At 36.0% G+C, this 72,089-nt stretch overlaps 3 protein-coding genes across 4 annotated transcripts; all 3 read right to left on the bottom strand.

Moving 5' to 3' along the window:
- Positions 1-5,392: 5,392 nt before the first annotated feature.
- On the bottom strand, positions 5,393-9,463 carry LOC109005516 (receptor kinase-like protein Xa21). Its single transcript, XM_035691365.1, has 2 exons — positions 6,514-9,463; positions 5,393-5,763 (listed from the first exon to the last, which is right to left on the bottom strand). Exons 1-2 carry the CDS (start codon positions 9,461-9,463, stop codon positions 5,393-5,395), a joined length of 3,321 nt encoding a protein of 1,106 aa, XP_035547258.1.
- Positions 9,464-38,089: 28,626 nt separating this feature from the next.
- LOC108980272 (LRR receptor-like serine/threonine-protein kinase EFR) lies at positions 38,090-55,371 on the bottom strand. Its single transcript, XM_035691364.1, has 4 exons — positions 55,030-55,371; positions 54,859-54,924; positions 40,472-43,358; positions 38,090-38,534 (listed from the first exon to the last, which is right to left on the bottom strand). Exons 1-4 carry the CDS (start codon positions 55,369-55,371, stop codon positions 38,161-38,163), a joined length of 3,669 nt encoding a protein of 1,222 aa, XP_035547257.1. The 3' UTR covers positions 38,090-38,160.
- A 6,107-nt stretch (positions 55,372-61,478) lies between these two features.
- LOC108995372 (7-methyl-GTP pyrophosphatase-like) lies at positions 61,479-65,141 on the bottom strand. Of its 2 annotated transcripts, none has more exons than XM_035691646.1 (9): positions 65,008-65,141; positions 64,639-64,710; positions 64,323-64,397; positions 63,872-63,955; positions 62,971-63,040; positions 62,798-62,889; positions 62,437-62,478; positions 62,236-62,316; positions 61,479-61,734 (listed from the first exon to the last, which is right to left on the bottom strand). In XM_035691646.1, the coding sequence occupies exons 1-9, from the start codon at positions 65,038-65,040 to the stop codon at positions 61,663-61,665; spliced, it is 621 nt and encodes a 206-aa protein (XP_035547539.1). In that variant the 5' UTR covers positions 65,041-65,141; the 3' UTR covers positions 61,479-61,662. The 2 variants fall into 2 exon arrangements, with proteins under 2 accessions (XP_035547539.1, XP_018826486.1); XM_018970941.2 differs by having other exon boundaries at positions 62,220-62,316; positions 65,008-65,135.
- Positions 65,142-72,089: the final 6,948 nt, after the last annotated feature.

Genomic DNA, 72,089 nt, shown 5'->3' with positions numbered 1-72,089 from the left:
ATTCAACTTTCAACTTTTATCTCAACTTATATAATTTGATCTGCAAAAACAAACGAGGCCTTAGTTACAAAATTAAATAGAGAAAACCGTTTCAACTCATTTGATATATTAATTGCGATTTCATTTCCAATTAGAATACATATTCATCTTGCTTTAACATATTGCATTATTTAATTTCAAACATGGTTTCAAAATGAGGGTGATACTATATAATACATTTCAATCTCACTTTCATCCAATTTTATAAATGTGACACTTTTCATCATCTCTGAATTTTCTAAAAAGTATATAATTCAAAAAAATTAATAGGCAATGTTACCATATCACAATAAGATGATAGTATATTACCTAAACTTTACCTTAAAATTGAGATCATTATGGAAACCAAAGTGAACTGCCCCCCGATCCCTGGCTCCTCCTATGGGTGTAGTGCCACGTGTTTCATGATCCCATGGATGATATAGTCATACATATTTTTTTTATGAGTAAGATTAGATAGTCATACATTTTCTGAAGTTTGGCTTAGCCCAGAGCCTTGTGAACACGAAACAGAAGACATACTGTGCATTCAAGTTGAAAGTTCAACTGATTGGAAAAAAAAAAAAAAGAAACAAAGTTGAAAGTTCAACTATAAGGTTAAAAATTGATGAGCAAACAATCTGTAGTTTTGTGTATCAGAACAGGGTTTGAAGACCACTTTGAAATGCTGGTTGAAAACATTATAGATTCAGCTCCATCTCACAAGGGGTTTTGATACAGAATCTATGGCCACTACAACTATAGGGCTTTGAGTATGCATTTTCCTGTGAGAGCGCTAGGAAGTCCCATAACGGTATCAGTTGTCCCCACCTGCCAAATATCAAAACCAGAGCTTATCTCACAGGAATTGGAGGAAGGCAACAACTACTAGCAAGTGACAAGAAAAATTATTTAATGTATCGTAGCTTTCTCATGTTATAATCGACTCAGGAAGAAATGCAAATCAGTTCAGCCCCCTTGACAGACCAAACAAAATCAACAACATTGGTTAGAGTTAACAAACAAATGCCTGATAGAGAGTGTGGCAGAAACTCCGTTTGTTAGAACACCAGAAATATAAAGCAGAATTTTAGAACTCATTGATGGAGCATAAGGAAGAAGGATTTAAACTGGGGATGTGGATCACTGGTCAGGCGAGTTCTTTGGAGTGGCTTAGGTGTTGGAAAGGCTTGAATAGTCTGGGTGCCATCCACACTAGTGTGGTGCCTAAAACTAGCTCCTCCAAAGTGTGGGCATGTGTGTATGTTAGAGACTAATAGAGAGAGAGAGACAGGAAGTTCTGCTGACCACTGCTTCCACAAAAGGCAATGCCATTGGATGTTCCAGCATCAAATCTCCAGCAACATTGAGTGTAAATCCCTCGTTGATCTGAGGGCAGCTCGTTCATCAACAAAGAAGTCAAGGAAGAAGTTAATAAACAGTATTTGAAAAGAAAGATTCCTGGCAAAAAATATCAAATAGCAAAGAGAACATGGATCTTAAGAATTGTACCAGGCTATCAATGACCAGGCATTATAAAAACAAAGAATCTGGTATGTTATAAAAATAAATGTATATCACCATGCAGAAAAATATTAATTTTCCAAAGCTAATTTACATGGTTACTTCTAAAGGGAAGTGAACAGAATTGCTAAAATTTAGATCTCCATATGCAAAACATTAACAGAATTTATTACAATAACAAAAACCCAGGTGAATCCGACAGAAACCGAGTAAAGAAAAGGAGATATGATGTAAAACAGCAGCAATACCCTTTTCATACGTAGATAAATACATTTTTAACATGTCCTAAGATTAGGTGGGCTTAAAATCATGTAATATTCACTGATCAGGAAGAGCACATCCAAATAAAAGTGCCAGAGACCATTACCTCGGCTCTGTCCCATCCACCTTTTCTTTGTTTGTTTGTCATCGTTGGTTTCACAACACCCCGCACTGCCAAGTTAATGTTTTAGTGGAGGATGAGGTGTACTACCAACACAGCCCAACCCACCACAGAATAAACCCCCACCATAATTTAGTCCAACATCTGTTTTGAAGTCTTTTTCCTTACTTTCAAGTTGCTCCCAAACCTAACATGTCGCTGATTTAGCTGTTTCAGGGGGCACATCCCTCCGAACCGCCTAGATACACTCCTGCCTCCAAAGCTCGATGAATTGCAATGGTGAGTATTCTATTTTCATATCAGTTTGAGGCAAGATTTGAAACATAATTCACATTCCATTCACAGAAATCGCAACAGATAAAAATGACCTGGGTTCTTTCTCACAGGATTTGATCATAAAATATATGCACACAGGTGCATACAATTAACATTGAGCTCCAATTCCTAGAGGTTCAACAGCTAGAGAGAGCTAACAATTAAATATACCTTCGCTTCAGCTAGAGCCATTACCAAATCTACTGGCTTTTCCCTCCTAATAACTTTCTCATATATGTCTGCACTCTAATTCACAAGCCCGGTTAATCTTGTGAAGCTCTGTTAAATCAACTCAATTTATCTGTCACTTAACTGAATGGAAGGAATAATAAATTAAGAGACAGGATCAAAACATAGGAAACTATTTTGTACCATTCTCAAGTTTACAAGATTTGGAAGAATAAATTTATTCAGTTCATTAAATATTGTAACAGGCTTTCTGAAGATGTACCCCATGCTCTAGTCTTTTGTGAGCAGTTAAAACAAAGCTGGCAAAACTCCCTCTTTTGTTCAGTCAAACTCTAGTTACAAGAGCCTCATGGAGATCATGACCTAGGTAATCGAAAAGGGGCTCAAAGAAGACTTGGAACAGTTAGTTATGATGAGTTGGAGTTTCTGGTATAGAAGAAATCAGAAGGTCCATGAGGGCCAGACTCAAACCCCAACAGAGGCGATAGGTCATGCCATATCCTTGCTCAAACAGTATCATGACATGAAAACGATCCCAGACAAGAATCCCATTCTCAATTGCAGTGGAAGAAAGCCCCTCCTAATGTGTTGAAGCTCAATATCGATGGGGCCATATTCAAAGATCAATACAGGGCTGGAGTAAGCATAATCCTCAGAGAGTCAAACGGTGAGGTCCTACTTGCAGCTAGTAAAAAGGAGTCAATGGTTAATGATCCAGCAGAAGTTGAACTTCTAGCCATGATGAGAGGTTTGCAGCTAGTCCTCCCCTTGGGAATAGAGGACCTTATCATCGAGAGTGACTCCTTAGTCATGGTTACTCAGCTACAACATGAAGATGAATCTTGGTCTGTATTGGGAAACATCATAAAGGAAACAAAGGCCCTTATGGCACGCTTCAGAAGCTGTTCAATACAACATGTACGGTGCAAGAAATGTACCGTAAATGCGGAAATGTTGGTAGACATCTTCTTTTATCTTCTTTCTTTCACGCTCTTGCAAATGAGGCTTTTGAGTACTCCAAGACTTGGCCGTAGAGAGAGGAAAGGAGCTTTCTTTTTTCTTTTGTCCTAGTAGTTTGTACACTTGTCAATTAAACGCAACATGATAGAATGTTTGTATATAAATATTGGGCTTGGGCCTCGAATTGGGCCTTACCTGTGTCAGGGCGATCTGGACAATTCCCAATTGAGTTTTAGGATGTTCTTCATTAGAAATTGGCATTCTAATGAAAAACATCCGAAAACAATGCCATATATTTTCTGAATGTTTTACACGTTCAGTGCACAATAGCTGCACAAAAATGGCATTTTTGTCTCTCCACAAGCAAAAGTCAAACAATCCCTTCAGAGTATAAGCCCTTTCAGTCCTACACTTAAAGCACTGGTTCAGTTTTTGTTAAATCTGCTTGCATTGGATTAGCTAAAGCCACTCATGTAAGACTATAAGCTACAATAAATTAGAAGCAAAAGTCATATTTGACGAGCAACTGTTCATCGAGCAAAAGTCTATTTTCTTGCAAAATAATATCCAATGGCAAGGAACCCTTTTTCCCTCGGAATTTCTCTTTCTTTGGCCAGAGCTTCCCTGATTCTCCCCCCTCTTCTCTCTGTCATGCTAAGCTTCCCTCTTCACCATTTTGTTTCCATTCTTGTGTCTAGAAATTTTTGTTTCTGTTTGCTTACTCGTTCCCATGTCCTTCTGGTTTCCTCTTGTCTCCATGTGCTTCTTGTTTTTCATACTCGCCTCTCTCGAACACATCCACAGCACAGACCAGAAATTTTAGGCTTAAATTCTTGTCCCTTGGTATCCAGACACTTTGGGAGTTTGGCCATGAACAAGTTTACTAAACCTAGCCCTGCGAGTGTTTATTTCTAAATTTGGTCATTTGGATTTCTTTAAGCACTTCTAAAAATTTAGAGTTTGAAGTAACATCTTGAATCCATGGAGAATGAGTGACAATGATTAAGTTTGAATAGATGTTAAAAATGAAGTTCTTAGCTTTAGATGTCAGACCTATTGTGATTCAAGGTACTTTTTATATACCAGAATAGAGTAAAGAACGGGGAATTTTATTGGTTTTTCCTCAAAACATACTAGAGCCTAATACCAGTTATAATCAAGTTGATTTATTTTATGTTGCAAAACATGATAGGGGAGAAAAGAATTCGTCCAAGAAAAAATATATAGTTTGGAAAAGAATACGATCGAGAAGTCATTTTTTAGCCACTATTTTGTTACTACAGATTATTCGGTATTCTTTCTTTGGGATGATGGAGGCGCTTGGTTTTACACCTTCATGGTTTTTGTTATAAATGTTTTTAAAAATATTATTATTTTGGCTAATCCAAGGTGGGGTTTTATCTTGAATAATTATAGCTTTATGTAAAACAAGTACTTTTAGTTAAATCTTAGGGCAGATGAATTTTGCTAATCTGGGTGTGGTTAGATTTTGACAAATTGAGAATCTCATCCCTGCGTATATGGTAGATGCGCAGATATCTTCTTTGCCAAACAGGATCTGGAACAAGTAATGGTTCTACTTTTTTCTCTGCAAATTGTTCATGTAACAACACAATCCCTAATAATCTCCCAATAAGAGTACTTGATAGACTTTGATTCTTTGAATAAAAGGACCGTTTTCTCATTCTTCTCAAGTTGGTCCTCTCTCTCTCTCTCTCTCTTTCTCTCTCTCTCTCTCTCTCTCTGTTTTTCGCTCTGTCACTTGGAAATAAGAAATTGATCAATAGTCAATATTCTCATCCAATTTGGTTGATACAAACAAAGTGTACATAGATGGAAGAAGAGTAGGAAATGAGCTCAATGAAAAGTGTACGGATATGGAAGAAGAGTAGAGTCTAAAACCATTACTTTAAGCATAAATGTTGATACAAACATGTTACATACATACCACTCATAATTACTTCATGAGATTAAAAAGACATAAACATGCAAAACAAATTAAGGTCAAGTATGTCTAGTAACCCTGTTCCTATTCACAAAAAAAGTCGACTTGATTTTATTAAGCTGGACAACCACGTCTTTGATATCCATTCTTGTATCTGGTAATTCTTCAGAACACCTCAAGCCTAAGTTCAAGATTGATGAAAGTATACTTTGCAAGACAATGGCGTCTCTTCCATCTTCTATTCTTAATAAACCTTCATCCACAACTTCCATCATTCTATTTGGAATGGATGCATTTACCAATTGCCTCAAAGTAAAGTCTCCAGCGAACATATCGTCAGTGGGTTTCTTCCTCGTGATCATCTCCAACAATGTTATGCCATAGCTGTAGACATCGGTTTTGATGGATACCTTCCCTTCAAATCCATATTCTAAAAATACTCACAAATTGTCAAGAAGGCATTTAAGTTAGCAACTTGTGTCTTAATTCACATGTGCCATCCAAAAACAAAGAGTATATATCTAAACCATAAGCAAGCTCTTGAACTACCATATTTGAATAACAATACTTAATCCAATTGAGTTATAGTTGCTTTGATTTGCTTTCAAATTGAATAAAAATTTTAAGTCATTGGGAGTTTGCAAATTCCCGCAACTTGCACAGAAATCTTGCTAATTGTATCATGAGAGATTGGGTCATCCAAGCGCTTGAAGGCCACCTTTCATGCGGTTGTGAGATGGCAAGAATTGAGCCACTCACATGGTGGCCAAAGCGAGCCGTTGGTCACTGATTGGGCGATATATATGCTTAGTGTTAATATTAACGATGGTTAGAAAAATTAACAAAGCATCCATCCTTCCAATAAAAGCATCCCACATGGGTTAATTTATTTCTAAAAACAATTGCACTTAGAGCTAAAGTTGAGTTCTTCATAGCATACTAGGTGGTTTTTTTTAGCAAAACGACCTTATGAAAACATATATTCACCTTGTTAGATTTGTTTGGGATGCATGTCATAGGAATCCATTAGTTCATATTCATATGTGTTTATTGACTATAAGACTACCTAATATGAGAAAAATTGCCAAGCAAGTTGTTACCAAAAATTTGTAAGATCAACATCCTGCTATTTATTCTTTTGATAATTAAAAAAGTAGGGTAAATTCATGTATGTATGTACCTGGTGCGATGTAGCCAATGGTACCAAGAGTTTTTGTGTGTGTTGCATCTTTGTTTTCGATTAAAATCTTTGCAATGCCAAAATCGCCCACATGTGCAACCATGTCTTCATCCAAAAGGATATTTGAAGGCTTCAAATCACAATGCAATATAGATTCCAATTGACCATGGTGGAGATAGTCTAAGGCTGATGCAACATCAACCAAAATATTTATTCTTTGTAGAAGATCCAAGCAGAAGTTATGAGAGTATAACCATTTTTCAAGGCTGTCGTTCGACATGTATTCTAGCACCAATGCTCTAAACTCGGGATTAGTGCATGTAGTTATGACCTTAACAAGATTTCTATGTCGAATTGTCCGTAACACCTTGCATTCTGCATCAAAACTTTTGAAAGCACCTGACAATTGCAAACTTAGAACTTTTATTGCAACAATTGTTCTGTCAGAAAGTATTCCTTTGTACACAGAGCCAAAACCTCCGACTCCAAGCAAGTTGCTTTCACAAAAGTTGTTTGTCCCTTGGCAAAGCTCTTGATATGATATCATTCTATGTCCCAATGCAGCCAATGCATTAAGTGAAGTAGGTATCTCCATGTTACTCTTTCGACGTCTTCTCAGCCAATAAACCAACATTACGAAGATTATAATTGACACAATCACAGGAATAATACATTTCAGCAAAATATCTTTCATCTTTGATTGTTGGTTGGTAGGAATCGTTGGACAAAGTGGAACTCCAAAAATTGGATTCCCACAAAGTGCACTATTTCCTAAAAATGATTCCGCCGTGAAGTTCACAAAAGGACCACTGAATGGAATCTCTCCTACTAGCTTGTTGAAAGATAAATTCAAGTATTTGAGATATGGAAGTGCCTCAAGGGATTTAGGAATTGCACTAGAAAGATTGTTGTAAGAAAGATCTAAGGTATCTAGCCCTTTTAAGTTTCCAAAATGTTGCGGAATGCCTCCTTGAAAGGAGTTGTTTGAAAAGTCAAGATAACTCAGGCTTTCAAATGCTCCAATGATACTTGGAATTTCTCCAGTAATTTCATTTCTTGACAAATCCAGACTTTCGAGAGTGTCCAATTTTGTCATGTTCGAAGACAAATGTCCACCAAGGGAATTCGATGACAGATTTAAGAACAATAGACTTTTAAGGCCCCATATATTTAATGGTATTGGTGATTTGAGTCTATTGGAACTTAAGTATAGAATTTGTAGATGACTGAGGTTTGAAATGCAATTTGGGATGACTCCAGAGAATCTATTGTTTGAGAGATCCAGCTCTCCCAAATTCATTAATTGACATATCTCTTCTGGAATTAATCCTTCAATCCTGTTATTGGGAAGATACAATCTTTGTAATCTTTCCAAACCACCAAATGTGAAAGGGATATTACCAGTTAGGTTGTTATTGCTCAATTCAAGCCAATTCAAGCCTTTCAAAAAACCCATTCCCATAGGAATATGACCCCTTATTTGGCAATCTTGTGCATGAAAGATTTGAAAGGAAGTCGAAAAGTTTTGAATGAAATCTGGGATTGTTATATCCAAAGGATTATAGTCTACGACTAAAACTCTCAAAGATCTGCAATTGGATAAAGATGAAATGAAATTGGGCTCTTTATGATCTTTAGCCTCCCTACCTATTAGTTGATTTCCAGCCAGCAAAAGCTGTTGTAGGTGATTCAAGTTTCCAAGACTTTTGGGAATCGTTCCGGTGAATAAGTTTACTGAAAAGTCTACAAAGAAGAGTTTGGAACAATTGGAAAGATAGGATGGGATATGACCACTGAGTTTGTTGTCACCAAGTACAATTAGTTCAAGATTAGGGCAAGATTGCCCAGTATCTAGTGATGGAAGATATCCAGAAAGGGAATTTAGGTCAAAGTAGATAAGTTGTAAAGAAGAATGGTTGAAGACATTTTGAGGTACTGCCCCTTTGAAGTTATTCCCTCCTAAATGCAAAGCATTTAACTTCTGAAGTTGCCACAAATCAGTCAGAATGCTTCCTTGGATGTGGTTATCCTCAATTCCAAATGTTTGCAACCTCGACAAATTACATATGGTAGAAGGTATGATACCAGTGAAACTGTTACCTCCAAGATATAGGACTTCAAGCTTTGCAGGTAAGTTGCCAATTAGAGCTTTTGAAATACTCCCATCGAATTTATTGTATGACAAAGATAAAAGTACAAGGTCCCCGCAATTATTAAACTGCGAATGGAGTTGACCAACAAATTTGTTATCAGAGAAATAAAGTCCTCTAAGATTGGGACTGTGGCTACAAATATCATTCGGAAGAGCTCCCAGGATGTGATTAGACGAAACAGCAAAATCGTTTAGGGAAGATATGTTAAAGATGACTAAAGGAAGTGAACCAGTGAGACTATTTTTCTCCAAAATCAAGAACTTTAATGCGGACAGGTTGCCGAGGGATGATGGAATTGCACCAATAAGATGGTTCGTATCAAAATTAACCATGCGAAGCTTTTGACAGCTATGAAGAGTAGGAGGGATGCTTCCTTCCAATTGGTTGAACGCCAACACAAGTATTCTCAAGCGATATAGGCGACTGATCTCATGCGGAATAAAACCATAGAAGCTATTGAAAGAAAGATCAAGTGAGACTAAGAAGGAGAGGTTACCAATATGTGGAGAAATGGTGCCTTGTAGACCCATGTGTTGTAGGTCCAAAGCAGTGACTCTTTGCCTACGTCGACTGCAGGAGACCCCAATCCAATTGCAGATCGAGTTTGGTGCAGTGGACCAGTTAGTAGCCAAGAGGGTTTCATTTGGACTAGAACTGATTCGAGATTTAAAGGCAATGAGAGCAGATTGGTCAGTAAAATTGCTAAAAGATTGGATCAATTGAAACATGCAAGAGTACTGCACAAACAGGAAAGCCAATAGGAGAAGAAGGGAGGAATTTTGATGTTTTAGCGCCATGATTGATCGGTGCATGCAGGAGAGTTGGCCTAGTTCTAGTTTATGAAATGGAAGACGTTTATGAGGTTAACAACGGGTGTTAATTAGGTACTAATATAGAGGGATCAGGGAAGTTAACGATCGATTATGTAAGCTTCTTCTAAATGCTAAGATTAATTAATCCAAAATCTGTAATAATATATTACCAGCTTGGTGAGCACGTCAAAGTGTAGAAGCGTTTGTCTCTTTTTAGTACCTTTTTTCAATGTAAAAAAAGGTTACTTTTTTTGGTCTTAAAAAAGCGTGGCCCCTAATTGGCCTGTTGATTTCTAATCTTGTTAAATCCACTTCTTCCGACATGCTTTAGAGTATTCACCTAAAAGTCATTAAAATGATCAACGCGCGGGCTAGCTAGAATTTTTGGTGATTTTCACAACATTCTCCTGTTATTGACGCCAGACATACGTTGAAGTGATACAAAACAAACGCAACTAAACTTGAAAGCAAGAGGACTAATTAAAACTTGGAGCCTTATATATATTGATATGTATCAGGTTAGTGGAAAGTGGAAACGTGGCCATTAATTAGCATAATAGCCAATCGAGTTACACCAGCTTGGTCAGCACATCATCAACTTGTATGTAGAAGCATTTGCTCTCTTTAGTACTTGAGAGGTCATAGTATTTGACAATAAATTAAAAAAAAAAAAAAGAAAGAAAAGAAAACATTGATTATTTCATGAACTATGGGATTTCAAAATTTCTATTTGAACTTTAGAGTTTGGAGGGAGAGATAAATACATAAAGTAAAGTTTACCGTGTAAATCTATGGAAAAATATTAAAAAATCAGTAAATGTTGTATATATGAACATATTTAAGCTATATATCTTATAAGTTGCATGGTATTCATATCATGCTCTTGCTTGAATGTTTGTGGGGATTGTTAGCTTTGATTTATAAAGTGATGCATCTTCGCTTGAAGGGCAATTCCTCTTATTAAAAAAATGATGATGGCTATCAGCTCACTGTATCACACAGTGAGATGAAGATTTTTTGCTCCAACTTAAAGGATTAGAGTAAAAAGAACAAGATGATCAATACATATATAAAATAAGTTCACCATACATATATATAAATATATATATATATATGTTTATTGATAATTTAATGTTTCTTAGTTCAGAGACTCACACTAACAATAATAAGTACTGCAAAACTCACTCGATCCATGTTTATTTATCCCCATTCTAAGTAGAAAATCGTAATATAATTAATCTTGAAGAACCATCGCCTTTAGAAATTTATGTGCTCTCACTAGACTAAGTTCATAACATTCATCATCTGACGTTGGATTCATTCAAAGTGATTAGAAGGTTTGATTTGATATGATTAATTACCGATGGACACTACAATATAAATGAGTTTTTGTGATGGTTTGGCAATTGTGATAGTCCCCAAACCATCACCAAAAAACATTTTCTATGATTGTTTGTGGAAACCATCACTAAAGGCTACCGAGAAATTGCATTACGTTCAAACTTATACATATTCACGTTTGAATGGGCCTTGGAAATTCTAACGTTGAGGCTACTTATGTGCAAACATGAAAAAGTTTGACGCCAACATTCGAACGTTAGTGATTCACGTTTGAACGTTAATTAATTTAATATTAAAGTTGGATAAACTAATATTAAAAAAGATTCAGAATTGAAATTAAAAAACAGTAGATATATTAAATAATATTGTTCATTATTTATAATAAAAATAAAGTACAAAATATGATAAAATTTTATAAACAACACGATAAAAGTGAAAAATACTCGGTACAAGTTGTTTACATATGTATTAAATTTGTCAGTCAATGTGTCGACCTTTTCGTTTAGGATATCTAACTTATGGCCAACCTCGGTGACACTCTGTTGTACTGATGTGCGCAATAATATCTAAGACCATCGCATCAACACAAGCAGAGATTGCATCTCCCGTAGATGTACCCATCGGTGACTGACTAGTACTCCTAATATGGGAAGCAATACCAGGCCTAGACTGGGTCGAAGGAGTAATGTCTGGTACAAGGCCAGATTGAAGTCGAGCATGCCCTCTCTCATGTCCAATGCTTTGACGGTGTGTAATCATGTCGATGGGGCTGATCTGTTCTATTAGCCACTCCTCCACTTGGGGTGGTACACTCTGGACCAGCAATAGCGAGGTAATGATGACTCCATACAAGAGGTTGTCTATGGAGATGACACTTGCCTAGATACAGATCCTCTCAAAAATATGAAGTTGCAAGTCGATGGGCTCTCTATGTGCCACTTGTACATGGCTTCACGTTCGAACCAATGTACGAACATAAAACCACCGAATTCCAACAAAGCGTTTGAATGTAAGTCACTCTACTCCAACGTTTTCATGCACAAATGATCTAAATGTTTGAATGATGAGAATAGATACGTTCGAACGACAACCCAACATCCGAACCTTAAAAATTGTACATTCAAACACTTCTCCACTAACATCCCAATGCTACATTCAAATGTCTCTAAGTAAACATTCGAACATAAATATTAATCGTGCGAAGCAAAAGCAGCCAACGTCTAATTTTTAACATTTGAATGTTAATCATTCGGGTTAACGTTCAAACATCAGTTTTTACGTGGGAACGTTACTTTTTGTTGCTGATTTTAATTGTCACAAAAAAATCACTTTCGAACGTTACAACTCACGGAAGACTCCCAACAGTCACAAAAAAAAAAAAACTTTTCATGACGGTTGAACAATAAACCATCACAACAAACTTTTTGTGATGCCTTTTAGGTGACGGTCTCCAACCGTCACAAAAAACTATTTTTGACGGTTTGCTTATTTTTTGTTACAGTTTTGTCCTTCACAAAAGCAAAAATCTGTTGTAGTGGGATAAAATATAGCGAAGAGAGACAGACTCAAATCAGAAGATACTATACAACCCACAGAAAGATCTCCTCAAGTTCTTGCCAAAACTCAAGCGTTCCAATTTCTCAAATTTTTGTATTTTAGGTCTTACCCGAACTTAAGGAGCTCTTAGTCCATACTATTTTTAAAATCTGCTAGTCCTGACTATTTTTACTTCAACGACTTTTTATACAATTATATTTAATAAAAAATATTTTTATAACATAAATATACGCCTTCTAAAAATATAAGTTGTGTGTCATTGCTTTTTCTATATATTTAGCCAAGGATGAATTAATGGTTGAAGGTGATCACTTCTTAGGTCACCTTCCACTTCGGCCAACGCGTAGTACTCTATTTTAACTTTTCATATTCAAAAGTATTGATTCACATGGGGCTATAAAGCATTTTCATCTGGTGTCCTATAATTCTTTTTTTTCTATAATTTGAGGAAAAATTTAAGATTGCATTCAAAACCTCCCTTCATCCAGATCCCAATTTTTGGAAAAATGTTTAGGAGATGAACAGTAATTCCCTATATTAACATTTATTCCCCAAATAAAGGGAACTACTATTCATCCCCCAAACAACTTTTATCAATATTTTATTCATTTAAATTAAATTAATTTTTCTTTTAATCATCTACACATTCTCTCATACTTATATTTGTTATTGTTTTAAATAATAGTTTTAAAAATAATTTAAATAACTATGAAAATATTAAAAAATAATAATCTAAAAATATTAAAAGTAATTTAAATTTTAATTTAAAATATTTACTAAACTAATAGTTCAAAACATAAGAAAAAATATTGAGTAGTTAAATTTGTAAATGGAAGTGAGAGAAAAAAGTAAAAGAGAAATATATTTTAATAGAATAAGGAAATGATAGGGAATTGAATGTGGAAGACTTTTTGAAGATAGGTAAATTTAGGATAAAATTATAAGAAATGTCCTTTTTAACTATAATTTTAAAAAAAAAAATTAGGGAACCGGACGAGAGTATCCTATTTTAACTTTTCATCTACAAAAGTATCGATCCACATGGGGCTATTATACGTCCTTATCACAAAAGAAATTTATTCAGCGGCTCTCCATCACAAATTAACTTTTCTTCAATAAGTATGTGATGTAAAGCTGATATGTCGAAGAATAGAAGAACTCTTATCACAAGATTTTGTTGAAAGTCATTCAAATGACCCCACGACTACGGCGCCAAAGACTATAAATGAGATTTTTGGTGATCGACTCGATTTTAATATTACCGTGTTATGTGCGGCAATTGGTTAGACGTTAAGTCACTCGAAAAAGCAAATTAGGGGATTAGAATTTGGATTAGATCATGACTGATGAGGCTTGAAGTGCATGTAATTTGAGATGGTTCCAGATCAGATTCCATTGTATATTTGAAAGTGTGATCAACGCTGTAAATTAAAGAATATTGACACAGTGTCAAAGGAGCAAGCTGTAAAGAATCGAGATAAATTAAAGAATATAATACCCTTTTAATTATGATCAGATAGACTGGAAGTCAAGTACCAATATTTGGTGGACCCGAAAATCTGTAATTTTCTTATATATTAATAAGCGTGGCCACTCCAAATATATATAATATAATACTGTGACAAGCCCCTTGTAAGGTTTAAGTCTTAACATCTTCGTCCCTCTAGTCTTGATTTCTAATCTTGTTTAATCCTTGCACTTCTTCCAACAAGCGAGTCTTCAAAAACATTTAACTTAAGGTCATAGTATATTTGAGAAGAACTTGAAAAAAAAAAAAAAAAACATTGATTGTTTCTAGCTTCAATTAATAGAAAAAAAAATTATTAAATTTATAATATTTTATTATTATTTTGACTAATAGATATTGGATAATTCAATATAAAAGTAAGTTTTGAGTGGAATAACAAAATGTAAAATCATGTCATTTATGCAAATTTAACATTTGTATTATAATCTAATGTTCATGCTCTTACATCTACCTAATTTCCTAGTATAGCATCCATGCTTACATACATATATATTATATATATACATATATATATATATATGGTCAACTTTCTTAGTCTTTGCACTCGAATATGTGTGGAAATAATACATAGTAATTTACCCTTTTAATTATGATCAGATAGAATATTGGAAGTCAAGGAGCAATATTTGGTGGACCCGAAAATCTTTTATTTTCTTATATATATATATATATTATATGGCCAACTTTCTTAGTCTTGATTTCTAATCTGGTCTAATATTCCCATGCACTTCTTGCAACAAGCTTTTGAGTATTCAAAAACATTTAAACTAATGCGCCCCAGGTTTTTATTAACGACTAAAGTATGATCAGTAGTTCTCGACCTACCTGACTTGTAATTATCATCTGCATAGAATTACTGGCCTATTGTTTATGTTTTCACCTACTGACTAGCTATTAATTAAAAGTTTCGGAAATGTCGCTAACATTGTTCTACGGGCGTTGGAGTGACAACATTCTCCTGGTATTGATGGCAGGCGTTGGAGTGACACAAAACATGAGACGCAACTAAACTAGCTAGGAGCCTTATGATCATGTCTTAGGTTAGTGGAAAGTGGAAACGTTTTCATTAATTACGATATTAATTAACCGATCGAGTTAATTCAGAGGTCATCATACTATTTGACAAGAACATGAAAAAAAAAAAAAAAAACATTGATTTTTTCAAGCTTCATTAATCATGGTATTTCAAGATTTCTATTTGAACTTTAGAGTTTGGAGCGAGAGAAATTAACACATAATGTAAAGTTTACCATGTAATTCTACAACAATATTAAATTAAAAGTCAATAAATGTTGTATATATGAACCATATTTAAGCTATGTTATAGCTAGGTTGCATGGTATTCATATCATACTCACTACAACAAATTTGACTTCTAGGGACGAAATTTAAATGGATGAATTTATGAAACCAACCAAGCGGATAAATATCCAATTGAATAGGATCTTCTGTGACAAATTAGATCGTCTCAAAAAGTTTTTTCCGTTAGAATTGAAAAAAATCTGGTCGAACATACAAATCTTGGCGGGGATGTAATTTATTTTGCCGGGGAAAGTTTAAAGTCCTTCGAACGTAAATTTAGCAAAATCTGCTAGGAAGGTTTCTAGACAGTTCGAATGGAACATATTTAGTTCAAACATTTTTTAACACCACATTTATACATTCGAACGTATAATATTAATATGTATACATAACTCAAAATATAAAAAATGTATATATATATATATATATCATATATACGAATTCATAAATTAATTTTATGTAATTAATTTAAAAAAATTAATGATTTCTTTTATGTTAAATAAGATTTCTAGTTAAATAAATATTATCAACCATACACCACATAATATAAATCAATAATTAATCTAGAAAAGACAAAAAATATTTAATTCATAACTAAAAAAAATTATCAAAACACCATATACAGTTCATAACTATAACAAAAAAATATATAAATAAAAGATAGAAACTACTGTGATGCAAGGCCTCTGCACACATCCTCGACTGCAGCTAATCATCTCTCTACCTGGCTCAGTCGAGTACATAGCGTGACCTGAGTTACATTACTGGCATGAATCTTTGTACGTAACTCAGAGATGCTAGAAGTAATCTCTATACGCAACTTAGACATGGCAGTATGCACTGCATCGATCACCGCTGATGTGTAAGAGGCAAAGGTCGATGGCGATGGAGATGCGGCGAAGGCGACAGAGTCATGATGATGGCAGCTAGCGACCTAGGTTTCTACTTCTGCCGCAGCGACAAGCTTAAAATGAGAGAGAGAGCAAGAGAGTGGAGAGAGAGAGAGAGAGAGTCCGGGGTGGAGTTTTTATCCATCAGATGCAAAACGACGCTGTTTTAGGTTACTAAAATGGTGTCGTTTTGATATCGGTATTTTGTTTAAAAAAGACCTAGGTATTGGGTTTAAACCTAGTACCCGGATCTCTAACCAGTACTTGGACCGGGTTGGTCCGTGTTTTGCAACCCAGGTTCCGGATCAGGTTTGATCCGGGCCCAAACCCGAAACAGGAATTCGGTTTCCCATGTTTTGAACTGGACCAGGAAAAAACTTGGCCCGGATGAACAATGCTACTTTTTGGATTAAGAGATGAGATTAGATGAATTGAGATGTTTTGTGAATAGTAGTGTCTCTCAATCCAAACCGGCTCTTAAATTAATGCGCCACAATTTTTTGTTAACTAAAGTATGATCAATAGTTCTTGATCTACCTGACTTGTAAATATCCACTGCATGCAATTACTGGCCTATTTAAAATTTTCATAAATGTCATTAACATTGTTCTACGGGTGAGCTAGCTAGAATCTGAATGCATTTTTGGTGATTTTCACAACATGGTTCTCTTGGCATTGATGCCAGGCGTTGGAGTGACACAAAACGGATGCAACAAAACTAGCTAGGAGCCTTATGATCATGTCTTAGGTTAGTGGAAAGTGCAAACATTTCCATTAATTAGCATATTAGCCAATCCAGTTAATTCAGAGGTCATATTATTTGACAAGAACTTGAAAAAAATAAAACAATGATTCTTTCTAACTAGCTTGAATCATGGAATTTCGAGATTTCTATTTGAACATTAGTGTTTGGAGCGAGAGAGATAAACACAATGTAAAGTTTACCATGTAATTCTACAACAATATTAAAAGGTCAATAAATGTTGTATAAATGAACCATATTTAAGCTATGTTATAAGTTGCATGGTATTGATCATATCATGCTCTTGCTTGAATGTTTGTTGGGAGAGTTAGCTTTTATTTGATTTATGATTTTAGATTCTGTGAATGTTTTCTCTTCTTATTTTATAAAGTGATGCATCATCGTGTGAAGGGAAATTCTTATAAAAAAATTGATATTGATGGCTATCTCACTATATAACAATTATAGTAGGATGAAGATTTTTTGCTCCAACTTTAAGGATTAGAGTAAAAGAACAAGATCATCAATACATATATAAAATAGGTTCACCATATTTATTGATTATTTAATGTTCCTTTGAGAGACTCATGTGACTAACAATAATAAATACTGCAAAACTCACTTGATCCATATGTTTATTTATCCCCACTTTTAAGTAAAAATATCCTAATATAAATCTAGAAGAACCAACGCCTTTAGAAATTTACGTGCTCTCATGCATCACTAGATTGATTAAGTTTATAACATTCATCATCTGTTGGATTCATTCAAGACTCAAGTGATCAGAAGGTCTGGTTTGATATGATTGCCTATTTTGATCTACATTACATATTGATCATTATCTACATCAAAAGACTTCAATTCCCTCTATTTACTCTTGGAAACACTACAAGAGAATGCATTTTTTGGGACGAAAAATTTCATCCCAAAAAATGGCATCTTCGCCTCTAATTTATCCCAAAAGGTAGCTCGAGTGGGGATAACTTCCACTCCAAGAAAAAAACTAAGAGTGCCCATGTCTTTTAGTGAAAACGTTTCACCCAATTTCTGAATAATGGAATCCACAAACTGAATATCACTGTCAGTAATCACAAGATCATCAACACAAACCAGAAAATAACAGGTGATTGAGACAATTTTATAGAGAAATAGAGAGGAATCAGCCTTGGAATTTTGAAATCCAAGCTGGAAAAGAGCATTTCGCAAGGCTGTGTACCATGCCTGAGGAGCTTCTCGAAGCCCGTAAATTGCTTTTCTCAATTGACACACACGATCAGGCTTACTCACATCTTTGAACCTTGGAGGTTGCATCATATAAATAGTTTCAGTGAGGGTTCCATGTAAGAAGACATTGTTAATGTCCATTTGCCTCAAAGCCCACCCATTCATCGCAGCTATAGTCAAAACATATTTAATGGTGGCTAGTTTAATGATGGGACTGAAGGTTTCTTTGTAATCGAGTCCAGGTCTTTGATTATAGCCTTTGGCCACAAGCCTGGCTTTAAATTTTATCCACAGAACATTCAGGTCTTCTCTTTACTCTAAACACCCATTTACAGCCCACGGGTTTACAGTTTGGGGGGATGGATCTAATTCTGAAGTTCCATGTCTCATCAGAGCAGTAAGCTCATTTGACATTGCATCATGCCACGGAGGGTGGTTCACAGCTTGACTCACACAAGTAGGTTCAATGTTTTGGGGGGTAGGGTTTTTGGAAACCGAATGGAGTTGTTTGGGTTTGAAGATGTTATTCATGGAGCGTGTTATCATGTTGTGAAGCCGAGGGTTTTTGGTTTGAGCACACGAAGTGGGTGTGGGCTGAGACTGATGTAGACTGGGATTGACAACAGTGTGTGGGTGATTCAAAGTGATTGATGAAGCCAAAGCATGATCATGCAATACTAATGCATCTGAATGGGAAATAGAATCACGGAAATCAACAGATGAGTGCAAAGGAAGAGATGAGACACGGGTTACCTAAAGGTGATGGGAGATCGGCGCGAGCATCTTCCGGAAGCACAGGTGGTGTTGCCGAATCGATATGTTGTACAGATGGAGCAGCTTGCAGGGGCACACACATGGGTTGAGAAGGGAAGGGGATGAAAGTATTAGGGCACATATGTGATGCAGAGGTATCGGTTATTGTTTGAGTTGGGCTTTGGGCTTGCACGGGCTGAAATGGGGTTTGGGTCTCATCGAACAACACATGCCGAGATACATAGGTTTTGTGTGTTTTGAGGTCCAAACAAATGTAAGCATTTTGAGCTTGGGAGTATCCGAGAAAGAGACATGGAGTGGATTTGGGCTACATCTTGTGAGTGTTGTAGGGCCGTGTACGTGTATAACAAAGGGACCCAAATTTTTTTAGTTTTAGATAATTTGGTTTTTGGCCAAAAATGGTCTCAAAGGGGGACTTGTTGTCGAGAAGGGGAGTCAATTTTCTATTGATTAGATACGTTGCAGTCCGAAATGCATGGGGCCAATAGGAAAGGGGTAAGGAAGCAACAAGAAGTAATATGAGACCGGTTTCAACAAGATGGTGGTGACGACGTTCAGAAACTCCATTTTGTTGTGGGGTGTAAGGAGTAGTTGTATAGTGGCTAATACCATGAAGTGTCAAAAAAGGTTTGAGAGAGATGAATTCACCTCCATTGTTGGAGTAAAGTGTTTTTATTTTGGCTTGAAAACAGGTTTCAACAAATTGTTTGAATTGTGGAAAAAAATAGTTGACACACTCGATTTGGTAGCCATGGGGTAAAACGACATGTATTTCGTGTAGTAATCCATAAACATGTGGTAATAACGTGAACTATCAAGACCGGTGGAGTGTGCGGGTCCCCAAACATCCGTATAAATAATTTCAAATGGACCATTACTCGAAAGACTAGTGGTGCAAAAAGGTTGTTTATGAGCATTATTGATAGAACAAGAGCGACATAACATAGACATTTTATTTTTAGTGGTGGGAAGAGAAAAAGTGGTAATAAGATTTTGAACAACTTTATAGGAGGGATGTCCAAGACGCTTATGCCACCGGTCAAGCGATGTTCGTTCATGCACATTAGAAACCATTTTTAAAGAATTCCCCTCTAGTGATTCCGGAAAGATGTAGACACCGTTCTCACATGAACCTCTTAGTAGGATTGCCCCCGTAGTTGGTTCCTTCACAGGAAAATAGGATGGGTGAAATTCAACATAGAAATTATTTTGTGTTGTAACATGATGAACCGAAATCAAATTTTTTTTAAAGATTTCAAACAGAAAGTGTATCACGCAAAATAAATGTCCGGTTGGGTGAGTGTATAGCTAAAGAACCAACATGTGAAACAACCAAACCTAAACCATCACCCAGAACCACTTCATCAATGCTGTCATATTCGGAATGAATAGACAAATTTTGGAGATCACCAATAATGTTAAGTGAGGCAGTAGAGTCGAGGAGCCATTTTTGCTCTTTTGTGGTATAAGTGGTTGCACTGTTTGCTATGATTTCATTGGACTGTAGCTGAGGACAATTTTTGGCCGTATGGCCCAACTCATCACAGAGTTGGCGTTTGGGCTTATAGGGGCGCTAGTTTTTATTGGAACGACGGAAGCCATTTGAGCGGCATCCATCTCGGTTTCCACTTCGGGCTTGTCCTTGCCCAGACTGACGTTGTGGCCTAGTTTGCTTGCTAAAGTTCCTTTGTTGTCCTCTCGATGAACCAGGCTTCCTGGTTGTATAGTTTGTAGTGGCTACCAACTGTTGAGTTGCAGATTGAAGACGGTGCAAGTAATTTTCATGGCCGACAAGGAGGTCTTGAAGCTCTTCAAAAGCGAGTGACTTTTTTCACGCTTGAATCGACACTGCAATTTCACGGAACTCAGAACCTAAGCCATTCAACACATAAAGAGTTAGGTCATCATCAAAAATAGGATGATCGATAATGGCAATCTCACCTGCTAAAGCCTTCATCGCATGTAGATAATCGGAGATAGATCGATTTCCACGCTGGATTAAGGTGAGTTCCTCTTTTAATTGCATGGCGCGCGTTCGTGATTTGCTAGCATACAGAGTGCTCAATTTTTTCCAAGCCTCATGGGACCTTTTTGCAGTTGCGATGAGTGGAGTGATGGTGGGAGAGGTGGAGGCAAGGAGTGCACTAAGTATGAGTTTATCTTGCCTAACCCAATGGGTTTTGTGGAGGGCAGAGACAGAAGGGTCACTCGGAGAGGGGCATTGCGAGATGTCGGTGACATAATCAAGCAAATTGTAGCCTATGAGTAAGTCTTCAAATTGAGCACGCCATTGAGGAAAAGTAGGAGGAGTTAATTTTTCATTTATCTGAGCAGTGATATTTAGAGCAACAAGAGTATTTTTGGAGGAGAAGTTTGGGTGAGTATTGAGGTGAATCTGGGGTTGCTCTGAGGAGGAAGACATTCGAGAGTTGGGAAGGATTGGCTCGTTTGAGTCTGGCTCTATTGATACTATGTAAGGAAATACACTGCACCATTGAATAAAAATATTCACTCATTTATTTCATTTGATGATCAGCATGTGTATATATACAACATGCTTAGAAAGCTATTTTAGGAAACAGTTACATCAATGATTTAACAATTAATCTATACAAGAATCTCGGCCAGTGATTACAAAATCAGAACAGATCGGAGACTTTATTCACATGGCTTGATTTGAGGCAAGAATCATGAGGTTTTGACTTGATCTTGATTTTGACAATCTTCCTTGATAAGTACCAGGTTTAGTTTACGAAAGCTCTAAGCATCTCTGAGAAGTACCGAAGTGTAGGAAAATTTTGTTCTACCTCTTTGAGCCAAGCAATTGTTGCCATAAAGCAAACTCAACGTTAAGTTCCCTCTATTTTGTCACTAGTCTCAAGTCAGATCCATCGATTTTCGCGTAGGTAATCCCATCATAGAGGTAATTTTAAATTGATTTTAGGACATATGAATTTTGATGGCGTGCATGTGGATGCATGCATTAGATTTTGAAGAATTGAGAATATCATCCCTGAGTAGCTAATCCTTGTTTATCCATGGTTGGATGCAGATCATATATGTTGGATGCAAAGATATCTTCTTAGACATACAGGATCTGGAACAGGTAATGCTTCTAATTTTTTCCCTATAAATTGTGCATGTAACAACACAATCCCTAAAAACTCCAATAAAAGTACTTTCATAAACTTTGAATAAAAGGACCCTTTTCTCATTCTTCTCAAGTTGGTGTTCTCTGTCTCTTTCTTTCGCTTTGTCACTTGGAAATAAGAAATTGATCAATACTCATTCTCATTCACTTTGGATTCCTTTGCTTTGATATCTTCTGTAAAAAAATCTTTTCGAATTCAATTCCTTTTCTTTGTTTGCTTATCTGAGAATTTTACCAAAGATTACCACTTTCAAGTTTCAACCCATCTGAGGACGATTCTCCTGGTTAAAGAAATTTCACAAGCAACTTTGTATTTTCAATGTAAAAAAGGTATTGTGTTTGGTCTTAAATATACTTTTCTTCTTTTTTTTTTTTTTTTGGTAATTAAGAGTAACAAAAACATAATTTAAACAAAATAATGTTGGGTGAGCATGAAAGAGATGATGAAGGAAATGAGATGGAAGAAGAGTAGAGTCTCAAGCCATTTCTTTAAGCATGAATTTTGACACAAACATGTTACATATATACCACTCATAATTACTTCACGAGATTTCGTTTGGATGACAAACATCTCTCAACTCATCTCAACTCATCATTACAACTTTTTCAAATTTCAACATAAAATATAATAAACAATTCAACTTTTTCAAATCCTAAAATAATAATAATATTAAAAAATAATATTCTAACAATATTTTATCATCTTAACTCAACTCAACTCAACGAATTTCAACATCCAAACGCAACCTAAAAAGACATAAACATGCGAAACAAATTAAGGTCAGGTATGTCTAGTAGCCCTGTTCCTGTTCTCAAAAAACATTGACTTGATTTTATTAAGCTTGACCAACACATCTTTGATATCCATTCTTATCTCTGGTAATTCTTCAGAACACCTCAAGCCTAAGTCCATGATTGACGAAAGAATACTTTGCAAGGCAATGGTGTCTCTTCCATCTTCTATTATTAGTAAACCTTCATCTACAACTTCCATCGTTTTATCTGGGATGGATGCATTTACCAACTGCCTCAAAGTAAAGTCTCCAGTAAACATGTCGTCGGTGGGTTTCTTCCACATGATCATCTCCAACAATACTATACCATAGCTGTAGACATTGGTTTTGATGGATACCTTTCCTTCAAATCCATATTCTAAAAATACTCACAATTGCCAAGAAGGCATTTAAGTTAGCAACACGTGTCTTATTAAAATGACGCAATTAGGTAATTCACATGCGTCATCCAAAGCAAAGAGTATACATTCAAACTATAAGCTCTTAAGTGTATATATACTCATATATGTATAAGTAAATACGTACACATATATATATATATATATATTACAGAAGGCAAACCAAACCAGAACTACAATTGAAAATAGCCCTTTTGGTGGCCCATATCTTGGCTTGTGAAATAATGGGATTGGACCAATTTGTTGATTTCATTCCCCCCCCCCCCTCTTTTTCCTTCTACTATAGATCATACTATTATGCACTCTTTGTTAGGTCCCAACTCTAGAGAGAGAGACTCTCACCTCTCTCTAAAAACCAAAACTTTCCCGAACCAGTTTCTAGTGGGAGGGAGAGCTTCAGCTCCTCCTCCCTCCCTCCCCTCATCTTTCTTTTATGTTTCTTCTTCATTTCTCTCGTTTTTTTTTTTTTTCTTTCTTGTTTTTTGTTTTTCAGTTGGAATGAGGGGGAGAAGTCATATCCGAGCTTCTCCAGAGACCATCTCCTTACATGCACCCCACAGGAGAACTCTCCATCCGCCGATCTAGCTGTGACCGGATTGGGTGCCAATTGGAGCGATGCATTGCACCCAAGCGCGGGTCAAAGGGAACGCGTGGCACCCACATGCCACCAAGTATTTTCTTCCGTTGATGCCACGCGTGGCAACTCAGGGTCTAGCGACTCCAGCATCTTCAAGATCAACTGATCAGCTTCCTCCCAGGGTGGCAAGTGTCCCTCACGCGCCACCACAGTTTCTATTTTCCTCTATTTTTTGTTTTCTGTTGTGTATTTTTGTGTCAGTATTTCAATTTTTTGTGTCAAAAAATAATTGAAATAGGCTATTGGACATTTGTCCATAGCAGTGGTTGGTTCCTCCCTCCTCCGTTTAGGAGGATGGGTGTTGTTCACTTCTCCTCCTATAGAGGATGGAGTTTTGATGCAGGTTGTTTTTTCCTCTGTTTTATACAGAGAATGATACTTTTTTTTTAGAGTTTCTTGAAGTTTAGACAATGCCCGTTGCAAAGTTTTGTGTACGGGGAAGCTTACAACAGATGTTGGTTTGGCTTGTAACTTAAGCTACAGATGTAACTTCCTTTATGGAATGAATTGAAGTATATTTCACATCAATATATATATATCATCCAGAAAAAAAAAAAAAAATCGTGACTGCATGGATTTACAAGCCTAAAATTGAATGCGGTAGAGTGTAGAGTTAGAGTTCGAACTCAGAACCTCTGCTCTGATCCCATGTGAAATCACCACTTATCCTAAAAGGTTAAGTTGATGGAAAGATGTAGATTTCATTATTTATTTTATATCTTAACAGAAGATGCATATATGATATAACACAATTTACTTTGATGGAAGTATTTCTTTTTAACAATGGTAGAATAATTGACAATATTGATACTGTAAAAGTTAAGTATTGGCATATTTTAATAACAATACTTAATCCAAGTGAGCTATAATTTTTTGAAAAGAGTTTGCTTTCAAATTGAATAAAACTTTGAAGTCATTGTGAGTTTGCAAACTCTTGCAACTTACACAGAAAAATTGCTAAACGTCTCGTGAGAGGTTCTGTCATGCAAGGAAGATATTTTGCTTATCACTAGACATGCACAACTAGGTTACATGGTGAACCATGAGACATCCCAGTCGAGCAAACTTTCCTAACTTTAATTCAAAAGAGGTTTATGAATCAGATTTACTCACCCTTCATGAGTTTTTGAAGGTCTTAGGCATTAATATTTTTATAAATGCACATTTTTTATGAGAGAACATGACTTTGTGACATGTTAAGCATTAAAAGCTAAGTCATTTTCTCTCTTTGTGACATGTTAAGCTAGCATTCAACTTTTGACCATCTTGTTCTAGAATCAGTGAGTTCATTAGTGTGCCAGCGAGTTCATTGATAGTGTTGTTAAGTTCCAGTAGATCAAATGAGGTTTGATTGTGTGGGAATCTATAGAAGGCCACCATGGTGGTTGTCAAGTGGCCAGAACAGAGCCACTCACATGGTGGCCAAAGCGAGCCGCAATTCACAACTCTATGATTGGGCAATGTATTTTTTCTTAATATTGATGGACATAAAAATGAACAGATCGTCTTTTTTCTAATAAAGCATTCCACACAATTATTTCTAGAAAAGTAATGTTGTTTACAAAAAAGTTTCACCTTGTTTAGATTTGTTTGGGATCATTCATGTCATGTGAATTTGTTAATTCATATTCACATGAGTTTATGTACTATAAGACTAGCTAAGATGAGGAAAATTTCCAAGCATGTTGTTACCAAATTTTTGTAAGATCAACATACTATTATTTAGTCTTGATATAATTAAACAACTAGGGTAAATTCATATACATGTACATGCGTACCTAGTGCGATGTAGCCAATGGTACCAAGACTTTTGGTATGTGTTGCATCTTTGTTTTTGACTAAAATCTTTGCAATGCCAAAATCACCAACATGTGCAACGATGTCCTCGTCCAAAAGGATATTTGTCGGCTTCAAATCACGATGCAATATAGATTCTGATTGACCATGGTAGATATAGTCTAAGGCTGAGGCAACATCAATCATAATATTTATTCTTTGTAGAAGATCCAAGCACTAGTTGTGATAGTATAACCATCTTTCAAGGTTGCCCTTCAACATGTATTACAACACCAACGCTCTAAACTCGGGATTAGTGCATGTAGTTATGACCTTAACGAGATTTCTATGTCGAATTATCCGTAACACCTTGCATTCTACATCAAAACTTTTGAAAGCACCCGACAATTGCAAACTTAAAACTTTTACTGCAACAATTGTCCTGTCAAAAAGTATTCCTTTGTACACAGAGCCAAAACCTCCAACTCCAAGCACGTTGCTTTCACAAAAGTTGTTTGTCCCTAGGTAGAACTCTTGACAAGATATAATTCTATGTTCCAATGTAGGCAATGCATTAAGTCTTCTTGTGATTATAATTGACGCAATCACAAGAAGAATACATTTGAGAAAAATATGTTTCATCGTTGATTGTTGGTTGGTAGGAATTGTTGGACAAGGTGAAACTCCAAAAATTGAATTCCCACAAATTGCACTATTTCCTGCAAATGATTCTGCCATGAAGTTCACAAAATGACCACCGAATGGAATCTCTCCTACTAGACAGATTATTGTAAGAAAGATTTAAGACATCCAACCCTTTTAAGTTTCCAAAAAAATTGCAGAATGCCTCCCTTAAAGGAGTTCTTTGAAAAGTCAAGATACCTCAGGCTTTCAAATGCTCCAATGACGCTTGGAATTGCTCCAGTAATTTGATTTCTTGACAAATCCAAATATTCGAGAGTGTCCAATGTTTTCATGTTAGAAGGAAAATGTTCACCAATGGAATTCAATGACAAATCCAGGAACAATAGATTTTCGAGGCTCCATATATTTAGTGGTATTAACGATTTGAGTCTATTAGAACTCAAGCTTAGCTTTGCTAGACGACTGAGTTTTGAAATGCAATTTGGGATGAATCCAGAGATTCTGTTGTTTGAGAGATCCAATTCTCCCAAATTTCTTAATTGCATATCTCTTCTAGAATCATTCCTTCAATCTTGTTACTGTAAAGATGTAATCTTTCCAAACCACCGAATGTGAAAGGGATATTTCCAATCAAATTGTTATCTCCCAAATTAAGCCAAATCAAGCCTTTCAAAAAACCCATTCCCATAGGAATATGACCCCTTATTTGGCAATTGCCTACAACAAAGATTTGAAAGGAAGCCAAAAAGTTTTGAATGGAATCTAGAATTGTTATATCTAATGGATTGTTGCTTATGTCTAAATCTCTAAAAAATTTATAATTGGATAAAGACGAAATGAAATTGGGCTCTTTATGATCTTTAGCCTCCCCGCCTATTAGCTGATTTCCACTCAAAAATAGTTGTTGGAGGTGCTTCAAGTTTCCAAGACTTTTGGTAATTGTTCCAGGGAATAAGTTTCCAGTAAAGTCTACTGTGTTGAGCTTGGAATAATTTGAAAGATATGACCACTAAGTTTGTTTCTACCAAGTACAAGTGCTTCAAGATTAGGGCAAGATTTCCCCATATCTAATGATGGAAGAAACCCAGGCAGGGAATTTTGCTTAAAGAAGATACATTCTAAAGAAGAAATGTTGAAAATTTTTTGAGGTTCTGTCCCTTTGAAGTTATTCCTTGACAAAGTCAAATCAGCTAACTTCCGAAGATGCCACAAATCAGTCAGAATGCTTCCTTGGATGTGGTTATCCTCAATTGTGAATGTATATAGCAATGAAAAATTGCTTAAGGTATGAGTTATATATGATACCAGTGAAATTGTTACCTCCAAGATATAGTTCTTCAAGCTTTTGTAAACTCATGCCAATTTGAGCTTTTGAAATACTCCCATCGAATTTATTGTATGATAAAGAAAAAATTGCAAGCTCCCCACAATTATTAAATTGCGAATGGAGCCCCTACAACAAAAACGCTCTTTAGGGATGAAAGTTTTCATCCCAAACTATAGTCATTTCATTCCAAAATATATTTTGGGATGAAAAAAATTAATCCCAAGCTCGTTCCAACAACACTGTTGTAACACCCGTCCATGTGGTGTGACTTTTTACAAAATATTTTTTTTTTATAAAAAGGACGACGGGAATTACCGTCCTGTTTAAAACTTTTCACTTGCATCCCCAGGGTGCGAGACTCTACGTTTATAAATAAAATGTGCTTTGATAATAAAAGAGGGTTACAGAAAACATAAATCTTATAATAAAAAGACCTCTCGTTCGTTTAAAACTCGTGCCTAGACTTCCGTGCTCTTCTCCATGGGCCGTGTCCGTCCCGATCGTGCAATTCTTATGGGGGGAGGGACATGCATAAAAACTAAAATGAGTCGAAGACTCGTAAGCATTACTTCATACAGTTAAAATATAACAACATAGGTTTTCATTCATGCATTCATCACTCGTACATACTATTACGTGCGTGCCTACGTGTCTTGTGTGCGTTCATTTGAAAACGTCACTAGACGGGGCTTTTCTTTCAAAAGGTTTTCCTTTATTTAAAACGTGTCCCCCGTCAGTGCCTTCATTTCTTCAAGAGTCCGTGCTCTTGTGCATACATGTGCATTCGTGCATGCGTGCATACATCCATTCTTTCTTATCGCTTTCATAGGCCAGTGCACACTGTTACGCCCCGTGTGTTTGGGGTTAGCGGTCTTCCATTGGACCCGGGTTGGGAACCCCTTTTCATAGGGGCAGTACTGGGTGTACTTCCAGCACTACTTACCCGGCATTGCAATTTGCCCATTCATCGGTACCCTTTCATTCATGTTATGTGGCCGTTACGTGTCTTCATACATTCATGCTTTCATTTCTTTCTTTCTTGCTTTTCATTCATTCGTTCATGTCAGCTCGAGAGAGCTGAAGCTTTCATTCAGTTCGTTCTTTTATTTAACAGTCCTTTCTTTTTTATGAGAAAACATTTCTTTTCGTGAGAAAATATCGTTTGGGGCGTAAGCCCGAAAATGGTCTATTCGTCTTTCAGTTCATTTCAGTTCTATCCTCTCTTTAACAGTTCGTTCGTGGAAAACTTCGTTTAAGAACATACATGGGCTTAAGCGTCAGCTTTCGTGGCATCCCATAAGCGTCACCTTGAACGTCGTCAATCATGGCATCCACGAGAGTTACCTCGTGGCGCACATGAAAGCATTGGTTCGTAGGATTCACAAAAGCATCCGCTTTCATGCCTTTCATGCATCTTCATCAGTTTATGGATTTTTCTTAGAAAATACATACAATAGATACAGCGTATAGTCATCCATTCACATGCATACAATTAATACTTTGGATGCGTAAAAAGGGGCTGCCAAGGAGGGGCCGTACATATTTATACTTTTGAACATTTAGCATTTTCTTTCTTAAAACGTCTTTAGTCTTTTCGTGAGCATCTTAAAGGAAAAGCGTTTCTTGTATCTTTGAGAACTCTAGAAGAGTATGAACGTAACACTTACCTGGACTCCATGCTACTTGCATGTCATTCAGTCCATTTATGTGCTTGTCAGATGGCAACCTACATGCATACACATAACCTTAGCATCATTCTCTATCTAATGCATAAGTAACTTAAGCTATAAATAGAACTACTCTATACTTAGAACACTCTCCTTCTATCCCGTGCACTTACGTGCCCTTCACTATATTAAACCCTTCGGGGATCACTTACGGTCACCACAACTTCCAACTCAAAGTCTCGTCTCGAGTGCTCATCCACTAAAGTGAACCCATTATTCACCTTAGGATTAAGACACTAAGACACTCGTCTTACTCTTCTTACAACTACATTCGACGCATGATTCCGTCCGATGGAATCACACATCTCAATCTTAACGATGCATCCGTCACTACCTGCATGCATCTTAGCCCACACTAAATCCCCATTCTCATCCATACAAGACACATAGCTCTAAGCCAACTCTGAGGCTTAAGCACCGTGCAACTATGCTCATGACAGATTACCCATTACATATGGTGAATCTGTCCGGCACGTGTCTCTCACCATGTCACACAGGTACCTTATCCCTTTATCACCTAAGATCAACATATATAACACGTTGATCAAATGCTCGTTGGGACAAGGGCCATACCCCGATACCAATCTTCTCTTAACCCGGCTAGCATGACTCTTCATGCTACCCGTCCCTTTTGATAGTTCATCCCAACACTTAACACGACAAGACTCCATTCATAACTACGTTTCATGTCACGTTATATAGCTCGGAATTAACCCCAAGCTACACCGTGACTTTGTCGCGTCACCCAACATCCTACTACATCAACTCCTAACTCATCATGAGTACGGTTCCTCACGTACTCCCGTCACATCGTGACATCTCATCACATTCCCGTTACGCCATCCCTACACTTTAACACTTCACCCACCATAAGCATGACTTCCAATAACCACGTCACTTCGTGACGTTGCCCAGTCATGCTTCCGCTGCGTACTCTTACACTTATTCCACTACTTCACCCATCACAAGCACGACTGTCAGTAGTCATGTCACTGCGTGACATTCCCCAGTCATACTTCCACTGCACACTCTTATACTTATTCTGATACTTCACACATGCTCCTAGCCATAAGTCCACCGCAGTGACACTTGTCACCTCAGACTACAGGCTACGCCATAACTACTTCGGGACACTGTTTCACAGTTCCCGACACTATCCATCACGTTCCACGCCCATCAATCACATAACCATCCTTATCTCTACGACACGCCACACGGAGTGTCGCTGCTACGTGGAGTACACTCCACGCATATTCCCTTCATACACACTACGACACATCACCATTATGACATTCCTGCCATATGGTGCATCACCATATCACATGGAGTACACTCCTCATATACTCCCTTCATACACATTACGACATATCACCACTATGGCATATCCACCATATGGTGCGTCACTATATCACATGGAGTACACTCCCTGTATACTTCCTTCATACACACTACGACACATCACCACTATGGCATGCACGCCATATGGTGCATCTCATTATCTCATGGAGTACATTCCATTTGTACACCCCACATATACCATACCCCACATAGAGTATACTCATCGTATACTCCCTTCATACACACTACGGCACATCACCATTATGGCATATACGCCATATGGTGCGTCACTATATCACATGGAGTACATTCCACATGTACTCACCACATATACAACACGCCACATCACCACTATGGCATACACGCCATATGGTGCGTCACTATATCACATGGAGTACACTCCTTGTGTACTTCATCCACATGCATTACGCCACATCACCATTATGGCATATCCGCCATATGGTGCATCACTCCACCACATAGAGTACATTCTACATGTACTCCTTTTTACACACACTACGCCACTGAGTACAATCCACTTGTACTCATCCCGTTCCACAATACGCCAGGAGGATATATTTTACATATACTCTCCTTATCTCACATTACACCACACATAAAGTACACCCAGCGTGTACTATTCCCATTCCACATGCCACATCACCATTATGGCATATCCGCCACATGGTGCATTACTCCACCACATAGAGTACACTCCACGTGTACTCCTCACATATACTATACCCCACATAGAGTACACCCATCGTGTACTCCCTTCATACACACTACGGCATATCACCACTATGGCGTATCCGCTATATGGTGCATCTCACCATCACATGGAGTACATTCCATTTGTACTCCCTACATATACAACACGCCACATGCACACAGAGTACACTCAGTGTGCACTGTATCCATTCCACATACACCATGCCACCATTACTGCACATGTTCCCCAATCACACTACATGGCACAGTCCACAACCTAGTCAACTAATCAATATCTAACATAATTACAAGGGATAGAGGGTTATACCATCGACGGGATAACCCGTGCGTTGCTTGTTGACCATCATAGTCGATGATGTCGGAAGAGTCATACGTGGAGGCTAACTCACGTACAGTGACTGTTTAGGCATTTGGATAGCTAGGTGTGGTCTTGGAAAGGCTCATGGTGGCCTTGTGATGATGGCAAGGGGCATAACATGGCGGATCTAGCCATGTACAGTGGCAATCAATCACACACAATGACTGTCCATCACGTGCAGTGGTTACCCACCACATAAAGTGATGGTTTGGACCTAGGGCTTAGCTAAGGGAGGTTGGGTTGGCTTGGTGGCGGCCTGAGGAGGCTGATGGTGGTGGCTACCAGCAGTGGGTGGCGGTGCATGGTGGTGCACGGCATGCAACCAGTGCGTGAGAGGGGGGAGAAGCTGTGAGGTAGAGGAGGGGGTTTCTAGCCATGGGTCACGTGGAGGAGCTCAGGGAGGAGCCATGGTGATGCTAGGTGGCCGTGGGTGCTGCGCACAGTGGCGCTAGGTGCCGTGCACGGTGAAGCCGTGCGTGGGTCTCCTTGTGCGTGCGTGTGTGCGACGGAGGGAAGGTGGTTGCAATGGAGAGGCTAAGCTCACTGGGGAGTGGTGGCCAGTGGTAGAGGAAGCTGCCGAGGGAGTGGTGGCTTTGGAGGGCAGCGCACGGCGGCGCTACGTGCACTAAGCCCATTCGGGCTGTGTAGTTCTGAAATGGAGAAAGGGAGAGTGTGAGGGGGAGAGGTTGGCATGGATGGACTCGCCAGACGGAGAGCAAGCCATTGGTGCTGGCAGTGAGGAATGACAACGCACGGCGGTGCCGAGCCGAGGCCTTAAGCCGTTTGGCGTGGGTGGATTGCATACTGCATACGCCGAAGGAGAGAGGGAGGAGAGAGAGGGTTACGGGGAAAATGAGAGGGAAAGAGAGGGGGTCTGGGTATTTAACCCAGTCCTTTCGTCTGGGGATCTACACAACGATCTAACGAAGAAGAATTAAAACACTGATTTGAAGATGCGTAAAACATTAACTTAATTAAAAGCACTTAGAGGAATTAAGGTAAATATTATTTCAAACTAACTTTAGTTTATAAAATAATATTCTTCATCATTAATAAAATGATGAAGTCTCACTTAACATATTTAAAAGGGTTAAACCATTTAATTAATAAAAGTTCTCAACATAATTTAAATCTCATAATATCTTAAATAATTGAAATCATTTTAATAATAATATTAAAATGATTTCCGGCAATTATAATATTTTTGGAGCTTTTCAATAATATTATGATTATCGTATTTAAGATCAAATCTTAATTCAATAATGATGCAAATACTTCTTATAAATATTTCTAGCATATTTAAAACACTGGGCGTGCCATAAAAGTCACACAATATCTTTCGAGACACGCCATCATGGTTCGGCATTCATAGTAGTAAAAAGCAAAGGATGTATATGCTATGAGGAACGAGATGAATATGCTAGCCCAAAACCTAGCAGGTTGTGTGTAGATTAGATATGAAAAAATATGTTCAAAAGACGTGTCAATCTTGCATGGGATCAAGGAAAAATCCATTGCCTAGATTATTATACATTCTTATAACTTGGAAGCCTTTAGTCGATGGTCTTGGAGAAGATTATCCACCAGATAAACTTTATAAGGTGATTATAACCCCTTCAAGTTTTAATTGTTTTTGAAAAAAAATGGGCAGTTAGAAGTAGGATTTATGATTAAAACTTATCAAGAAGATTATGGATGAAAAACCAATAAAATTTGGCAATTTTGACAAACTGCATGAACAAGATAGGGAGAATAGGCTCGAAACATGCTCAATGCAAGTTCAACTGCATTCCAACTCAAGTATGTAGGTGTCAAAGACTTGGTCCCCATTCGGCTCTTAAAAGGAGGTAGATTCATCAATTACTAGAGCTGTCACTTATGGGCAATCAAGGTGCAGAAAAATAAGAAAACCAGTTGTTCAAGTATTACCTGAGAGAGAGTAGAAGGATCTAGTTTATGCTAAAATCAATTAAATTATCAAAAGGTAGTAACTAAAGGGGAATTAAGGCATACTGTATCTGCAGTTATCAATAGTGTTGAATGAGCCTCCACATCAAATTGAGCGGTACTTTTGAGCCTGGAAACAATGGCATCTGCCTAAGAAGAAAATCAGAATAAGAAGGTTCAACAAAAATTATCATCATACAAGAATATAATAGAAATAATGTGCCCAAAATCACAAAAAGATGGGGAACAAATGACATTCCCATGATAAGTTATGGGGGCTATCAGAAAATTAGCTAGACACTCGCTCGACCAGATGCTCGAGCCAAGCTTGTACAGAGAGTTTGCTCGACGAGTGCTCGACACTCTGCTCGAGCAAAGCTCGGACGGAGAGTTTGCTCGATGCACGCTTAATACACCGCTTGAGTGAATAATGCATAAAAATAAAAACTTGGGTTTATGCCGTGTGACACTCTAAATATGTACTTAATGAGAGTTATGAACAGTAATATTTCGCCCCAAAGTGTATTTTGTGATTCTCCAGAATAACAAAATCTTCTGCACCTCTATAAATGTAGGAACGTTGCCGGACCACATTAGTTTTGTGTGATGTGATTGTTTACTTTTACTTTGTTTGCTATCGTTGGTTTCACAACACCCTCTACTACTAGAGTTAATGTTTTAATGGAGGATGAATGAGGTGTACTACCCACGGCCCAAACCACCACAGAATAAACCCCACCATAATTCATTCCAACTTTTGTTTTGAAGTCTTTTATCCTTACTTTCAAGTTGCTCCCAAACCTAAATGCTGATTAAGCTGTTTTAGGGGGCACATGCCTCCGAACCCCCTAGATACACTTCTGCCTCCAAAGCTCAATGAATTGCAATGGTTGTGGCTTTTTTTTTTTTTTTTCTAAGCGAGTTAATTTCATTAAACTAAAAAAGTGATACATGAGGAGGGGGTGGGGTTCCCCAACAATCGCCCCAAAAAGCAATCGAAAACAGTGAAAAATGGTGAACGGGTTTATTTGGGACCAATTTCTTGGTCCCTACCCATGTCCTACGAAGGACGCCGTCTTATAAAAAGACGGAGATATGTTGGCAAAAAAGTGAACGATGGAACCACTACTGGAGACGGTGGAACCTCTGCTGGAAGCAGTAAAGGTGGCGGGTGCACTATCACATATTGTTTAGAGATGATTTTTGGAGAGGTCCACGATCCCTCTTACAAGATCACTGGTTAGGGGAAGCAGTAACATAGGGTAGCAGCTAGAATCTAAGCCGAGTCACCAGAGACGGGTCAAGGCAGGCAGTGGCAGCACGTGCAGGACACGCACCACCTTACGAGGTGGACGGACGAGCAGATCTGAAGAATCTGAGGCCTCTGAAGCTAGTGGGGCCATGTGTGGCCGCCAATGCCGCTCCAGGACGTGGTTGGGGCTGGAAAACCCGCACCGCAGGGACAGTGCGTGTGCCTAGCAGAAACGCATTTTTCTTCTGCGAACATGAAGATCGGTGATCAGAGAGGCTGAACCGGCATCGCATATTGGTTGGAGGTTGCCGGAAATCAGTAGATTGGCAAGGATCGACACTAAGGAGGAGAAACCTAGGGGAAAAAGGCAAACAGAAAAACATAAAAATAAAAAAGCATCTAGGGCTGGGTAGGGGATGAGGTGGTCGGAGCCTAAGCTCCAAACCCCCTCCGCCTAGTGAAAACAAGGGAAAGCTCGATAGAATTTTAGAGAGAAAGATGAGAAGGGGAGAGAGAGAGAGAAAGAGATGAGTAATCGAGGATTACTTCACATGTGGTTTTACCTTATCAGTAATATTTATCATCTCTCTCTAATTAAAAAGTAATATATTACAAAGTAAAAAAGTTCTATACAAGAATTTCTTGTTTGAACTTTAGTATTATATATATATACTCTATGGGTTCTAATTTTAGACTACAAATGCTTTACCTCTAGTTATTGTAGCTTGAGATTTAACCGAGCACTGTTGCTACAGTTGACTGTCCCATGGCTTTTCATGGACAACTATAATATATATAATATTCAAAGTAATCACTTCAAAGGTCATACAATTCAAAGTACTCCATGACTTGGCCGTAGAGAGAGGAAAGGAACTTTTCTTTATCTTTTGTCCCAGTAGTTTGTAGTTTGTACACTTGTCAGTTTAACGCTGCAAGAAGGAATGTTTCTACATAAATATTGGGCTTGGGCCTCGAATTGGGCCTTGCATGTGTGGGGCCGATTGGAGAATTCTCAAAATGAAGGGAAAAGGTAATTTATTTGAGGAAAAGAAAGAGATACCAATTGGGTTTTAAAAAACCGAAGGAATAAACATACTAAAACAATGCCATATATTTCCTGAACGTTTTACACGTTCAGTGTACAGTAGCTGCACAAAAATGGCGTTTTTGTCTCTCCAGAAGCAAAAGAACCCAGAGGCAGACATCACCAAAATCAAACAATCCCTTCAGAGTTTAAGGCCCATTTGGAACTTAGATTAATTCAGTTCAATCTAATTTTAAACTGATTCTAACATTTAAACATTCAACTATCAACTTACTAAACTCATCTTAACTCAAAATCTCTTTATACGTGGAATCCACAATCTTTTTTAACTTATCATAAATACATTTAAAACTCATCTTAACATCCAAATACATCTAAACTCATCTTAGATGAGCCCTACAAAACTCACTCAATCATCTCCACTCGCTACTATTTATAATGAACTTAACTCATCTCAATTCAGTTCAACAACTAAACGGAACTTAAACCTTTTCACTCCTACACTTGAGCACCAGTCAAGCCAAAAATATGGTTCATTTTTTTATCTTTTTTGGTTAAATCTGTTGCATTGGATTAGCTAAAGCCACTACTCATGAGACTATGAGCTAAAGTAAATTAGAAGCAAAAGTTATATTTGACGAGTTAATGTTCATCAACCAAAAACTTATTTTATTACAAAATAATATCTAAAACCTTTTTTCTTTGAAATTTCTCCATTACTATTCATTATTTTATTATTACTTTTTATATACTATTTATTGCTCTTCAATATTCTATCAATATTTTTTCACTACTATTCACAAAATATCTGAGATCACCTCATTATCCAAACGTAATCTTGTGAACATGTGAGATGTCAACCCTATTGTGCTTCAAGGTACTCTTTATATACCAGAATAGAGTAAATTAAGAACCAGGGAATTTTATTGGTTTTTCCTCAAAACGTTCTGGAGCCTAATAGGGCAAAAAAGAATTCGTCCAAGAAAAGAAAATATAGTTTGGAAAAGAATACGAGAAGTCATTTTTTAGCCACTATTTTGTTACTACAGATTATTCAGTATTCTATGTTTGGGATGAAGGCCGAGGCGCTTGGTTTTGCACCTTCATGGCTTTTGTTATAAATGTTTTTAAAAGTTTTATTATTAAAAAAATAATATTATATTATTATTTTGCTAATTCAACGTGGGTTATATCCTGAATGGTTTTAGTTTTATGTAATACATATACTTTTAGCTAAATTTTGGAGCTGATTTTGATGAAATCAATGTCAACGCTCTAAGGTAGATGAATTTTGTTAGTGTGGGTGTGGATGCATTAGATTTTGATAAGAGTAATGCTATACACTACACTCTCATCCTATTTTGATCATACTAAGTAGTATGTGACATATTTATCACCATTAGATGATAAAGAAGCATGTAATAAATGATCATTTAATGGTGATAAATATGTTACATCATACTTAATGAGATGGTGATATGGTATATAGAATTTTCCTTTAAACAAATTGAAAATCTCATCCCTACGTATATGCTGGATGCACAGATATCTTCTTAGCCAAACAGGAACTGGAACAGGTAATGGTTCTACAACACAATCCCTAACAATCTCCCAATAAAATTACTTTGATAGACTTTGGTTCTTTGAATAAAATGACCATTTTCTCATTCTTCTCAAGTCAGTCTTCTCTCTCTCTCTCTCTCTCTCTCTCACTCTCTCTGTTTTTCGTTGCCACTTGGAAATATGAAATTGATCAATAGTCAATATTCTCATTGAATTTGGCTATCTTCTCTGAGACTCTTTTCGAATTCAATTCATTTTCGTTGTTTGGTTCTCTGAGAATTTTGGAATTAAACAAGAAGAATAAGGTAGCAAAAAGATTACCACTTTCAGGTTTCAACCCATTTGAGGACGGTTCTCCTGGTTAAAGAAGTTTCACAAGCAAATGAATGTTAGTAATTAAGAGTAACAAAAACATAATTTAAACAAAGGAATGTTGGTTGTGCGCCTTCTGGCCAGGATTTATATAGGGTAATAAAGGAAATGAGCTCAATGTAAAGTGTACGGAGATGGAAGAAGAGTAGAGTCTCAAGTCATTCCTTTAAGCATAAATGTTGACACAAACATGTTACATACATACCACTCATAAGTACTTCACGATATTAAAAAGATATAAAACATGTGAAACAGATTGAGGTCAAGTATGCCTAGTAACCAACCTATTCCTGTTCTCAAAAATAGTTGACTTGATTTTATTAAGCTTGACCAACACGTCTTTCATATCCATTCTTGTATCCGGTAATGCCTCAGAACACCTCAAGCCTAAGTCCAAGATTGACGAAATAATACTTTGCAAGGCAATGGTGTCTCTTCCATCTTCTATTCTTAGTAAACCTTCGTCCACAACTTCCATCATTCTATTTGGAATGGATGCATTTACCAACTGCCTCAAAGTAAAATCTCCAGTGAACATGTTGTTGATGGGTTTCTTCCTCGTGATCATCTCCAATAATGTTATGCCATAGCTGTAGACATCGGTTTTGATGGATACCTTCCCTTCAAATCCATATTCTAAAAATACTCACAAATTGTCAAGAAGGCATTTTATAAGTCAGCAACTTGTGTCTTAATAAAATGGCATCATTAAGTAATAATTCACATGTGCCATCCAAAAACAAAGAGTATATATCCGAACTATAAGTAAGCTCTTGATCAGTGTATATATACTCATATGCGTATAAATAAATACATATATATATATATATATATATATATCTTACATAAGGCAAACCAAACCAGAACTGCAATTTGAAATAGCCCTTTTGGAGGCCCCTTATACTGGCTCATTAAATAAATAATGGGATTGGACCAATTAATTGTTGACTTCAATAATATTTCCCTAATTATATATGTATATATATATATATATTTAGTAGATCATCCAAAAAAGAGAATCGTAAATGCATCTACAATCCTAAAATTGAAACTCATGAGTTTACTATATGATGCATATAACACAATTTACTTTAATGCAAGTACTATTTCTTTTTAGTTTTTTGTAAAAGGTACGTGTTGGCATATTTGAATAACAATACTTAATCCAATTGAGTTATAATTGCTTTGAAAAGAGTTTGCTTTCAAATTGAATAAAAATTTCAAGTCATCGTGAGTTTGGTTACGCAGTTGAGAGGAGATGGAATGAGAAGTTTTGTTGAAAGTTGAATAGAATATTATTTTAATATTATTTTTATTTTGAAATTTGAAAAAGTACTTGAATTATTTATTATATTTTGTATGAGAGTTTGAGAAAATTATAATAATTATATGAGATGAGATAGTTTGATTTTATATAACCAAACCAACCCTTATGAATCCCACCACGATTTTTTGAAGGTCTTAGGCATTATATTTTTCATAAATGCATATTTTTTATGCATGAGAGAACAATTTGTGACAAGTTAAGCATAAAAGCTAAGCTGTTATTTCAACTTATGATAATTTTGCTCATATAAGTTTATAATATCATGACCAGTCTCTTGTAAAAAACTAAGTGGTGTATATTGCCTATAATTTCTTAAGTGAGCCATTTTTGTATCATTAAATTAGCTTTTGGTCTCTAGTAATTTTTTTTCTATAGTATTTAATTTGAAGAAAATTATAATTATAATTTAATATTATATTATTTTTCTTTTAAAATTTATAGTTAGTTGAATGAAATATATTTAATGAAAAAACTCACGTTTGACTGGATAGCAAGCTACGCAGTATGTAATTTATGATATGCTACTTAAACCTTTTAAATCTAGTTTATTGTTATATATTATTTAGAAAACCCAAGACTTAGTTTATTATTTGCATATAATTTATTTATAATTCATATATAACTTGTTACCAATGTTTAGTCTCTTTTGTTTAATTGCAACATATAAAAAGCTTAAATGTTAAATTTCCAAAATTATTGGAAGCACGAAATTTCAAAATTTATATATTTTTCTTTCTTATATTTCTACTCACTTTATTTTTTTTAATTGTATTATCTTTTTAATGGTATTCCTAAAAGTTTTCAATTGAACTATTTTTTCTAACCTAAAAATATTCGGGCCCTCCAAACTTATAATCCAAACTTCGTCCCTAGCTTCACCTTCTTAATCTTTTCATCATCTTGTCCTTCAAGAGTTATTGAGTTCATTAGTGTGCAAGTGAGTTTATTAATAGTGTTATTGAAGTTCTAATAGATCAAATGAGGTCGTTCGTGAGAGAATCTATAGAAGAATTACAGAGTTCTATACCCATATTAATTTGTAAATAGAGTTCGAGTACTGGGTAAATCACAAGAATTATAATTAATTTGGTGTTTGATCAATTTGCAAATGTTTTATCGACTATAAGACTAGCTAAGATGAGGAAACTTGCCAAGCAAGTTGTTACCAAAAATTTGTAAGATTAGCATCATGTTATTTATCCTTTTGATAATTAAAAAAGCAGGGTAAATTCATGTACGTACGTACCTGGTGCGATGTAGCCAATGGTACCAAGAGTTTTGGTGTGTGTTGAGTCTTTGTTTTCGACTAAAATCTTTGCAATACCAAAATCACCCACATGTGCAACCATGCCTTCATCCAAAAGGATATTTGTAGGCTTCAAATCACAATGCAATATAGATTCCGATTGACCGTGGTGGAGATATTCTAAGGCTGACGCAACATCAACCAAAATATTTATTCTCGGTAGAAGATCCAAGCAGTAGTTATGAGAGTATAACCACTTTTCAAGGTTGCCGTTCGACATGTATTCCAGCACCAACGCTCTAAACTCGGGATTAGTGCATGTAGTTATGACCTTAACAAGATTTCTATGTCGAATTGTACGTAACACCTTGCATTCTGCATCAAAACTTTTGATAGCACCCAACAATTCCAAACTTAGAACTTTTACTGCAACAATTGTTCTATCAGAAAGTATTCCTTTATACACAGAGCCAAAACCTCCGACTCCAAGCAAGTTGCTTTCACAAAAGTTGTTTGTCCCTTGGCAAAGCTCTTGGTATGATATCATTCTATGTTCCAATGCAGGAAATGCATTAAGTGATGTCAGTATCTCTATGTTACTTTTTCGAAGTCTTTTCAGCAAATAAACCAACATTACCGCAATTATAATTGATCCAATCACAGGAAGAATACATTTGATCAAAATATTTTTCATCTTTGATTGTTGGTAGGTAGGAATCGTTGGACAAGGCGGAACCCCAAAAATTGGATTCCCACAAAGTCCACTATTTCTTGAAAATGATTCCGCCGTGAAGTTCACAAAAGGACCACCAGATAGAATCTCTCCTACTAGCTTGTTGAAAGATAAATTCAAGTATTTGAGATATGGAAGTGTCTCAAGGGATTTAGGAATTTTACCAGAAAGGTTGTTGTAAGAAAGATTTAAGGTATCTAACCCTTTTAAGTTCCCAAAAGATTGCGGAATGCCTCCTTGAAGGGAGTTGTTTGAAAAGTCAAGATAACTAAGGCTTTCAAATGCTCCAATGATACTTGGGATTTCTCCAGTAATTTCATTTCTTGACAAATCCAAACGTTCGAGAGTGTCCAATTTTGTCATGTTCGAAGACAAATGTCCACCAAGGGAATTCGATGACAGGTTTAAGAATAATAGACTTTCAAGGCCCCATATATTTAATGGTATTGACGATTCGAGTCTATTAGAACTTAAGAACAGAATTTGTAGAAGACTGAGGTTTGAAATGCAATTTGGGATGACTCCAGAGATTCTATTGATTGAGAGATCGAGCTCTCCCAAATTCTTTAATTGACATATCTCTTCTGGAATCAATCCTTCAATCTTGTTACTATAAAGATGCAATCTTTGTAATCTTTCCAAACCACCGAATGTGAAAGGGATATTTCCAGTCAAATTGTTACCTCCCAAATTAAGCAAGATCAAGCCTTTCAAAAAACCCATTCCCATAGGAATATGACCCTTTATTTGGCAATTTTCCGCAACAAAGATTTGAATGGAAGAAGAAAAGTTTTGAATGGAATCTGGAATTGTTATATCCAATGGATTATCGCTTAAGTCTAAACTTCTCAAAAATCTACAATTGGATAAAGATGAAATGAAATTGAGCTCTTCATCTCTAGCCTCTTTGCCTATTAATTGATTTCCACCCAAAAAAAGTTCTTGGAGGTGATTCAAGTTTCCAAGACTGTTGGGAATATGTCCAGAGAAGAAGTTTTGAGTAAAGTCTACGACGATGAGCTTGGAACAATTTGAAAGATAGGATGTGATATGACCACTGAGTTGGTTGGAACCAAGTGTGATTATTTCAAGATTAGAGCAAGATTGCCCCAAATCTAGTGATGGAAGATAACCAGATAGGGAATTTCCCATGAAGGAGATAAGTTTTAAAGAAGAAAGATTGAAGACTTTTTGAGGTACTACCCCTTTGAAGTTATTCCCTCCCAAAATCAAAACAGTTAACTTCTGAAGTTGCCACAAATCAGTCGGAATGCTTCCTTGTATGTGGTTATGCTCAATTCCGAATTGTTGCAACCTCGATAAATTACATATGGTAGAAGGTATGATACCAGTGAAGTTGTTACTCCCAAGAGCCAGAAATTCAAGCTTTTGTAAACTCATGCCAATTTGAGCTTTTGAAATACTCCCATCGAATTTATTGTATGATAAAGATAAAATTGCAAGCTCCCTACAATTATTAAATTGCGAATGGAACTGACCGCCAAATTTGTTATACGAGAAATAAAGTTCTCTAAGATTGGGACAGTGGCTACAAAGATCATTCGGAAGAGCTCCCAAGATGTGATTAGATGTAACAGCAAAAATGTTTAGAGAAGATATGTTAAAGATGACAAAAGGAAGTGGACCAGTGAGACGATTGTGCTCCAAATTCAAGATCTTTAATGTGGACAGGTTGCCAAGGGATGATGGAATTGCACCAATAAGACGGTTCGAATAAAAACTTACCATGCGAAGCTTTCGACAATTATGAATGGAAGGAGGGATGCTTCCTTCCAATTGGTTATATCCCAAGAAGAGTATTCTCAAGCGATGTAGGCGACTGATCTCATGCGGAATAAAACCAAAGAAGCTGTTGTTAGAAAGATGAAGTGAGACTAGGAAGGAGAGGTTACCAATATGAGGAGAAATGGTGCCATGGAGACCCATGAAGGAAAGGTCCAAAGCGGTGACTCTTTGCCTACGTCGACTGCAGGAGACCCCAATCCAATTGCAGATCGAGTTTGGTGCGGTGGACCAATTAGTAGCCAAGAGGGTTTCATTTGGACTAGAACTGATTTGGGATTTAAAGGCAATGAGAGCAGATTGGTCAGTAAAATTGCTGAAAGCTTGGATCAATTGAAACATGCATGAGTACTGCACAAGCAAAAAACCCAACAGCAATAGATGGAACAGATTTCCTATGAGCACCATGAGTGCAAGAGAGAGAATTAGAGTGCAGGATAGAGAATTAGGAGAATGTTTATGTAGAAGCATGAAATGAAGTAGTGAAGATGATAACAGGCCGGTGTTAAGCTACTAATATAAAGGAAGTGAAGTCACCATTAAGGCTCATGGAAGTCAATATGGTCCGGCTATTACCAGTCATTTGTCGTTAAATTTATCCATATTTCTTTTTCATTTTTGTGGACTCGAAATAAAAAATAAATAAACTTCGAGAATGAGCAAAAAATAATATCACTTAAGTTATATAAATGTCCATATTTTAAAAAAATAATAATAAATGATTGTGGATATAACATCATTACAAAAAAGGATTGTGGATATATCATTCCACTCCGGCCAACAGGTAGTATTTTCGTCTGCATAAACATCTATCCACACGGGGCTAGTTTAATATTGGGGAAATGATAGACATACAATTTTTTTTTAAAATTTTTATATAATTATATTTTAAATTAAGTGCATTTTTATAAAATAATTTATAAAAATAATATCAATTTATATAAATATATTCGTTTTAAAATATAATTATATAAAAAATTATCAAAAAAGGTTATACATGTATTACTACTCATATCCTTATCACAAGATCCTAAAATTTTGCTAAAAGTCATTAAAATGACCTACGGGCTACGGCAAAGACTAATGAAATTTTTGGTGATTCAAATGGCCCAAAACAGATGCAAGTCACTCGGCATGGAAAGCTGGTAAGTTAAGAGCATTAGTATTGGTATATGTATATGTATATGTAAAATCACTTCTTTTGCATATTTATTTTACCATTCAAGCAAAATTTTCACATTAACTTATGCATATTTTAGACAAAATAATAATAAAATATTATTATTTTATTATTATTAATTTTTTCTTAAAATCAATTTTTTTTATATATATTTTGCAATTAGCATCCACTACATACATTTGACATTAATAATACAAATGCAATAATAAAAGATATAATTTTTTTATATATTGTATTAAAAATATAATAAAATGAAAAAAATATATAATATATTATAATAATAAAATGAATGTGCAAGTGAAGATTTGTTGTGTTGTTGAAAGAGAGAGAAAAAGAAAAGATTGTGAGAGAGAGAGTGGGATGAGAGATAAATAATGATTAAAATATGATTTGTAAGGTGAATAGTAGTTATCCAAACTTGGAAAAGAACTGTTCATAGGTAGTTAAATCTTTGAATATACATAAGTCAATGTAGAAGATTTTAAAGTCATATTATGGAAATATGACTTTACATATGCATATGCATAGACCAATACTAATGTTATGCACTGTTAAAAATGAGTAGAAATTAGTTGACTGAGGCTTATAACATAAATATACTCCTTTTAAAAATATAAGTTGTGTCATTGCTTTTTCTATTTAGAATTAGGGGATTAGAATTTAGATTAGATCATGACTGATGAGGCTTGAAGTGCATGTAATTTGAGATGGATACAGATCAGATTCTATTGTATATTTGAAAGTCTGATCAACGCTGTAAATTAAAGAATATTGACACAGAGTCAAAGGAGCAAGCTGTAAAGAATCGAGATACAGTACAATAGGAAGCTGATTGAAATCAAGCCTCAACATCCTCAGATCAGCATCCGTGAATCACGGCTTTCGTCTATCTACTTTCCTAGTATAGCGTATGTGGTCAACTTTCTTAGTCTTTGCACTTGAATATGTATGGGAATAATACATTGAAATAGACTGGAAGTCAAGGCCCAATATTTGGTGGACCCGAAAATCTGTAATTTTCTTATATATATATATATATGGGGTCAATTTTTTTTTTTTTTGATAATAAAGGATCACATTCCATTCATAAAAAGGACATACAACTTTGACTTAAAAAGTCAGTTACAAACGTTAATAGCTCATCAGCACACTTTCGTGGCTGACATGACCTAGCCCAGACGACAGAACTCTAAAGACCGAAGTCTAAGAGATCCGTCGTTCACATCTCTGTTCCCGACAGAGTAAACCAGTAACTTGGTGACAAAACCCATATCTCGATTACGCGAGGTAGGATGCAACAACCCCATACACCGCCAAAGCAGAGATGGGGACATAACACCAGTTCGGACCACGGTCCGAAGGGACAAAATTTTTTTATTTTTTTATTTTTAAACAGGACACAAGAAAATACAATGGAACACAACTAAAAACAACAGCAAAAGAAAAAGCTCTGATCGGCTGCGGAGGCGCGTGCAGTACACGCGCCACCCTGGGAGAAAACCGTCAACCGATCTTGGAAGTTCCGGACTCACAGACCCCAGCGGTGCCGCGCGTGGCGACGGTAGAGGGCCTCCCGGCGTCGCGAGAAGGCCACTCGCCGAACGCCTCCGAGTTTTTTTGGCCGCGCGTGGGAGCAACTCACCGTTCCGTATGGCGTCGCCTTCGGTAGACTTGAAGATCGGCGGCTGGGCAACACCATGGAGAGGCGCGTGCTGATCTATTGTCGCCGGAAAGACCAGAGCCGCTGTTCCCCCTTATTTAGCCTACAAAACAAAACAACACAAAACGGAGCGGAGCGGCTATATGCACAGAGCGGACGGAGGTGGGGAGAGGTGGGGAGAGGGGAGAGGAGCCGAAGCTCCCACCCCCTCAAACCAAAGCTGTAACAAGCGCTAAGGGAGACGGGTTCGAGAGAGAACTCAGACGGGAGCCAAAACTGTCCCAGATTAATTGGTTTGCTGAAGTACAAGTGGGGTCAACTTTCTTAGTCTTGATTTCTAATTAGCTTGTTTAATCCATGTACTTCTTCCAATAAGCTTTTCAGTATTCAAAAATATTTAAATTAATGCGCCACCGTTTTTTATTAACAAAAGTATGATCCTCAGTAGTACTTCTGGATCTACTTGACTTGCAATTATCCACTGCATGCAATTACTGGCCTGTTGTTTATGTTTTCACCTAATGACTAGCTATTTAAATTTTTCGTAAATCACTATAAGAGATTGGATTTTTTAAAATAATAAAAAAAAATCTCATAAAACCTAAATTTCGTCCCAAATTATTTTTAGAGAAGAAAAAATTTTTTCTCTATTTTGTCTCGAAAAACTTGTCTCAAAAGGTTTTTGTAGACAAAAATTTTTATCTCAAAAAATCATTTTTTAAGGACGAAATTGGGTAGAACCAGACTACCAACCGAAACTGTTTGAACGATATTTTTTTTTTAGACGAACCAATTTCATCTCTATAAGTTGTTTGAATGGAATAATGTTCAGTTTGAACCGACACTTACCGTTCGAACTAAAAGAAATTTTCATTTGAACAAATAACCATATTAGAACCTATTCGATCGGACGGAGTGTTCGAACAAATAAAATTTTCAAATAAAATTTCATCTCAAGTTTGCTTCCTCCAATTTCTTATTCTTGTCGTCATTCGATCTGCCTCGAGAAGAGGATGAAGATCAAATGGCGATGGATTCACACAACATCCTAAGCCCCTCAGATATCCAAAACGTGATCCAATAACTTGAGAAAGGATCTGAGCATCATCGACAGATGATTCATCAGATGGATCTGCATCAGTTTCCTTAAGAGAAATCATATTGTCTTACAAAAACAAAAATATTAAAGTTAGTCTAAGTAACAAAAAATATCATTAGACAATGAAAAAAAGAAATTTAAACTTACATAATTTACCTCTGCTTCTGGACTAGTTCAAATATCATCACGATTTTTATGTGTTTTAGCATACAATTGGGTCAGATCATAGTCAGCAGAACTTTCTTCTTTCTGCAAAAGGAAAATCTATATTAGAACTTAAATCAGAAAAGTGTATTATATTTTAATATTTAACGGGGACTAGAATAACTTACCATTTTGTTAGACAAACAATAAAAAGATCGAGAACCCGCATGATGTGTATCGTTAAATTTGATCTATTTGCTTTGTTCACAGTACTCCGTTGCTAAAAAAAATTATGTTTTTATGTTTAGTACATTTATCATATACTATTAAAAAATGATAGCAGTGAAATTACCTGATAAGCAGGATCTTCAAACATATCACAAACCTTCTTCCATTCTTTTGGCAGCATTGCATGAATTGGATTTTGGCGCTCCTCTATTGTAGTACTAAACTTCTGATAGTGTGCATGGCATCGACCTTTATACCTCCAGAATGCATTTGACATCAGTTCTTTAACCATTTGTCGATCCTCTTGTCGGCCAAAATTAAGTTCAAACTCTTCCTTTCAAAAATTATAAACAATTAGTATAAATATACAAGAACTTTAAATTAACATGTTATACTTAGTTTCTTGGGATGTAGCTTATTACTAGGCAATGATTTTTGATGTGGTCTTTCACGTCTTGGGGAACTTTAGCTCAGGAGAATGTAGCCATAGGTACATACGTGCGAGTAAGTGTACCAACATAAGAAGCAAGCCATGCTGTCGAATCTCCTGAACCACCGGTGTGATCATTAGGAATATCAACTTTAATATTATCAACTTTCCTTACTTTTTTCTGTGCAGACACCCCTTGTAATGCCTCGATCTCGGCTCTGACTTACAATAGCCATATTTACAGTAATTAAAGCACATATTTTAATTAAATCATTTTTATTTTATAGAAATATATTATTTAAACCGAGCATTAAATAAGGTATTTAATTTGATAAAATAACTTATTCTCAGTCTGGTGATGTTGGCCTACTATTGATGGCAGGTGAAACACACGGAGAGTTGGTAATGGATGGAGATGTCACACATGCTGCTTTGCTTTTGTGAGGCATATCTGTTTGAAATTGTAATAAATTATTATTTAAACAAATGTTACGGATATTTATAAGAATGATTGTGATACCCCTTATTTACGTGTATTTTGACTAAGTAATTATTGCATCTCTTAAGATTATGGGCTTTCTTGTTTTAAATTTTAAATAATTTACGTAGTATTATTTTAAGATTTTTAACTGTTAATTCAATGTATTTTCTTGTTATTAATTATTGTTCATTATTTAAATTGCTCTTTATTTTAAATTAGTTTATTATTTGATTTAATTATTTTATTTTTATTTAGTCACTACGTTTAAATTATTTTATTTAACTCGCCGTTTTGAAATTATTTTCGTTGGATCAATTTTGTGACCCAAGTTGTAAGGACTGAACCTCATTTCTTTTCCTCACTTTTTCTTTTTCCCTTTTTCTTTTTCTCTTTTTTTCCTTTTCTCCTTTTCTTCTTCTTTCTTTTTCTTCCTTTTTCTTTCTTCCTCCCTTGCCTCCCACGCGACCCCCTCCCTCTGTTTCCCTCTCCGTGCGTTTTCCCCAGCCAACCATCGTGCGCCGCCCGTTGCCATTTCCGCTCCTCCCATTCTCCTCCCCACTGGCCAGCGACCACCCCCCTCTGTTTTCAGCCCTTCCCACGCCACCAATCTCACCCACACAAGACTTCAAGCGGCAGCTTCATTTTGTTCCTGCGTCGTCGTGCCTTCACCATTGCCACCATCTTTTCACCACAGCACCGATGGCCTCCCAGCTACCTAACCTACCCTTCCTCAGTCTCGATGCATCACCCTTGAAGCCCCTCCATCCTCATTTCTGATTTGGATATTTTGGCCTCCAACTGCCGTCGTGCCTCCATCATTTGCCACCATCTTTTCACCACAGCACTGGTGGCCTCCCAGCTACCTAACCTACCCTTCCTCAGCCTCGATGCGTCACCCTTGAAGCCCTTCCATCCCCATTTCTGATCTGGGTATTTTGGCCTCCAACTGTTGCCCATGCCGCCACCCACGGCCAAAGACCACCACCACTAGCCTCACCAACACCTCTAAGGCCTTCCTTAGCCATCCCAAGTCTTCGTTTGTCCCCGTTCAAAAGTTGAGTTTTGGAGACCCATGACCCTTGTCCATTTTGCACTATTACATTGTTGTGCCATCACCTCTTGCACCTCCTTGATCCTTCGAAAATTATATTTTAGCACTGTAAGTAATTTTCCAAAGAATTTCTTGAGAAATAAATATATTTTTGCACTAACAAATCTTTTGGAGCCTGGTTGGTTGTGCTGGACCTTGAGTCCGAGGAGTATAGGGGTCGATTGGATGTGAGGATGAGTTGTTTAGCATTTATGTTATGTTTGGCATCATGGCATTTATTGCATCATGTCATGCATGCTCATGTGTTGTGAACGGTTTGAGAGAGAGGAAAAAGAGACTGTAAGGTTGGTGGTAAGCAGAGACGGTGGTAGAGTCTCTACTTCAACGCGAGCTGTAGGGATATGGTGGTAGAGTCCCGCGTGCGATTCCCGCCTACAGTGCTCTGATAGGTACCCCTTGTGTGGAAAGAAACTATAGGGATGGTGGTAAGCAGGAATGGTGGTAGAGTTCCGCTTGTGATTCCCACCTACGCTGCACGCAGTCAGGATGGTGGTAAGCAGGGATGGTGGTAGTCCCGCCTATGGTTCCTGCCTACAGTGCACGCAGTAGGGATGGTGGTAGAGTTCTGCCTGTGATTCCCGCCTAAAGTGTCCAATAAATGATTATGTTGGGTCATTTTTTGGGAAAATAGGGGTTTATGATTTAATGGTTATGAGCACTATTTTCTGGGAAAATGATTGGTTTATGTTTGGGTCATTTTCTGAAAAAAATGATGGATATTATTCATGGCGTGTTTTGGGTCAAATGAGATTTTTTATGTGCATTGGAAAATAATCATTTTCGGGAAAAATTAGGGTTTTGTGTCACATTCATGTTTCGTCATGTGCACACATGTTTGTTGGATGCATTATTGTATTTTTATCTCTTGATTCCTTTGGGTGATTACTTACTGAGATTCATATCTCATGTGGTATTCCTTACCCTACAGTACCGTTTTATGGTATCGCAGATTTTGATACAGATGCTGATATTGAGCCTGAGGATTTGGCTCCGCGAAATGAGTGATTTGGGATCCCTCGCTTGTGTTTGGAAATTTTTTCCCGTTTTGAATTATTTATTTCGTATTATTATGTTTTTTATGAGATTTGTTTCCCTTTATCTATGTATTTGACTTTTTACTTTATTTTCACGGATAACTGTATAATTCTCGATAATACTTTTATTTTGGTAGTCTTGTATTTAAAATTATGGTACTTAGTTGACTTATTTATTTTTATCCGCTACATTTTTGTTGTACACTTTTTGCATGTACACACACTTAGCACTTATCATTGGGATGCGTGACCTGTGTTGTCATCATCCCGACATCATGAGTCCCGCGTTTCCGTAAGTTGGAGTCGGGGTGTCACAATGATACTTATGCAAATATCTGTTTGAAATTCATTTACTATTAGTTTTGCTGGACCAGTCGCCCTCATTCTCATTAGACACTTCAGTTGATTCATATTCTTCCGACATTTTATCCTCAATTACTTTGGTTTGAACATCTTCTCTACGCAATGAGATCATGTCATATTGGCTTAGATCAACAAATAGATTAATGCCTGATTCGTTTTCTTGATAGGTTTTTTCATTTGCTGGACTATCAACTTCTTCATGTAGTTCTTCTGCCCCTAGAATGTAATTATATACATTTCTTGGTGCAAACTTCTCCACCACCAGCCATGGGTTCCTGTATTTCGGATCATCTAAACAAAAAATTTGATTCCCTTGGCAAATGAGAACAAAAGAATCGTCCTCATACCATGTGCGAGATGTATTGACACTCATAAAATATTCATCATTTCGCACTCCCAACCTAAGATTTGAGACATCCTATCAATTACATTTGAACAATCAGATTATATATCCCTCCATGTACTTTAACGCTATGATATCTTATACAATTCCTTAGAAGTCAATATTATCATCCATATGGCTTCTTTCGACTACGACCCCATAATTTTGAGTTTTTCTATATCGTTCTCTGTCAACTGTGTGAAATTTATATCCACGTACCAAACATCCTAAGTATTGGATGGCCCGCCAGGACAGACCATGTGCTAAAGCATAAGTTCTGGTGAGATTTCTTCTGAATTTTCACCATATTTCAATACAACCTACATCAATAAATATTATTATAGTTATATCAATGTTAGATAGAAAAAAATAGAATTTAGTGGTATAAAGTCTGTCTTATAAGATAGGGTTTTACAGTAATACCGTATGTTCAAACCACGAGGTGAATCCCTCTTCGTTCGTCTTTTCTACGTCAGTTATACCATTCGTGCGAAATAGTTGTATATGTTCGCTGCGCATGTTCATATAAATTATTCATTTTTATCAAGTTATACTATGTTATTATACATGAGCTTAAATATAGTATTGATTTAGAGGATCATCATTAACCTAAAGTAGTGGTCAATCTCTATGCAATTATTCAAGACATACCGTCGAGCTCTTTTAAACTCTCGTCCACATAGGTCATAGCCCCCTTGTGGGCCTATGAGACGTCCGGTTTGGAAAAATACGATAAATGTCGATGAGACTCTCATTTGTTTAACTTCATAATTTCGATCTGGTCTCGTAAATTTAGTATCAACCCCATAGAAATAGATTGAACAAAAGGTATGACACTCATTGTTAATATATGACTCTACAATTGGACCTTTCGGATGAGCTTTATCCCCCACAGATCGCTTAAGTTTTTTCAAAAAAAAATCAATAAGATACATCCATCTATACTGAACCGGGCCAGCGACTAAAGTCTCACAAGGTAGCTGCACAGCCAACTGAACCATTACATCAAAGAATGAAGGAGGGTACAAACTCTGATGCTTATTGTTTTCTCTTTCAAACTCTTACATCTTTACCAAATCTCTTTACTAAAATATCCCCAACTACACAATAATATCATTCCCAGACAATTCTGGTGGTGATGACCTGCGCTCAACCATTCCATCAAATATCGTTCTATTTGAACGCCATCTATGATCATGTAGTAATTATAGACAGTGTCCTAAAAAACATAATTTCATACCATTTGTCAACCACTAAGACTGCGTGTTTTTATTGTAAACAGGACAAGCCATTTTACCTCTTGTGCTCCACCAAGACAAGGGTTCATATGCTGGGAAATCATTTATTGTCCACATCACTGCAGTATGCATCTTAAACTCTCGCGACGAGGCCGCATCATATGTACTGACACCCTAATCTCATAACTCTTTCAACTCTGCAATCAGTGGTTGCATATATACATCTAATTCATTTCCTGGTGACCTTGGCCCTGATATCAGTAAAGTCATCATAAAAGTTAGAGTCATACTGTAACACCCGGGCCTAGCACCAAACCTGTGTTTTTTTTTATTATTATTAGACGTGTGAAAAAGCCCACTTATTATTCTTTTTTTTCACTACCAGACTTGAGCCTAGACTTTTGAAATGGCCAAATAGCCCAAGTCCGTAAGATCTTATTTTAGACTCCACGTTTAGTTTCTTTTCCACTGCATGCACGGCTCCTTTTCCGTTCCCACTTCATGCACGCTTCAATCACGTATGTGTTTCACGGTTTGCCGATGCATGTCTTTTCCTTTTCTTTTTTTTATGACATTTGAGATTTTAATTTTGGTAGGCATATTCGGTGGACTGTAGGAAATAATTCTGATAGGATTTAAGATTCAGATTTCAAGTTGACTTCTTGGAAAGAGTTTTGGTTAGGAACTTCAGGGTTAGACTTGTGATATTGATGTTTTAGAGGCTACAATCATGTTGGTATAATTTTTAAATTTGACTCTAGTGAGTTAAAAATGTATGGACTAGTTAAATGTGGGGTTTAGTTAATTATAGAGGTACGTCGGTGAGTTACAATGTGTTTAGGACTACAAGTTGTTAGAGTATGCAGCGGAAGCATGGTTTTGGTGATATGATAGTTTGAGAGTTTATTTCATTATTTATTGAGGTTCTATATTTGGTGGAGTATTTGAAATTTATTATTTGGTCTTTAATTGCATTATTGAGGTTTATGTTTTAAACTTGAAATGGAAGTGTGCGCGAACGTGTATGGCTAGGGAAAATTTGGGAGAATACAATTGACAATATTGGAGGGTTAGAATTTGGAATATTAGGTTCGACAATTTTAGAATATTAATTAGGTACGACAATATGATTGATTATTGGGGTAGGCATGGAATGGTTGTAGTGGATAAATATTTAGGCTTTGCTTATGGTACTAGCAAATTTTGAGGACGAAATTTTTTTTAAGAGGGAGCGAATGTAACACTCGGGGCTAGCACCAAAATTGTGTTTTTCTTTTTATAAGATGTATGAAGAAGCCCACTTATTATTCTTTTTTTTTTCACTACCAGACTTGAGCCTAGATTTTTGAAATGGCCAAACAGCCCAAGCCCGTAAGATCTTATTTCAGACTCCAAGTTCAATTTCTTTTTCACTGCATGCATGGCTCCTTTTACGTTCCCACTTCATGCACGCTTCAATCACGTACTTGTTTCACGGCTTGCCAATATACGTCTTTCCTTTTTTTTTTTTAACAAAAAAAAAGGAAAAAAATAAAAAAAAAATGAAAAAAATGAAAAAAAAGGAGAGAAAATAATGGAATAAAAAGAAAAGAAAAATAGAAAAGAAAAAAAAAGAATTAAAAAAAAAAGAAAAAAAACAAAACAAAAAAAATAAAGAAAAAAATAAAAAGGGGAGAAAAACAAAAGAAAAAAGAAGAAGGAAAGACGTGCATCGGCAAGTCGTAAAACACGTACATGATTGAAGCATGCATAAAGTGGGAACGGAAAAGAAGCCGTGCATGCAATGAAAAAGAAACTAAACGTGGAGTCTTAAATAAGATCTTACGAGCTTGGGCTGTTTGGTCATTTAAAAAATCTAGGCTCAAGTCCGGTAGTGAAAAAAAAAAGATTAATAAGTGGGCTTTTTCATACGTGTAATAAAAAAAAACACAGGTTTGGTGCTAGGCCCAGGTGTTACATTGTGATTGAAGCATGCATGAAGTGGGAACGGAAAAGGAGCCATGCATGTAGTGAAAAAGAAATTGAACGTGGAGTCTGAAATAAGATCTTATGGGCTTGGGCTATTTGGCCATTTCAAAAATCTAGGCTCAAGTCTGGTAGTGAAAAAAATAATAATAAGTGGACTTTTTCATATGTCTAATAAAAAAAAAAACAGGTTTGATGCTAGGCCCGGGTGTTACACATACAGCTAACTTCTACAGTGCCAAGTTATAAAGCATTAATATGACAGACTAAGTACTATGAGAAGTGCTCATGTTGCCAAATGGATTAAAACCATCTGTTGCTAAACCGAGACGTACATTGTGAGGTTCTTCCACAAACCATGGATGCTCGACTTCAAATTTCTTCCATTGTAAGGAATTAGCAGGATACGAGAAGAAGTTTTCATTTTGGACTCTTTCTATGTGATGCCAAGACATATATTTCATGGTCAGTTTGGACGTAAACAATCTTTAAAGTCGAGGAATCAAGGGAAAATGTCTTAACACTTTTTGGGATACATTACGCTTATCGGATGTCCATCTTGGCTCATGATACACAGGATATGAGTCAAATTCTGCATATTGCTGCCAGAAGAGAACACAATCATTTTTACAAGCTTGGATGATATTATAATAAAATCCTAGCCCTCGTTTCAATTGCTTCGCTTCATAAAAATTACTCGATACTACATTATCCTGAGGGAGAGCCTCTTTAAATAATTCTAGCAATATGTCGATGGCTTTTGTAGAAATATAACAAATAGACTTAATATGGAGCAGCCTCACCGTGAAAGACAACTTGCTATGAAGGGTACACCCCTTGTACAACTCTTGTTTTGCATCCTCCCACAGTCTTCCAAAGTTTTCATAGCCCTCAAATGATTGTGTAGATGTTCCTTCTCCATCTCTTGTCCCAAATATTCCTGCACCCAGATCGCCTAACATCTTAGTCATATCCTCTCCATTATTATCACTATCATTAGAAGCATCCATATTTATGTCGTCCATGTCAATGTCATTATCTTCCTTCATTTGATTGGACTGGCTGCTAAATCTAACTCATTTAGAAAATGGTTCACCACGTAAGACCCAATGTAAGTATTGAGGATCGATTCCATTTACAAATAAATGCTTCTCCGCTACTACCAAATTATAAGAATTAAGATTTTTGCACTTCTTGCATAGACATCTTATAAATCCTCGATTGTCAATACTCATGCGAGCAAACTCTATAAAAACCTTCACCCCTTGTGCATACTCCTTAGAGTCTCGCCGAAGTCTATCTCACAATAACATCCAACTCTTCTCCATTGTATTTCTGTTACTCGTCGGCTGTCTATCAAAAAAACCTAATTCGGGATAAACATTTACAAAAGTCTTTCATATTTACTACTTCTATTTTGATAAGGCAGTTGGTATTATCCCATTCAAGAGACTATTATCAATATCGTATATATACTCTGTTTAAACTCTAATGTTAGTAAAACTTTCGGTAGCATTTCCCTACAATTCTCCAAATATGCTAGTCATGATAAGTCATCGACCCTATTCATGGGCTAAGAAACTTACAGACCACATACCCGAAGAATGTAAGGAAACACTGAACCAAAATTTTAATTGACTAACATAAGAGTTTAAACTGAATATATCTGCCATATAGATTATAGAATCACAAACTGTCCATTTTGGAGAATTCAAGAGTTGTATGCAAACATTCTTTAAGAGAATCTTTGGCTACAACTCTCAAATGGGTCTAAGGTTCAATTGCATATAAAAATAATTCTGAAATCCATCTAACTCATAACTAGTAAACCAACTCCTACAATTATTACATTTGAAATCAAATCACATTCCAAATCACCAATATTATTCTTATTTTATAAGTAAAAATTTTTATTTAAGTATTAATAATTCTTATGTTTAGTAGATTTTAAGTTTTAATTTAAATTTAAGTATTACGTATTTTTTTTTAATTCTTATGTTTATTATCTTTTAAATAATAATTATAATTTAATTTCACTAAATTTTTATTATACATTATAGTTTTAATTTAAGTGGAAGATCATTCATATGTTTATGCTTTTTTAAGTATTAATTATAATTTATCCCTACTTACTTTTTAATTATACCATATAGCTCTTAACCTAATTATCTTTTAAGTATTAATTCTAATTTAAGTATTAATAAATCTTATGTTTCTTATTTTTTAAGTATTAATTATAATTATAATTTACTTATTTTTAATTATACCTTATAGCTTTTAACCTAATTATCTTTTAAGTATTAATTCTAATTTAAGTATTAATAAATCTTGTGTTTCTTATTTTTTAAGTATTAATTATAATTTAAATTTACTTATTTTTTAATTATACCTTATAGTTTTTAATAAATTATCTTTTGAGTATTAAATTTGAGTTTAAGTATTACAACATTGGAGTACAACCGTTCGAACACTTCAAATTCTGATCGAACATGATAACGCCTTCATGGGAAATTATTGTATTCAAACGGTTACAATCTAGATTCCAAACACGAAACAGAGACAAAACACAATCTCAGAGAATACATTCATGGGATAAACACAATCTTATAAGATGCATATTTCACAAACATTGTAAAAACACAAATATATTTTCATATTTGTTAAAAAACACAAATATATTCCAACATCCAAATACATATTTACATGTTTCTCACATCCAAATACAAATATATAATTCTAACCTTAATCTTTTGTTCAAAAACAAAATGGAAAAGAACTAATTAAATTGAAGAGAACATAAATTTGAGTTTTTTAATAAAAAGATTCCATGGAAATAGAATATCAAAGTAAAAAAACTCAGCAAATTGAAGAGAACGAAAGAGTTGATATTAGCATGGTCTCTCCCTTTCTCATGCTCACGATCTCTCTCACGCTCTCTATATCTCAAAAACAAAATTTTCCAAATGTCCAGCACATTTGTGCTTTTGGAATTTACTAACCATTCGAACCCAAAAACAGAGAGGCGAGAAACACTTTCCGCCTGGATCAATTTAGCTCACACCCATTCGAACGTCAATTATATACATTCGAACTGATAATTGAAAATGTAATATGTCGCAAATTGATCCCGCCACAACTTATCAATGGCGCCAACATATTTTATAAGTTCGAATGCTATAAATTTCCATTCGCATGTAATTAAACCGTTCGAATAGTAATAACAGGCCGTTCAAATGTACAATATATATATATATATCTAATTATATTATATATCTAATTTTATAACTATATATATAAAAGTATAGGTATATATAAGTATAATATTTATGTTAAGAATATATATAAGTCTAAATATATAGTAGAAGATAAGGATATTGTAGTGTATTATAAGTATATTATATAAGAGTTTATTATATAAGTATATTAAATATATAAGTATATTATATATAAGTATACTATATAGCATTAGCATAAGTATATACTATATTATATGATAGTTAAAAATATATAAGTATATTATATATAGTAGTATATAATTATATAGTTGTATATATAAGTATAATATATTTTAGTATATAAGTATTAGTATAAATATAGGTATATAATAATTAAGTATAAGTATTATATAAGTAATATAAGTATATATATAAGTAGCATAAGTATATATATTATATTATATAACAAATATAATAATAACTAATGCAATATATTTTTTTTTTCCATTGGAACGGTATTTGTAAGATGTTCAAAAGGATAAAATATTTATGGAAACCATTCGAACGACATAACTATCTTGATGAGATACTGTGATGCCTAATGAGATCGATAGCCTCACTAATCATGAGGTTCATCAATTGGTTGTAGGTCCAGATGCTCCTTCTTATGATGGGAGCGAGAGCATCAAACAAGTGGACTTCTCTAGTTTTTTCAAGATCACGAACATTATAATAGCCAACAAAATTGATCCGCGACTGCACAAGACTGAGGTGATAATGGACCGGGCACGATTTATGTTACGGGCGCTTGTGGGGTGCCTATCGACCTAGCGAGATATATAGTCATTAGGATAATTTCAGAGGCCACCTATACTACGACAAGTAGAGTTTTATTTTATATAGTATACTTGGTTACTCCTTTTGATATATATATATATATATATATATATATAATGCTTTTACTTATCAAAAATATTTTATGATAGATATATTGTCATTTGGAGTTTTGCTCACATGATTTCTTTTAGCGAAATGAGTCAGGATAGATGCGTTTGAGCATGTTTAGGAGCAGATTGGACCGATCAACTCGACAACCTTGTCTCGTAGCACCGGACACTCCAGATTTTGTATTCGTGCACACACTACAGAGACAATCAACACTCAGGGAGGAGCACAGGGCGTGTCTGGCGAGGCATCTACATAGGGTGCTCACATAGTGCTACTCGTGAGGAGATTGCAGATATCGTGCGTGCAGAGATGCGCGCACAAACATCAGAGATCATTGATGCAGTCCGAGTTGCCCTTGCAGAGGCTAGGGTAGGTTTGGGGGGTGAGATGAGAATTTTGTATTTTGTTTTGAAGTTTAAAATATTAAGTTTTAATATTATTATTGTTTTGGAATTTGAAAAATGTGTATTGGGATTTGAAAAAGTTGAATTGTTTATTATATTTTGTATGAGGATTTGAAAAAGGTGTAATGATGAGATGAGATGAGATGAGAATTTTGTGTTTTGTTTTTGGCCCCAAACCTGCCCTAAGTCGAAGCTCATGTCTTGAGTGAGTGATATTGAGACACGCCTTGCTGAAGTTGAGACAGTGCTACACGATCTGGCCCAATAGTATATATATTTTATTTGCATTAAATGAGCTTTTTTGTATGGACAATCATGATTATTTGTATTTTGTATCATTAATTTAAATATTGAAATAGTCATACATTATATTCTCACCATACATTATATTTTTGAGATGCAATTAATGTATTTTTAGTGTTTGCTAGCCTGTTTTTTGTTAATTATGTTTTTTTTTCATTTTACTTAACGTTAACGAAAATATAAAAAATGACACTATAAGTAATATTTATTTAACTAAAAATCTTATTTAACATAAAATAAATCACGAAAATATTTTTACATTAATTACATAAAATTAATTTATGAATTTGTAAATATTTTATGTTCCGTTCGAATAAGGTTTAAAAAATTCCCACCAATTTTAATTTAATTTCCCACCCAAATGATTCGTTCGAATGCAAAAATGTTGTGTTCGAATGCAATGTGTAGTTTGAATAATCTTGCAACCTTTCTGCCAAATTTTCCCACCAAATATTTTCAGTTCGAACAAACCAATTGAGGTTCGAACGGATTTGAAATTTTTCCAACAAAATAAATTACTTCCTTGCCAAGATTACTATTCGAACAAATTATAAATCATTCGAACATTCTATGTTTGAAAAGATTTTTTGCCATTTGAACGAGTTTGACTTGTTGAGACGACCTAATTCGTCACAGAAGATCTAGTTCGAACAGATATTTAGCCGTTTGAACGTTTTTATAAAGTCATCTATTTTTTGAGACGTCTCTAATAATTACTTTTAGGGACGAAATTTAGTTCATCCCTAAATAATTTCGTCCCTAAAACTAAAATTTGTTATAGTGAATGTCGTTAACATTGTTCTACGGGCTAGCCAGCTAGAATTTGAATGAATTTTTGGTGACTTTCACTACAAGATTAGAGTAAAAGAACAAGATCATCAATACATATATAAAATTGGTTCACCATATTTATTGATTATTTAATGTTTCTTGAGAGACTCACATGACTAACAATAATAAATACTGCAAAACTCACTCGATCCATAAGTTTATTTATCTCCACTTTTAACTAAAAATATACTAATATAAATCTCGAAGAACCAATGCCTTTAGAAATTTACTTGGCCGCAAAAAGTGGTTTTTAGCCTCAACTTTTTGTTTGCTGGAAGTAAAGAGCATTCCCATCCGGATGCCTAAAACACTATTATTCCTAAATTATAGGGAAAAGCTCAAAAACCCCCTCCCATCCCATTCCATATTTTAGGATTTTGATTTAGGAAATGAACAGTGGTTCCCTAAATATAGGAAACTATTGTTCATCCCCTAAATAATTTTTTATTAATATTTTATTCAAATAAATAAAATAAATTCTTTTTTCAATCAGCTACATTTTCTCTTATACTCATATTTATTATACTTTTAAATAATATTTTTAAAAATAATTTAAATAATTACTAAAATTAAAAATAATAATTTTAAAAATATTATTAAACCCTTAAAAAAATAATTTAAATTTTTATTTAAAATATTCACTATAATAATAGTTCAAAACATAAGAAAAAATATTAAGTAGTGAAGTTTGAAAATGGAAGTGAGAGAAAAAAGTAATAAAGAAATAATAGAAGAATATTATTTTAATAGAATAGAGAAAGGATAGGGAATGAGATGTAGAAGGTTTTTTAAAAATGAGTAAAATTTAAGATAAAATTATAGGGAGTGTCCTTTTTAGCTAAAATTTAGAAAAAAATTTAGAAAATTGGATGGGAATGCTCTAAAGGAACGGAAATGTTAAAACTTGAGTTTTGCGGCAAAATTAGAATCACCGCAAATAAAATTGTCACAAGACATTTTGCGACAATTGTATTTGCAACACTGAATTTATGTTGGGAAAAGTGCATTTTTTGCGGCGATTCATCCACTCGCCAGAAATGAAGCCTTGCAACAGTAATAATTGACTTGTTGCGACAAAATGGTAGTTGCTGGAAATAATTTTGGCCACAAAAAGTTTTATTTCTTGTAGTGTGAATGCACTGTCTCATGGCTTACTAAAGCGTTAATTATTCTCTTTTCTTGTTGCACAAATTTCGTAACATTGAAAAGCTTTGTTAAATGTTTTTCTTTTTATCATTTTCTAATTAGATCTTACAAAAATAAATTTAGAATTTAATGACTCAATGTAAAACGTAAGGAAACTTTACCTTAAAATTGAGATCAATACGGAAACCAAAGTGAACTGCCCCTCGATCCCTGGCTCCTCCTATGGGTGTAGTGCCACGCATTTCATGATCCCATGGATGATATAGTCATACATATTTTTCTTGATGGGTAAGATTAGATAGTCATACATTTTCTGAAGTTCGGCTTAGCCCAGAGCCTTGTGAACAGGAAACAGAAGACATACTGTGCGTTCAAGTTTAAAAATTGATGACCAAACAATCTGGTTGAAAATGTAAGACATGCTGGTTGAAAACATTACAGATTCAGCTCCATCCCACGAGGGGTTTTGACAGAGAATCTATGGCCACTACAACTATAGGGCTTCGAGTATGCATTTTTCTGTGAGGGCTTTAGGAAGTCCCATAACGGTATCAGTTGTCCCCACCTGCCAAATATCAAACCAGAGCTTATGTCACAGGAATTGGAGGAAGGCAACAACTCCTAGCAAGTGACGAGAAAAATTATTTAATGTATCGTAGCTTTCGCATGTTATAATAGGCTCAGGAAGAAATGCAAATCACTTCAGCCCCCTTGATAGACCAAACAAAACCATAATATGGTTCAAATCAACAACATTGGTTAAGAGTTAACATGCCAATGCCTTATAGAGAGAGTGTGGCAGAAACTCCGTTTGTTAGAACACCAGAAATATAAAGCAGAATTTTAGAAATCATTGATGGAGCATAAGGAAGAAGGTTTTGACTGGGGATGTGGATCACTAGTCAGGCGAGTTCTTTGGAGTGGCTTAAGTGTCAGAAAGACTTGAATAGTCTGGGTGCCATCCACAATAGTGTGGTGCCTAAAACTAGCTCCTCCAAAGTGTGGGCATGTGTGTATGTGAGAGACTAATAGAGAGAGAGAGAGAGAGACAGGAAGCTCTGCTGACCACTGCTTCCACAAAAGGCAATGTCATTGGATGTTCCAGCATCAAACCTCCAGCAACATTGAGCGTAATTCCCTCGTTGATCTGAGCACAGCTCGTTCGTCAAGAAAGAAGTCAAGGAAGAAGTTAAAAACAGTATTTGCAAAGAAAGATTCTTGGCAAAAAATATCAGATAGCAGAGAATATGGATCTTAAGAAATTTACCAGGCTATCAATGACCTCATCTGGTATGTTATAAAAATAAACCTATATCACCAGGCAGAAAGATATTAATTTTTCAAAGCTAATTTACATGGTTACCTCTAAATGGAAGTGAGTAGACATGCTAAAATTTAGATCTCTATATGCAAAACATTAACAGAATTCATTACAATAAAAAAAACCTGGGTGAATCCTGCACAAACTGATTAAAGAAAAGGATATATGATGTAAAACAGCAACAATACCTTTTTCATATGTAGATAAATACATTTTTAACATGTCATGAGACTAGGTGGGCGTAAAATCATGTAATATTCACTCATCAGGAAGAGCACATCAAAATAAAAGTGCCAGAAACCATTACCTCGGCTCTGTCCCATCCACCTTTTCTTTTTCCAGTCTTAAGATTGGTTACAAGAACAGATCCTACCACCTCTGCTTGACCGCCAGAATATCCTGCAACCCACAGGGATGTGACATCAAATACAGCTCAACTTTTGAATGAGAAATGGTGAGAGTGAAGCACATTAAGTAAACCTTTGATAAACTCCCGTGCTTCTTCCTTGCTGGATGGTTTTTCTCTGATTATCCCTTCATACACCACCACCTCAAAATCAATTAGATGGAGCAGTAAGATATAACCTTGAATGATCTCTACATGCAAAAAATACAAAAGCCAAAGAGGCTCTATAAATAGTAAGTGGCGTCTTCATAATCATACAAGGCAAAGGATGTATATGCTGTGAGGAACGGGATGAATATGCCAGCCCAAAACCCAGCGGGCTGTGTGTAGATTAGATGTAAAAAATTATGTACAAAAGAAGTGTCAATCTTGCATGGGATCGAGGAAAATTCACTGCCTGGATTATTCTACATTCTTGTAGCTTGGAAGCCTTTACTCAATGAACATAGAGAAGATTGTCCAGAAGATAAACTTTATAAGGTCATTATAACCCCTCAAAAATCTGACTGTTTTTGGAAAGAAAAAAGGGCAGTTAGAAGGTAGGATTTGTGATAAAAATTTATAAAGATGACTATTGACTGAAAAATCTATTAAAACTTTGAAATTTAGACAAACTGCATGAACACGACAGGGAAAATAGGCTTGAAACATATCTTCCTCCCATACTTATCTTACTGAGCCATCTCAGATAATAGTTGTGGTATCTTACAAGTAATTTATAAAGCATGCTCAGTGCAAGTTCAACTGCATTGTAAATCTAGTATGTAGGTATCAAAAGATCTGGTCTTCATTCGGCTCTAAAAATAGAATGTAGATTCATCAATTACTAGAGTTGTCACTTATGGGCAATCAAGGCCCAGAAAAATAAGAAAACCAGTTGTTCAGGTATTACCTGAGAGAGTAGAAGGATCTAGTTTATGCTAAAATCAGTTAAATTATAAGAAAGGCAGTAACTAAAGGGGAGTCAAGGCATACTGTATCTGCAGTTATCAATAGTGTTGCAAGAGCCTCCGCCTCAAACTGAGCGGTACTTTTGAGCCTGGATACAATGGCATCTGCCTAAGAAGAAAATCAGAATAAGAAGGTTTAACGAAAATTATCATCATACATTTATATAACACAAATAATGTACCCAAAATCACAGAAAGATGGGGAACAAACGCCGTTCCCATGATAATTTATGGGGCCTGAAAACTTTAATATATGTAAACGAAATTACAGGGGAAAGGAGTTCAAATTATACAACCACAGGGTAATTACGCATAGAAAAGAAGATTCCCCCAACGCCCGAACACTAAAATAAATCACAGAGTTAATGTTTTAGTGGAGGATGAGGTGTACTATATATGCACACAGATGCATACAATTAACACTGAGCTCCTACCTAGAGGTTCAACAACTAGAGAGAGCTAACAATTAAATATACCTTCGCTTCAGCTAGAGCCATTACCAAATCTGCTGGCTTTTCCCTCCTAATAACTTTCTCATCTATGTCTGCACTCTAATTCACAAGCCCGGTTAATCTTGTGAAGCTCTGTTAAATCAACTCAATTTATAGATTACTTAACTGAATGGAAGGAATAATAAATTAAGAGAAAGGATCAAAACATAGGAAACTGCTTTGTACCATGCTCATTGCTCAAGTTTACAAGATAAGGACGAATAAATTTATTCAGTTCATTTTAATTCTTACAGGCTCCATCCCAGATAAAGAAAGTTCTTTTTCACTAATATGACGATACCATTATGGTGAACTCATATCCCATCTCCGTTAAAATTTGTCGGCGAGCCATCGACGATGAACCCAAAATTATCTGTCATAAAACCAAGTGAAAAATAACATTTATAACAGACTTTAACCCTGGCTAATCCAACCAATTTGAAATCAGGAAAAACGTTAGCGAAAAGAAGTACAATAATCGTAACAAAAGAGGTTGTCGTATCTTTATAAAAGCTACATAAGTTGAAACGCTTAGACAATATTGTACGACACTTTTGCGGCGCAACAGCAACGGTATTTTGCGCACTCTTTTTCTCCCTTTCTCTTCCTATTATTATGTAGCGAAGACAAAGACGGGTTGGGAAAATCTTGAACAGTGCAAGAAATGTACCGTAAATGCGGAACTGTTGGTAGACATCTTCATTTTATCCTCTCGTTCACGCTCCTCTTGTAGATGAGGCTTTTGAGTCCTCGAAGACTCGGCCGTAGACAGAGGAAAGGAGCTTTCCTTTTGCTTTTGTCCAGGTTCGTACACTTGTCAATTAAACGCTGCTAGAAAGAATGTTTTTATATAAATATTGGGCTTGGGCCTTGCCAGTTAACTGCCGTAAATCAGTAAATGAAACTCCATGGCTATATGGGCTCAAAAATTCCCAAAACGAAGGAAAAAAGTAATTTATTTGAGAAAAAAGAAGAGTAATGAAACAGAAAAAAACCAAAAAAACTGTTGTTTATGCTTTAATTTGTACAACAAATCAGAATAGAGGAAAGAATTATCTTCGACCTACGAGATAATTTAGGCTTTGATACGATACTCTTTATATTCATCCATAAAGTAAATAGTAAATAAGTAAATAATAAAAAAAAAAAGACAGAGATTTATGTGGTTCAGCATAATGTCTATGTCTACGGGTTATTTAGAGGCAAAATCTACTATAATAGATGTTTTTACAATTTTTCCTGGCCTCATATATATCACAACACAATAGGAAAAATTAAGAAATATCATTTGGAGTTGTAGTGGAGTTTATGTGGAGATATCTTGTGTGTAGAGAGCTTGTGGAGAGTCCTTGGAAAGTTCGTCGGTTTTGTGGAGGATCCCCTCATATAAAATTTGATTTCTATCAAGGATATGATTTCGTTCTACCTCTTAGAGCCAAGCAATTGATGCCATAAAGCAAACTCAGCAGTAAGTTCCATCTATTTTGTTAGTAGTCTCAAGTCAGATCCATCGATTTTCTCGTAAGTAATCCCATCATAGAGGTAATTTTAAATTGATTTTAGGGCAGATGAATTTTGATGGCGTGCGTGTGGATGCATGCATTAGATTTTGAAGAATTGAGAATCTCATCCCTGAGTAGCTAATCCCTGTTTATCCATGGCTGGATGCAGATCGTATATGTTGGATGCGGAGATATCTTCTTAGCCATACAAGATTTGGAACTGGTAATGCTTCTAATTTTTTCCCTATAAATTGTGCATGTAACAACACAATCCCTAAAAACTCCCAATATTTCGTAAACTTTGAATAAAAGGACCATTTTCTCATTCTTCTCAAGTCGGTGTTCTCTGTCTCTTTCTTTCGCTTTGTCACTTGGAAATCAGAAATTGATCAATACTCACTCTCATTCACTTTGGATTCCTTTGCTTTGATATCTTCTCTAAAACTCTTTTCAAATTCAATTCCTTTTCTTTGTTTGCTTATCTGAGAATTTTACTAAAGATTACCTACCACTTTCAAGTTTCAACCCATCTGAGGATGGTTCTCCTGGTTAAAGAAATTTCACAAGCAACTTTGTATTTTCAACGTAAAAAAGTTACTGTGTTTGGTCTTAAATATACTTTTTTTTTTTTTTTTTTTTGTGGTAATGAAGAGTAATAGAAACATAATTTAAACAAAATAATGTTGGGTGAGCATGAAGGAAATGATAAAGGAAATGAGCTCAATGAAAAGTGTACTGAGATGGAAGAAGAGTAGAGTCTCAAGCCATTTCTTTAAGCATGAATTTTGACAAAAACATGTTACATATATACCACTCATAATTACTTAACGAGATTAAAAAGACATAAACATGCGAAACAAATTAAGGTCAAGTATGTCTAGTATCCCAGTTCCTGTTCTAAAAAAATGTTGACTTGATTTTATTAAGCTTGACCAACACATCTTTGATATCCATTCTTGTTTCTGGTAATTCTTCAGAACACCTCAAGCCTAAGTCCATGATTAACGAAAGAATACTTTGCAAGGCAATGGTGTCTCTTCCATCTTCTAATCTTAGTAAACCTTCATCTACAACTTCCATCATTCTATCTGGGATGGATGCATTTACCAACTGCCTCAAAGTAAAGTCTCTAGCAAACATCTCGTCGGCGGGTTTCTTCCTCGTGATCATCTCCAACAATACTATACCATAGCTGTAGACATCGGTCTTGATGGATACTTTTCCTTCAAATCCATATTCTAAAAATACTCACAATTGCCAAGAAGGCATTTAAGTTAGCAACCCCTTTCTTATTAAAATGACGCAATTAAGTAATTCACATGCGCCATCCAAAGCAAAGATAATATATTCAAACTATAAGCTCTTAAGTGTATATATACTCATATATGTATAAGTAAATACATACATATATATATATATATCTTACGAAAGGCAAACCAAACCAGAACTGCAATTGAAAATAGCCCTTTTGGTGGCCCATATCTTGGCTTGTGAAATAATGGGATTGGACCAATTTTTGTTAGGTCCCTTTCCCTTCCTTTAATATATCATCCAGAAAAAACAAAAAAAATCCTGACTGCATGCATTTACAAGCTTAAAATTGAATGGGGAGGAGTGTAGAGTTAGGGTACGAATTTAGGACCTTTACTTTGATACTATGTGAAATCACCACTTATCCTAAAAGTTTAAATTAATGGAAAGAAGTACATTTTATTATTTATTTTATATCTTAACAGAAGATGCATATATGATATAACACAATTTACTTTGATGGAAGTATTAAAAGAGTTTGCTTTCAAATTAAATAAAACTTTGAAGTCATTGTGAGTTTGCAAACTCCTGCAACTTGCACAAAAATATCGCTAAACGTCTCGTGAGAGGTTTTGTCATGCAAGGATGATATTTTGCTTATCACTAGACATGCGCAGCTAGGTTACATGGTGAACCATGAGACGTCCTAGTCGAGCAAACTTTCTTAACTTTAATTTAAAAGAGGTTTATGAATCAGATTTACTCATCATCCTCGAGTTTTTGAAGGTCTTAGGCATTAATATTTTCATAAATGCATTTTTTTTTTATGAGAACACTTTTTTTTTATAGAAGAGTCGGAAGCCACATGTCCAATAGTGACCCCATCCCAATTTTATTAATAACCCTCACTTATGGCGGAGGAAAACCGTGGTAACAAAACCGACACTCGGGATTTTCAAAAAAACCATCCCATGTATCCAACTAAACAAAACCAAAACCAAACTAACAAGACCACCTAAAAGCATCAGACCTATACTAACAATAACAAAAACCTGCCTATAAAAGCAAAACCAGAACAAAAGAGACACAAAACCGAACCGCGCCTCCACGTATCAGGTACTTGCGCGAAGGAAAACCAGCAGAAGAGCCCATAAACTGCACAGAACTGGCAACACTTCCGCACCACTTAAACCCATCTAGCTCTTCCGCCTAATTGAAGGAAGACCCCATTTATCTACTCTAATCAAACCCCGCAACAGAGGAGAGATCTCACTCATACTCTTCCATTCCACTTCACCTTCGCTTGCCCCCCTTCTAGTTAACCAATCCGCAACCGCATTTCCTTCCCTATGAACATGCATAAACCTTGTATCCATATTTGTGAGCAAAAGTTGCAATTCCTCCCAAAAATCCTCCAAATACCAGCTGCCGCATCTTTTATTATCCAACCATGACAGAATCACTTTAGAATCCATTTCACTATCTATTACACCGAAATTCATATTTTTACAATGTTTAACACCCTCCATTAGTGCTGGTAACTCTGCATAAGTGCTATTACCATACCCAAGATTCTTTGAAAATGCTAACAACAGCGCTCCTTGCATGTCCCGAATCACACCTCCAGCCCCTGACACACCTGGATTCCCTAGACTACTTCCATCCCTGTTTAGCTTCACACGGCCTTGTGCCGGCTTAGACCAGGCTATATAATTAATTTGTTTTTGCTTGATTGGGACTTGATGTATATTGAAACAATTAAGAATGTAAAAGTCAGTCTGAGTAAATTTCTTAGGCTTTGAAAACCCTTGACAAATTACACCTACCCACTGTTTGATAGATTGCCACACTACCTGACCAGATTCAAGCTTCCCTTCCATACGGGCCTTACATCTTCTAGTCCATAACCTCCACGAAATAACAGTAGGTAATGCACCCAAAATGACACCTATTTGAGAGGCATATGAAGCTCTCCAAAACCAACTAAGGCAGGTTTCATACCAGTTTCTTCCAATCGGTAGACCAAGCATAACTCCAGTTTGTTTTCCAAATCAGCAGCCACTTCTCCTTCAAATAAAACATGATTTAAAGTTTCATATTTTCCTTGATTATAGCAATTGCATCTCGAGACTAAAGGAATGCCAATTTTCCTAATTCTATCATCCACTGCTAAAGCTCCATGCCATGCCTTCCACATTAGGACATAAAACTTTTTTGGAAGTATGCTATTCCAAATCCATTTATGCCCCTCAAAATTATGGCCTCTAACTCGAACACATTCCCAAGCTGATTTTATTGAAAACTTACCACTTTCAGTTGTAGTCCAAATTAACAAATCACTTCCCTCCTTACAATTTGCAAGAACCTCTAGTACCCTCTCCGCATTCTCAGTCCCCACTAGCCTCTCTAACCGAGCCATATCCCATCCTCTATCCAATTGACAATCTTTAATTTTCAAAAGAGGTTGCTCACTCACCAAAAAATTATCAGCAAGAGGCCCCTGATCCAGCCATTTGTCATACCAAAAAAATACATTTCCTTCTCGAATTTTCCATTTAGAATTACTCAAAACTGTAGGAATACTTCTAACAATCATCCGCCAAAAACTTGTACCCTTTTGAGAATCCAGAAGCATCAAAGGTTTATTCCCCACATATTTCGAACGAAAAAAGTTTGTCCAAAGAGAATTTTCATGCATCAATTTCCAGGCGAGTTTTAAATGAAGAGCCTTTTGCATTTCATCAAAAGATCTAATACCCAAACCTTCTTCTTCTATTGGCTTACAAATATTCCTCCAAGCAACCAATTTTTTCTTACCCTTTCCATCCCTTTCTCCCCAAAAAAAAAGAGCTCATTAACCGATTTAATGAAGAAATAATTAACTTTGGAACTTGTAAAACTACCAATTGATGTAACGCCATACTAGCAAGAACATGCCTCAATAGAATCACTCTTCCCCCCGCCGATAATAATTTCATTTTCCAACCACTAATTTTTCTTTTAACCTTATTCTCCAACTCCTCCAAATCACCAATTTTCATTCTTCCCGAAACAATAAGAACCCCCAAATATTTAAATGGAAACTTACCTTCTGAAAACCCCGTCAATCTTTTGAGATTCCTTCTTCTAGCCATCGGAAGTTTTTTTGAGAAATACATAGCAGTTTTCTCTTTATTAATCAATTGACCAGACCACTTCTCATATGTATTCAAAATATTTAGAATACACCGAATTGATCGACAACCGCCATTAGTGAAAATGACCACATCATCCGCATACATTAGATGAGAGACTAAAATCGTACCTCTAGGTTGAGAGAAATGTCTAAAACTTTTTTCTGCCACCTTTTCTTTTATTAGCCGAGAAAGGACTTCCTGTAAAATTATAAACAAATAAGGCGACAAAGGATCGCCTTGCCTCAATCCTCTACCACCTTTGAAAAATCCTTTCGTCGTACCATTCATTAATATAGAGTACCAAGGCGTAGTAATACACTCCCTAATCAATCCACAAACTACAGGAGAAAACCCAAAAGATTGGAGCACCTTCAAGAGGAACTCCCACTCAACACGGTCATATGCCTTGGCCATGTCGAGCTTCAATACCACATTTCCCCCATGTATTTTTTTATTTATAGAATGGACCATTTCCTAAGTCAGACTAATGTTTTCAAATATACTTCTTCCAGGAATAAACGCACCTTGTTCAACAGAAATTATTTTTGGAAGCAGAGTTGCCAAACGGTTGACAATCACCTTTGAGCAAATTTTATAAAACACCGAACAAAGACTTATCGATCTAAATTTATCAAACCCTGTTGGCGTGTCCATTTTTGGGATTAAGACCACATATGAAGAAGTACAAAATCTCGACCATTTACCTCCTCTAAAAAATTCTTCCACCACTGCCATTATATCCATCTTAATAATGTCCCATACACTCTTAAAAAAACTCGATCTAAAACCATCCGGCCCCAGCGCACTATTAGAAGGAATGGAATCCAAAGCATTTTTCACTTCATTAATCAAAGGAACTGCACCAATTGCCTCATTTTCCTCCAATGTTATAACGGACGATATAATATGAGATAAATCCGGCAAACTGTCCTGACCTTCTTTTAGTAAAAAATTAGAGAAATAATTTACTGCACTTAAATGGATCTCCTCAGGAGATCTCAAATATGTTCAATCTTGAAGCCTCATTTCCGTGACTCTTTTTTTGCTTTTATAAAATAAATACGCATGAAAGAAAGATGAATTTTGATCCCCTTCCGCACACCATTTAACTTTTGCCATTTGAGCCAATCTAGTTTCTTCCCGACGTCGCCAATTAGCTAATTCCATATTTTTAAGCACAAGTTCCTGTTCGATCCTCGGGTCCCATTCCTGTTGTAGCTCGGATTCAAATTCCTCAATTTGGATTTCTAACCCCTTTATATGAGCTTCGGTTCTTCCAAAGATACACTTATTCCACTCACGCAAAGCACCTCTTAATTTTTTAAGTTTAAAAGCCAACTTCAGAAGTCCCATTCCGCCCACTTCCTCTTTCCAAATACTCCCCACAAACTCATGAAAATCTGGATGCTCTATCCACATTTGTTGAAACCGAAATAGAGAAGGTCCATACAAAAAAAGTTCTGACTGAAATTGAATAAACATTGGCGAATGATCTGATGTTGATCTCGATAAATAGCTGTTATTCACATTTGGGAATCTTGTCAAGCAACTAGCATTTAATAACCCTCTGTCCAATTTTGCCCAATTTTGCCCAGCTGCATCAGATGTGTGGTCTGAAGGTAATAGCCCAGTGCATAAATGGGGCGTTTCAGAGCCTGAATTTGTAGATCTGTGGGGAAAGATTAATGCAAAATTGAAGATAGAGGAAGTGGAATTGGTAGCATGTATCATGAGGAAGTTGTGGATGAGAAGAAACACTCTAATATTTGAGAAAAAATTTGATCACCCGAAAGATATCATTTGTGCTGCTATGCAGGGACTAG

Source organism: Juglans regia, chromosome 7 (assembly GCF_001411555.2).
Source record: "Juglans regia cultivar Chandler chromosome 7, Walnut 2.0, whole genome shotgun sequence".
NCBI lineage: Eukaryota > Viridiplantae > Streptophyta > Magnoliopsida > Fagales > Juglandaceae > Juglans > Juglans regia.
The sequence above is the reverse complement of the archived record's forward strand: the minus strand, read 5'-3'. Positions and strand labels throughout refer to the sequence as shown.

Bases quoted from the DNA above. Each gene is read 5' to 3' on its own strand.
- LOC109005516 (XM_035691365.1), bottom strand. From the start codon at position 9,463: ATGGCGCTAAAACATCAAAATTCCTCCCTTCTTCTCCTATTGGCTTTC. The intron at 5,764-6,513 runs GTACATACATAC...GAGTATTTTTAG, and splicing joins CATTGGCTACATCGCACCAG to AATATGGATTTGAAGGGAAG.
- LOC108980272 (XM_035691364.1), bottom strand. From the start codon at position 55,371: ATGAAGGAAGATAATGACATTGACATGGACGACATAAATATGGATGCT. The intron at 43,359-54,858 runs GTATCCCAAAAA...TTGCTTGTGCAG, and splicing joins GGACATCCGATAAGCGTAAT to TACTCATGCATGTTTCAATT. The intron at 38,535-40,471 runs GTACGTACGTAC...GAGTATTTTTAG, and splicing joins CATTGGCTACATCGCACCAG to AATATGGATTTGAAGGGAAG.
- LOC108995372 (XM_035691646.1), bottom strand. From the start codon at position 65,040: ATGAAGATGTCTACCAACAGTTCCGCATTTACG. The intron at 62,890-62,970 runs GTTTACTTAATG...TGTGGGTTGCAG, and splicing joins AGCACGGGAGTTTATCAAAG to GATATTCTGGCGGTCAAGCA. The intron at 62,479-62,797 runs GTAATGGTTTCT...CTGGTGATATAG, and splicing joins GTGGATGGGACAGAGCCGAG to GTTTATTTTTATAACATACC.